We start from the raw sequence: 72089 nt of genomic DNA, 5'->3' as shown, positions 1-72089 counted from the left end.
TTAACAAACTTTGAAAAATTTTTTTTTTCAGACACTGCCCAGTCTGAGTACTAGTCGCTTCAAAAATCATATCTTGAGTTTCACAACTCGAAAATAAGTTTTGTGATTTTTCCCTGAAACTAGACTCATGTCCCCACCTATGTATTTTTTTCTAGAATTTTTGGTCGGGCCAATTAGTACAGTTTATTAGTCAAAGTCTCCCATGTTACAGGGGTCGACTACACTGACCTTTTCCCATTACGACTTGGATATCTCTCTGCACAGAGCTTCAATACTGATGCCGTTTGTTTCTATGGAAACTAGACTCAGAGAGGAATCCATACATATATGGTATGACCCCTAATTATCTCTGGTCAATTTATAGTGAATTTCCAAAGTCGGAACAGGGAATCCAGAAACTGTTCTGGCCCTGTTCCACAAGAACCCGAATATCTCTTACTGTACTGTTCCTATGATTGTTTCGTTACTTCCATATGAAAGTAGATTCATCAAGGTTCGATTACATAATTTATTCACTATTTAATTCCACTCCTACGAATTCTTGTGATTTTTCCAATCCACACCACTGCTGCTATCAGCTTCTGTTTTCAAAGTAAACCTTACCTAATTTGGGGTTTCATGGACCAACTAGGGCCTTGTCATACATAAGCCCACATATGATCATACTTAGCCATTCTAGTGGCTGGTCATTTGCTCAACACTTCCATTCCAACTATAGTTACATCATGAAACCATCTATACATTCATAAATACGCATGGTCTAATGCCATACTCCACTTCTACAAGCCATTTTCGCATGGCTGTACACTTATACATTTCATAAAGTACTCGAAAGACAACGATGGGTAGTCCTATACATGCCATATCAAAATTCAACCAAAATAGTACCCAAAAGAGCCTTTGATAGTGTGGGCGACTTCGACTTCAAGATCCCGAGTCCGATAGCTGGAGAACCAAAAATCTATAAAACAGAGGAGCAATGTAACGAGTAAGCAATTTATGCTTAGTAAGTTTGAGCAAGGAATTCCAGCATGCACAAATAATAGCACACATTTAGCTAAACGGAATATTTCATAATACGCAATTTACCGATATCAAACTTGCTTCACAACATTAACAACCCTTATGTACATACACAATAAACTAACTTGGCCGAAGGCCGGTAGCTCGTTTATCAACTGAGCGAACATTTATTTGTAAGGGCTCGATTAATATTTAACACATACGTAACATATCCCCATATTGGGATGTTTTTCGAGTATTCGCTGAAATTTTACAGCAAGCTCATTCATTACCAAATCACGTACCTTCGGGATTTAACCGGATATAGCTCCTCGTTCAAATGCCTTCGGGACATAGCCCGGTTTTAGTAACTCACACAATGCCTTCGGGACTTAACCCGGATTTAACAACTCGCACGAATGCCTTCGGGACTTAACCCGGATTTAACAACTCGCACGAATGCCTTCGGGACTTAACCCGGATTTAGTATCTCGCACAAAGGCCTTCGGATCTTAGTCCGGATATATTCACTTAGCACAAAGCCTTCGGGACTTAGCCCGGACAGCATTCAATTAATCATGCACATCTAACAATAATTCATGGCACATTCATATTTCATTTTCGTTTACGAAACTCAAACACAAGGCACATATTGTCCTTGTACATTCGGCTCAATAGCCACACATAGAGCATGATTTAATCACATCGAAATTTAAGCTCTCTTACTCAAGAACTTACCTCGGGTGTTGTCGAACGATCCCGCTAACTATTCGACCACTTTTTCCTTCCCTTTATCGGATTTATTTCCCCTTTGCTCTTGAGCTTAATCAAACAAATAAATTGATTTCATCATTTAGGCATCAAAAGATGAACACAAGGCACTTAGCCCATATTCATACATTAGACATTAAAGTCTCATACATGCAAAAATCATGCATCAACACAACATATTAGCTAATTTCTTTCCCCTTGGCCGAATATGCATGTCCATTTTTGGGGTCGATTTCAACACTTAATACACACATATACACACTAGTAAAGCATCCTCCCCCTTTTCATCGATTTAACACATGCATTGCTCATCAACATGCAAAGTTACATTCGGCCTTAGCACACATCTTGCTAGCCGATTCTTCTCCCTTTAGCAACCAATGCACATATGTGCTCACACAAAAATGCTAAAAAGGAGGTTCAAGAATCATCAAGCCATCATCACATGCATCATTAACAAGCTTCATATTTTGCATGCAATGGCATTAACACAACCCCCACCTAGGCCGAATCTTAACTCACCCTCATGCCTCATCACCACAACATCAAACACCAACCAAGAATGATGCATCCATGGTCAAGTGCCATTTCCATCACATAGCAAGATTTAGACCATGGGCTAGGTAGAACTCAAGCTAACAACTAAAACATGCATGCATCTCATGGAACATCATTAAACATACCTTGGCCTAGCTACATGCATGGCCGAATCTCTTCACCTTTCTTCTTCTTTCCTCCTTAAAATTTTTGGCCAAGGATGAACCAAAGGATGAGAAATTTTTTTCTTTGTTTTTCTTTCTAATTTAGGCTAAAATGGAGGTGAGAAAGGATGAACACAAACTTTTCTCCTTTCTTCTCTTGAGCTCACGGCAATGGGGGGGGAACAAACACTACACACACACATTTTTTTTCTTTTGTTTTCCATTTCTTTATTACCCATACTTCTTATTTTATTCTTCCACTAACAAAACATGTTTCATGACATGTTTTGCCCATCATTCTTTGTCATGGCCGGCCACTACTCATTAGGGGGGGAAATTTGACATGCAAGTCCCCCCCTTTGTCCACATGCACTAATAGGTCCTCACACATTGACCTATCACATTTTTGAATTTTCTCACATAAGTCCTATTGACTAAATTCACATGAAATCAACCAAATTGAAGCTTGAAATTTTCACACATTCATAATTACATATTCTAGACAATAAGTATCACATTCAAACATTTCGGTGACTCGGTTTAGCGGTCCCGAAACCACTTCCCGACTAGGGTCAACTTTGGGCTGTCACAACTCTCCCCCACTTAAGAAATTTTCGTCCCCGAAAATCTTACCGGTAAATAGGTTTGGGTATCGTTCTTTCATCGAGCTCTCGGTCTCCCAAGTAGCTTCCTCGATCCCGTGTTTGAGCCATAACACCTTTACTAGCGGAACTCTTTTGTTTCGCAACTCCTTCACTTCACGAGCTAGGATACGCATCGGTTCTTCTTCATAGCTCATGTCGACTTGAATTTCAACCTCTGATGGGCTAATTATATGCGATGGATCAGATCGATAGCGTCGAAGCATCGAAACATGAAAGACATCATGAATCTTTTCCAGCTTCGGGGGCAAAATCAATCTATACGCAACCGGACCAACTCGTTCGGAGATTTCGTACGGCCCAATGAATCTTGGGCTCAACTTGCCCTTACGGCCGAACCTGAGTATCTTTTTCCAAGGTGAAACCTTAAGGAACACTTTGTCTCCCACCTGATACTCGATGTCTTTTCGTTTCAAATCTCCGTACGACTTCTGACGATCCGTGGCTACCTTCAGACTTTCACGGATTACCTTTACTTTCTGCTCAGCATCTTTAATCAAATCAACTCCAAAAATTTTACTTTCACCGAGCTCGGTCCAAAACAATGGTGTACGGCATTTACGACCGTACAAAGCCTCGTAAGGTGCCATCTTAATACTTGATTGAAAACTATTGTTGTAAGCGAATTCAATCAAAGGTAAATACCGTTCCCATGAACTACTGAACTCGAGGATGCAACATCTCAACATATCCTCAAGTATCTGAATTATCCGCTCGGATTGACCATCGGTTTGGGGGTGAAAAGCAGTGCTAAAATGCAACTTGGTACCCAGAGCTTCTTGCAATTTCTTCCAAAATCGTGAGGTGAATCTCGGATCTCTATCCGACACGATAGAAACAGGTACCCCGTGTAATCTCACAATTTGATAAACGTACAATTCAGCTAGTTTATCCAATGAAAAATCCGTACGTACGGGGATGAAATGAGCCGACTTAGTCAGTCTATCAACAATAACCCATATCGCATCCTTCTTACTTGCTGACAAAGGCAGTTCGGGCACAAAGTCCATTGTGACTCGATCCCATTTCCACTCGGGTATCATGATCGGCTGGAGTAATCCTGAAGACATTTGATGTTCCGCGTTCACTTGTTGACATATTAAACATCTCGAAACAAAGTCAGAGATGTCCCGTTTCATACCATGCCACCAAAATTGACGTTTCAAATCGTTGTACATTTTCGTACTCCCCGGGTGAATTGACATTTGGCTACAATGGGCTTCGTTCAGAATCATCGAAATGAGTTCCGAATTCCTTGGAACACACAAATGATTTCTGAACCTCAAACAATCATCATCATCAATTTGAAACTCTGATTCCTCGTTCGGAAAACACTTAGACCGTTTTGCAACCAATTCATCATCGACTTTCTAAGCTTCACGAATTTGGTGAGTCAATAATAGTTTAGCTTTTAATTCAGCTACTAACACACTGTCTGGTAAAACAGACAAATGCACGTTCATCGCTCGTAAAGCAAACAATGACTTCCGGCTTAAGGCGTCCGCAACCACGTTAGCCTTTCCCGGGTGGTAATCAATGACAAGCTCGTAATCTTTCAACAACTCAAGCCAACGTCTTTGTCGCAGATTCAAGTCTAGTTGAGTCATCAAATATTTGAGACTTTTGTGATCCGAAAATACATGGCACTTCTCACCAAACAGATAATGTCGCCATATTTTTAAAGCAAACACGATGGCAGCTAGTTCGAGATCATGGGTCGGATAATTCCTCTCGTGTGGCTTCAATTGTCTCGACGCATAGGCCACGACTCGACCTTCTTGCATCAATACGCAACCCAACCCAAGTAGGGATGCGTCACTATAGATGACAAACTCTTTACCTGATTCGGGTTGCACCAAAATTGGAGCTTCAGTCAAACGAGTTTTCAGTTGGTCGAAACTTTTCTGACATTTCTCCGTCCACTCGAACTTAACATCCTTTGAAGTAGCTTCGTCATTGGTGTGGCTATCATCGAGAAACCTTTCACAAATCGTCGGTAATAACCGGCGAGCCCCAAAAAGCTCCGAACTTCAGTAACATTTCTCGGAGGTTTCCAGTCCAGTATGGCTGAAATTTTGTTCGGGTCAATTCGAATACCCGACGCGGATACCACATGACCCAAGTAGCTAACCTCTCTTAACCAGAGCTCACACTTACTGAACTTAGCATATAACTGCTTATCCCGCAAAATTTGCAGCACTAGCCTCAGATGCTCAGCATGTTCGGTCTCATCTCTTGAATAGACCAAAATGTCATCAATGAACACAACTACGAACTGATCCGAATACGGTCTGAAGATCCGATTCATCAAATCCATAAATACCGCAGGGGCATTAGTGAGCCCAAACGACATCACTAAGAATTCGTAGTGACCATATCTCGTTCTGAAGGCAGTTTTGGGAATATCTGGATCTTGAATTCGCAACTGATAATAGCCCGATCTCAAATCTATTTTTGAGAACACTGAGGCTCCCTTCAGTTGGTCGAACAAATCATCGATGCGCGGCAACGGATATTTGTTCTTTATCGTCACTTTATTCAGCTGACGATAGTCAATGCACAACCTCATGGTTCCGTCCTTCTTTTTCACGAACAATACTGGTGCACCCCAAGGTGAGAAACTTGGTCGAGCGAAACCTCTCTCCGTCAGTTCTTGCAACTGAGCTTTCAACTCCTTTAACTCGGTTGGTGCCATACGATACGGAGCTATCGAAATCGGCGTAGTCCCAGGTACAAGCTCAATACCAAACTCTACCTCCCGAACATGTGGTAAACCCGGTAATTCTTCCGGAAAAACATCCGGGTATTCACAAACCACCGGCACAGATTCGGGTTTCTTTTCTAATTCTTTGTCAACAAGCACATATGCAAGGTATGCTTCGCACCATTTTCTTACATATTTCTGTGCCAACATTGCTGATATTACAGCTGGCATCCCCTCCAAGTCCGCAGACTCAATTCGGACTACTTCGTTATTTGCGCACCTCAAATCAATAGTCTTGCTCTTGCAATTCACAATCGCATCATGCGCGGTCAACCAATCCAACCCAAGGATAACATCAAATTCATCAAACGGCAAAAGCATCAAGTCCGCTGGAAAACAGGAACCTCTAATTTTCCAGGGGACATTTCTTACACACTTTGTCGACAAGCACGTAACGACCCAAGGGATTTGACACCCGAATTACAAACTCAGTAGACTCAATAGGTAAAGTCTTACTGGATGCTAAGGTTTCACATATGTAAGAATGGGTAGAACCGGGGTCAATCAAAGCAATTACATTAGTATCAAAGAGGGTGAATGTACCGGTAATAACATCAGGCAAAGAAGCATCCTCGCGGGCACGTATAGCATAAGCTCTAGCAGGCGCACGGGCTTCGGATCTGGTTATATCATCTCTAGATCCTCTCTGACCACCACCAGCATTGCCCATATTTCCAGATGGTCTACCTCGAGCAGTGGTAGCACCCGGTCTCCCACTCTGATTTGCATTCTGTCCCGACAACCTCGGGCAATCTTTAATGAAGTGGTCCACTGATCCGCATTTGTAACAGGAGCGGTCAGGAAATCTACAACTCCCCGAATGCCATTTACCGCAATATCGGCATTTCGTCATGTCTCGACGTTCATTCCCAACACTGGCGACCGAAGTGCCTCGTGTACCCACAGGGGGTCGATCACGATCTCGTCCAAAAAGGCCCGAAGTGCCTCTAAACTGGCCCGCATCATCTCGAAATCTCTTCGATGTCTGTTGAAGAGACCTTCCCGAGGATCTTTTACGAAACTCTCCAGTTCCCTCATCAACTCTTTGCTTTTCTTTTCTAAGCTCTTCGGCTTTACAAGCTCGTTCAACAAGTACCACGAACTCTCGTATTTCAAGAACGCCAACGAACATTTTTATATCTTCATTCAGCCCATCCTCGAAGCGTTTACACATAATAGCTTCGGACGAAACACATTCCCGAGCGTATTTGCTAAGTCTAACAAATTTTCGCTCGTAATCAGTAACCGACATGGAGCCTTGCTTAAGCTCAAGAAATTCCTTCCGTTTTTGATCAACAAATCTCTGACTGATATACTTTTTCCGAAACTCAGTTTGGAAAAACTCCCAAGTTACTTGCTCTCGGGGTACAATAGAAGTCAGAGTACTCCACCAATAGTAGGCAGAATCACGTAGCAAGGAGATAGCACACTTTAGACATTCATCGGGTGTACAAGATAGCTCATCGAGTACCCGGATAGTGTTGTCCAGCCAAAATTCAGCTTGCTCGGCATCATCGCTATCCATAGCCTTAAATTCAGTAGCCCCATGTTTTCGGATTCTGTCAACTGGGGGCTTATTTGACCTTATTTGGTCAGTTACCGGTGGTATTGTAGGTGCGGGGGTAGTATTTGTCGGGAATGGAGGTTGTGGAACAGCCATATTAGTTCGAATGTATTGGTTGAACCAATCATTCATCACGCTATAGAATGCTTGTCTAGCTTCATCATTCGGATTACTAGCATTAGGTTGAGAGTCTACCGGCACTGCCCCTTGCGCGGGAGCAGGCCCTACACTCTCAAGATCATCAGCTACCTCTCGGTCACGATCGGGATCCATTACTATAAACACATTTACAATTGTCAGAAGTCACCACACTATCAAGTAATCACATAAAATGGCATGTATAGCTAGACCCAACACATTACGGTAGTCCTAGAATCGACTAAACCGTAGCTCTGATACCAATAAAATGTAACACCCCAAACCCGAGACCGACACCGGAGTCGGACACGAGATGTTAACAAACTTTGAAAATTTTTTTTTTCAGACACTGCCCAGTCTGAGTACTAGTCGCTTCAAAAATCATATCTTGAGTTTCACAACTCGAAAATAAGTTTTGTGATTTTTCCCTGAAACTAGACTCATGTCGCCACCTATGTATTTTTTTCTAGAATTTTTGGTCGGGCCAATTAGTACAGTTTATTAGTCAAAGTCTCCCATGTTACAGGGGTCGACTACACTGACCTTTTCCCATTACGACTTGGATATCTCTCTGCACAGAGCTTCAATACTGATGCCGTTTGTTTCTATGGAAACTAGACTCAGAGAGGAATCCATACATATATGGTATGACCCCTAATTATCTCTGGTCAATTTATAGTGAATTTCCAAAGTCGGAACAGGGAATCCAGAAACTGTTCTGGCCCTGTTCCACAAGAACCCGAATATCTCTTACTGTACTGTTCCTATGATTGTTTCGTTACTTCCATATGAAAGTAGATTCATCAAGGTTCGATTACATAATTTATTCACTATTTAATTCCACTCCTACGAATTCTTGTGATTTTTCCAATCCACACCACTGCTGCTATCAGCTTCTGTTTTCAAAGTAAACCTTACCTAATTTGGGGTTTCATGGACCAACTAGGGCCTTGTCATACATAAGCCCACATATGATCATACTTAGCCATTCTAGTGGCTGGTCATTTGCTCAACACTTCCATTCCAACTATAGTTACATCATGAAACCATCTATACATTCATAAATACGCATGGTCTAATGCCATACTCCACTTCTACAAGCCATTTTCGCATGGCTGTACACTTATACATTTCATAAAGTACTCGAAAGACAACGATGGGTAGTCCTATACATGCCATATCAAAATTCAACCAAAATAGTACCCAAAAGAGCCTTTGATAGTGTGGGCGACTTCGACTTCAAGATCCCGAGTCCGATAGCTGGAGAACCAAAAATCTATAAAACAGAGGAGTAATGTAACGAGTAAGCAATTTATGCTTAGTAAGTTTGAGCAAGGAATTCCAGCATGCACAAATAATAGCACACATTTAGCTAAACGGAATATTTCATAATACGCAATTTACCGATATCAAACTTGCTTCACAACATTAACAACCCTTATGTACATACACAATAAACTAACTTGGCCGAAGGACGGTAGCTCGTTTATCAACTGAGCGAACATTTATTTGTAAGGGCTCGATTAATATTTAACACATACGTAACATATCCCCATATTGGGATGTTTTTCGAGTATTCGCTGAAATTTTACAGCAAGCTCATTCATTACCAAATCACGTACCTTCGGGATTTAACCGGATATAGCTCCTCGTTCAAATGCCTTCGGGACATAGCCCGGTTTTAGTAACTCACACAATGCCTTCGGGACTTAACCCGGATTTAACAACTCACACGAATGCCTTCGGGACTTAACCCGGATTTAACAACTCGCACGAATGCCTTCGGGACTTAACCCGGATTTAACAACTCGCACGAATGCCTTCGGGACTTAACCCGGATTTAGTATCTCGCACAAAGGCCTTCGGATCTTAGTCCGGATATATTCACTTAGCACAAAGCCTTCGGGACTTAGCCCGGACAGCATTCAATTAATCATGCACATCTAACAATAATTCATGGCACATTCATATTTCATTTTCGTTTACGAAACTCAAACACAAGGCACATATTGTCCTTGTACATTCGGCTCAATAGCCACACATAGAGCATGATTTAATCACATCGAAATTTAAGCTCTCTTACTCAAGAACTTACCTCGGGTGTTGTCGAACGATCCCGCTAACTATTCGACCACTTTTTCCTTCCCTTTATCGGATTTATTTCCCCTTTGCTCTTGAGCTTAATCAAACAAATAAATTGATTTCATCATTTAGGCATCAAAAGATGAACACAAGGCACTTAGCCCATATTCATACATTAGACATTAAAGTCTCATACATGCAAAAATCATGCATCAACACAACATATTAGCTAATTTCTTTCCCCTTGGCCGAATATGCATGTCCATTTTTGGGGTCGATTTCAACACTTAATACACACATATACACACTAGTAAAGCATCCTCCCCCTTTTCATCGATTTAACACATGCATTGCTCATCAACATGCAAAGTTACATTCGGCCTTAGCACACATCTTGCTAGCCGATTCTTCTCCCTTTAGCAACCAATGCACATATGTGCTCACACAAAAATGCTAAAAAGGAGGTTCAAGAATCATCAAGCCATCATCACATGCATCATTAACAAGCTTCATATTTTGCATGCAATGGCATTAACACAACCCCCACCTAGGCCGAATCTTAACTCATCCTCATGCCTCATCACCACAACATCAAACACCAACCAAGAATGATGCATCCATGGTCAAGTGCCATTTCCATCACATAGCAAGATTTAGACCATGGGCTAGGTAGAACTCAAGCTAACAACTAAAACATGCATGCATCTCATGGAACATCATTAAACATACCTTGGCCTAGCTACATGCATGGCCGAATCTCTTCACCTTTCTTCTTCTTTCCTCCTTAAAATTTTTGGCCAAGGATGAACCAAAGGATGAGAAATTTTTTTCTTTGTTTTTCTTTCTAATTTAGGCTAAAATGGAGGTGAGAAAGGATGAACACAAACTTTTCTCCTTTCTTCTCTTGAGCTCACGGCAATGGGGGGGGGAAACAAACACTACACACACACATTTTTTTTTCTTTTGTTTTCCATTTCTTTATTACCCATACTTCTTATTTTATTCTTCCACTAACAAAACATGTTTCATGACATGTTTTGCCCATCATTCTTTGTCATGGCCGGCCACTACTCATTAGGGGGGAAATTTGACATGCAAGTCCCCCCTTTGTCCACATGCACTAATAGGTCCTCACACATTGACCTATCACATTTTTGAATTTTCTCACATAAGTCCTATTGACTAAATTCACATGAAATCAACCAAATTGAAGCTTGAAATTTTCACACATTCATAATTACATATTCTAGACAATAAGTATCACATTCAAACATTTCGGTGACTCGGTTTAGCGGTCCCGAAACCACTTCCCGACTAGGGTCAACTTTGGGCTGTCACAGATACCTAGGGATGACTTAAGGCATTGTTTAGTATACACCTAGAGCTAAAAATCTAACCTCATTTATCCATCCTTAGTACCTATATTTGAGCCAAAAAATACTTCTTGAAGAACCTTCAAGTAAAATCTGATCCAAAAACACTAATTTGTATTTTCCCTCTTTTTGGTCTTTAATTACACGACTATAGACGTCTAGCCATACGTATTGAGGGTTAAGTAGATACACTATGGTGCAATTTTGTAAAAATAGGGTAGAATAGGAAAGATCAATGTGAAAAAATAATCATAGGTTAGCCAATTTGTGCAACAAAAGAAAAATTCAAAAGGAAAATAAAAAACAAGTAGAAAAACTTTATGAAAGTAAAAGCATTTGTGAACGAGAAATGTATAGAAAAAAGAAAGAAAGAAAGGTTACAAAGTCACCAAAAATAGAGAAATTCGTTCATTACTGCACACAAACTCATGAGCTAGCCATAGTTGTTGTATTATGCAGTGAGTTCCTATGGAGAAATAAGAAAGGTGAGAGAAAGAGAAATAAAACAGTGAACGGGTAAGGGTCGCTAAGGGGGAAGAATAAGGATCAATACGATGTGCCAAACTATTTTCGTACTTGAAACTATTTGATGTTTACAGTTTTTTAATTCCATACCTGTCCTAAGCCTCAGAACGTTACTAGCCGATAAGCCCTATGTGATCTAGGTAGATTATGTACAAATTGACATCATAATGAATAATTGCATTTATGATTGTTTGTATTATGCTAGGATAATAAAATTACTTGTTTAACTTATTTATAGATCCCTACATTTGAAACCCTTAATGCTTGTATGCTTTGTAATACACTGTACTTAGGCGTTTGATATCAAAAGTTGTAAGCCAGCTAAATATCATGCCAAGACTATGTATGAATCTAGAACGCTTAGCCATGTGCCCCAAATCTAACATTTGCACTATATTTGCTCAAGGGTCGTCTTTTCATTTATTGCTTTTGTTTACCTTCCTTGAGGACAAGCAATGACTTAAGAGTGGGGGAGTTTGATCTGTCGTAATTTGGTGTAGCAGATTAAGCTAGTTTTCGCATTTGAGGATATTGAATACAAGCACTTTAGTTAGGTTTTCATGACGTTATTTAAATTCAATAAATTGTGTAATTTTAGTCTTTTATTGACCTTAAGGGCCAAATGAGACCTAAGGATGAGCTAATATGTTTTGTGAGTGTGCATGAGACCATTAGAAGGTGTGCTAACTCGATACTGGTCGCTATTGTACAGCACAAAAAGATGGATGTCGCAGTATAGGGAGCAGAAGAGAAGAATTTTAAGATTGCCTTTGGTGTCGTGACATAGCCTGATGATGTCACGAAACACCCCTGAAGATACCTTGAGGTTGAGCATACTGCCTTTAATGTCTCGACACAGGACCTGGTGTGTTGTGACATAAACTCTGTACAGGAAATAATAACAAACTAATGGCGTTTTGGTCCGCACAATCAAACATTAAGCACAAGGACAGTAGTAGACCTAGGTTTAAGGATGACAGTCACTCTAATTCTATAAATAGGCTCATTTAACACATGTTATGCACAACTTTTCATATTGTATAAATTTTTTCATAGTTTTAGTCTTTATTTTTCTCTTTTCTTACGCTTTATGATTATTTCTAGTATTTTTATTTGCTTTCGTTGGGAGATCTGATATGTGGAATCCAATCAAACTCTGCGAATTCTACATTATTTTCAATACAATTCAGACTTCTCCTAAACCTTATTCTTTTAATTCGTTCTTCATGTCTATTTTCTATATCAAGTTTATCATGTTTATGAGATCCATGAGGAACTAATCCTTTTATGGGGGATTAACAAGTGGAAGTATGACTAATTAACTATTTTGTAGGGTTTTCTTAATGGATCAGCTATTTTGGAAAAGAAGAACATAAACCTTAGGCTTCACGATCTTAAGAAGTCATTTAGGTGGAAATTAACCCGAAATTAGTATGGTCTATCCGTGAACACATTATTTTAGAGGAAGATCGAAAGATCCTACTAGGGTAACGACTAGTTGAGTAAATGATAAGCCCAAAGCAATAGTTGGTTATGATTACTGAAGTGAGCTAATCACCCATGCTCAGATTTGATAGTTTTTACTTATTGATGTCCCAATGTTTCTTTATTTATGTTACAATCTTATTATTATAAAAACTCCAAAAATCTTTACTTATGTTTATTTATAATATAATTTAGTTAAAGTGCCAATTAGATCTATTTGTGTTTAGATTAGGATTAATTTAATACTAGCCTCCGTTGGGTATGATCCTCGGAGTACTAACATACTTCATTGTAATTGTAGACACCCATTTTTTTCCGAGCCTAATTGGAGGCCCATTTAAATTTTTGTCCTCTCTTGGGTCATTTGAAGCCCACTCGATTTTAGTTAATTTGAGACCTTTGTTTTTCTTTCCTTTTTGGGCCTGTCAAGGGCCCAAATTATTATTATCATTACTACTACTATTATTATTAAATATTATTATCCTTTTTTTACAAATAAACAAGATTAAAAAAACAATATATATAGATGAAATGAAGTGAAAGAAAAAAGAAAACGAGGCTTTCCATATTTTGTTCTTAAAAAAAAAGGTAAAAAAGAAAAAACTACTACAACCAAAAAGAAAAAACTACTACAACCACAAGCATTCTTAGTTTCTTTCTTTTCTTTTCTTTTCTTTTTTGTCATATACATATCTTGAGGGGTCTCGGTTTAGGCTCTGATGAAGGAGACATCACTAGAACATCAATCCTCCACCCCTAGGAGCCGTAAAAATTCTGTTTTTTCCCTTCCCCTTTCTAAAATAAATTTTTTTTAAAAAGGCTTGATCTTGGGGAAAATTTTGATTTTATTTAAAAAAAAGAGAAAGTTTAGATTTTTAAAATAAAAATATGATTTTCAGTCATATTAAAGGAAAAGTTCAAATTCTTAAAACAAAGTTTTGATCTTTTTCAACTATTTCGAAATAAAGTTTTGATTTTTAAGAAAAATAATAATTTTTATTTTTAAAAGAGAAAGTTTAGATTTTTTAAAAAAATCTATTTTTTAGTAATTTTAAAGGAAAATTTTAAATTTTTTAAAACAAAATTTTGATCTTCCTCAACTATTTTGAAATAAATTTTTGATTTTTAAGAAAAGTAGTGATTTTTTTAAAAGAAAACTTTGATTTTACAAAAAAAATTCCGACCACCGTAAGCGGTGGCTCCACCACCAGAGGCTGGAGAGTCGTTAGGCTCTTTGGTGGTCATGACCGACATAGAAGGAGGAAGAGGAAGAGGTTTTTTTTTGAAAAAAAATGAGATTAAAATGAAAGAATGAATTGTTTTTTTTATTTATAGGTAAAAAAATTGGGTAATTTATTCCTACCCCTTACTTTTTAAATTTACAAAATGTACCCCATTTTTTGCAGCATCGCCCTCACTCTTTGGCCTATTTACACCCGTAACCCTTTTGTTTATTCAAACCTTTGATTTAATTTGAAATTTCAAAATTAAAAACAAATTAATTGCTACATCAGTCCTCTATCTTCGACATTTTTTATCTTTTAGTCCCAAAATCAAGCTATGTCATTTTGTTTCTATCTTTAATAAATTATTTACAGTTATATCTTCCCTTTCATTTGCATTTATACCTTATATATTTAATGTCAACTATGCACTTTATTTTAATTTTTTATATTTATTCACACTTGTATAACTTTTATTTATCCTTATTTTGTCTTTACTTATTTTCATGTCTATTTATATTTATGTTTTTTACGCATTTCCCTTACATACATTTTAATATTATTTATTTATGTTACTTTGATTCTTTTATTGTATTATGAATAATGTGTATTATTGTTATTATTATCATCATCATGTCAAGGTCTTATTTATTTCATTTATTTAAGTTTTTTTTATTATTGCCCCCTTTTGAAAGAGTTTTAACTTTTCATTAATTTTAGCCAATTTAATTAATTTTTCTATTTTATTACTATTCATTTTAAAATAGAGAACTTTAGGTCATTTTTCCATCCTATAAATGTTAATATGAAGTTAGTTAAGTAGGTGTTACATTTTAATGAAACCCTAAGGTTTTTGCATTTGAATTTAGGTTAGTCGTTAAGATCTTGTTTACCATTTACCCTAGAAAAAATATAAATAATATGTAAGATATTTTTAGGGTTTAAACTAATTTTAAATATCGTATAGGATTCCCCTTTAGAATCTTAAATTAATATGTAAATATTCTTTAGGACTTTGTTCAAGATTAAAACTAAAAATTTTTGTAGGTGAATTGTAAGTCATGAGTAGGTCTTTCTAAGTATTTTATTTTATTTTAAAAACTTTTTATGAAAGCTAATAAATGTTATTTAAGATATATTATTTTAGGATTTTGACGAATTGAAACTTTAGATCAAGAATTTTAAAGTAAGATAAGTCATAAACCGGACATAGTATACTTTCGTAAGATCTTGATAGGTTCAATGCTATTAATTAATTCTGTTAAAAATAATAATAATAAAAGATCGAATAAGTTGTAGATGAATTTTAATATTTCTCTTAATTCATTGGTAATTTCTACGTTTTTTTTAGAATTCTAAACTAGAATTAATTTTAGGAATTGAAGGTATTTTACTATAATTATTTAGGTATCTTTTAAGGTTCCCCTTCAAAGTAAAAATCTCTAATTTAAGTTTCAAATCAAATAAGTTTGGTGAACACATCTTAATCGAGTTACAAGTAAACCGGAGGCATTTTCTTTAGAGTTTTTATTCAAGATTTCCATAAGATTTTAGCCTAGATTAAGACATTAATATGCTTAAATAAAAAAAATCTAGCTCTTAATACCCTGTAGGACTATCCCCAGATAGGCATTGTCGGGGTGATATAACATTCCCCACACGTAACCGTACCCCGAACCCAAAATTTGGTGATGAGATCGAGTCTACACTTTTAGGATTTTTCCATAGTATTAATTCTAGATTTTTAGACGATAGGTGGCTAATCAACCTAGCCCTCATTGGTTAGTGGCGATTCTACGTTAATTTAGGCCCTCCGTGCCTATCTTTCCTTACTAGGCCCCCGTACTCTTATGGGAACATTAGTGAGTCGACTTACTTAGGTTTTTTAGTATTTGTGCATATTAGATTTATTTATTCATGCATTAATTTATTTAATTGTTTAGTGTCGTTTTAAATTGTTGAATATGTGTTAAATATTGATTTATTTGTTCATTTCATTTATTTATCCTATTTTGATATGTATGTCAATATGTTTGTTTACTCTTTTATCGATGAAATTGATTAATGTGTATGTCGGCTCTATTGTCGTGGGCGACTATAATTGTCATTCATGATTGCATCTTGCTTTTGGTCCTACCCCTGAGCCCATCCCGTTTAGAAGGAGTAGCCTTAGGCTTTCGTGTGGCAATATATCATCGCTTAAGTTTAAGGACTACTCCATGGTTAAGATGGATATAGATGTTCGTGTAGCAAATGCTACCGTGTACGCTATGGAAGTCTTACCACCCAAGGGCCAACCCTTTTTAAAGGGGAACACATCCCTATGGATGTTGTATTTAAGCCTTGGGTTCCCCGTGCATTAGAGTCAGCCGTAAGGTAGCCTGTAATGACCATTTTAAATGTGAAGCCTAGACATAAGAGCCGTACCTTACCCCTTGTAATAATACCCTATAGGACCTCACGAGCATTTATTCGTATGTTTTGTGTTTGAATTTGTTCGTAATGCTTTATGATTTAATTTCATCTTTTTTCCATTTGAATTTATTATTATTTTTACTGACTCTGTTTTTCTTGTGTTTGTGTCCCTCCATCGCATAATTCATGCATCATTTAAATACTTGGGGCACAGCGTCGCATCTATATTTGACATGAACACACTTCGAGAAGATTCAATTTTTTGGCATGGGGTAAAAATATAAGGATGATAGTGAGAATGTCAGAGGATACTCAGAGCAGAGTAGGCGATTGCTAGATAGCTAGTTTTGACTTGAGCCTATCTCAGATAGTCTGCATGGACTGTAGGAGGAATAGCGAAGATGAGTTAAAGGGAATATGGCAATCATGGGACGAGGCTAAGAAAACTCGCTTCCAGGAAAAGTATGGCGATGTAGCACAGCTTTTGTTTGTTAAACTGCATGATGCCTTGTTGAAGGCCATGGTATGTTTTGGGGATCCCACTTATAGGTGTTTTACGTTTAATGAAGTGGACATTGTACTGACTATCAAGGAATATTCTACCCTTCTTCTCTATGACTTTAGAGATCCGCTCAGGAGATATTGGAAGTTGAATGTCGATTTTTGGAGACCCTTAGCCAATCTAATGGGAGTACCTGTAGATACTGTGAAAGCAAGATTAAAAGATAAAAATGGTCATTGCATTTCCTGGTCCGATATTAGGGATGCTATAGGAAAGGCTAGCGGTGATAGACATTTGGCACTATTCGCGTTTGCCGTATACAGGTTGATTGTGTTCCCAAAAGCTCTGGGATATGTAAGTGTAGAGCTAGCTAATTTTCTATTTCAGATTGAAAAAGGGGTGAATCCTGCTCCAACAGTCTTAGTTGAAACCATCATTTCACTCTATTTCATCAGAAGGAAAGGAGACAAGTGTTTCTTAGGTTGCGCACAGTTGTTGTTCGTATGGATGAAAAGTCATTTTAGGTGCCTCCATAAGCGCTTTCGTCAGGTGTTTGTTCCTTCGACCAAGCCTATAGAAGAATTTTTGGAAACCAAATGGCCTCCAAATCAATCAATTGAGGAGTGGTTTCAGAACCTTAGTACATTGACATACCAAGAAATAGAATGGAGGGCTCCATGGATGATTCGAAGCACAGTACTCATCGGGTGTAGTGGTCATTTGTGGGTTCCCTTAACCGGTATATGGAGAGCCATTAGTTATTCCTCGTTGATGGTTCTACGCCAATACGGGTATGGTCAATGCCTGATTTAAATAGGGTGGAAGCTTCGGTTCAGGACCTGAGATTTTAGAAGAGATTGGAAGAGATACGAATCAACTGGGGTCAAAGCTTGAGATTGCAATCAAGAACCTTTTTCAACCATTCCCCCTTAGAAATATATATCCAGTGGCGCTTAAAAAGAAGCAAAATCTCTGTGTCAACGCAATTTAAGGGAAGGTCCCAAATGATGTAGCCGAGCTAACAGAAAAGATACATGATTTAGAGATGCGTCTGAGGGGGAGAGATGAAGAGGTCAGATGGCAACGAGAGCAGCATCAGGTATATGTAAAGGAAAAGGAGGAAGAAATCATGAGACAACAGCAGCAACACCGATTAGACATGAAGGGAAGAGAAGAATAACTAAAATACAATTAGAACGACGTCAATGAGAAAGATTTGACTTGTTTGCTCAGATTCAAAGGTTGGAGGTAGATTTGAGTCTGGGGGCTAATGAACTCCAGAAAGCGCGAGAAAAAGAGCGAATTTGGAGGAGGGTGTCTAATGAGAAAACTGTTAAAATTAAAGTGCTAGAAGAGGAAATTTTTTGTCTGACTAAACAATTAAAGAAAAAAGAAGAGAAAAACAAAGAGGTCACAAAAGAATATACAGAGCTTGTGGATCATTTTATCGCGGTGGAACAAATGGCAATAAACCGACAAGAGGTGTTTGTAACAATGCATAGGGAAGGTGAGGTTTTCACTCGGCAAGCTAAAGACTTATGTGAACAGATTGAAGAACTCAAAAAAGAATCTACCCCTTTTGCGATTAGGAATGAGCCAGCAATGAAACTTTTGGAGGTGGCTCAGGCACATTACCAAAAGGTCATCAAGCTCATGAGGAGGAAGAAGAAGAACGACGACTAGAGATTTTCCTTATGGCAACAGGATCAATTAGGATTTTTTTAAGCATGAATGAAAAATGAAAAAAAAATTGTAAGTCGAACAGTTTTTGAACCTTCTATGAAAGAAAATGTTTATATTCGAGTATATTTACGATAATATTCCCCGATTTCAATCATTCATTCATTGATTCATTCATCCATTCGTTCACTCATTCGCTCATTTGTTTATTCAAAAACATTATTTAAAAAAATTAAAAGAACATTTTTATGAAAAATCCAAATAATTTTCTAACTTTGGAAATAAATGCCATTTGAAAAAGGACTAATGATAGCTCACCGGTATAACACCTGCTCAAAAGCTAAGAAGATGACGAAAGAAGAATTAGCACGCATGGCCAAACTGGAGGAACAAATGGAAAGGATGATGGAAATGATGACTACAATGGTCAAAGGCAAGGTCAAGGTAGGAGAAGGAAGCAGCACTTTGGACAATCCAATCCTTTTTTATGGTGATACATGGGTATATCATGAAGATTTATTGCTTCAATCGCCAAGTGTGACCATTCAAATCACGAGAGTAAATGAGTAGCCTGCAAGCGAGGACCCGAGAAAAGTGGATAAAGGAAAGTCAATTATGGATGAAAAAGCTCATAAATTCAGCCTCATTAAAGAACGTTTGAAAGCCATCGAAGGATTAGACACCTTTGGATTTGTAGAAGCAGAAGGCTTGTGTCTGGTACCCGATGTTGTCGTCCCACCAAAATTTAAAGTTCCTAACTTTGAAATTTTCATTGGTAGCAATTGCCCAATTACTCACATCGCCATGTACTATAGGAAAATGACTGCTTACTCTAAAGATGAGAATCTGCTAATGCACACATTTCAAGATAGTTTACCAGATTTGCGGCTCGCTATTATGTAAAGTTGGATAGGAGTCATATTCAAACTTGGAGAGAGCTCGCAGGGGCATTTATTGCTCAATACAAACATATTGTAGACATGGCCCCAAATCGCCTGACTCTGCAAAACATGGAAAAGAAGTCAAATAAGAGTTTTAAGGAATACGCACAATGGTGGAGGGACTTGGCATCCCAAGTATAGCCCCACTCACGGAAAAGGAGACCACTGTTTTATACGTTGGTATGCTAAAAGGCATATACTATGACAGGATGGTAGGAAATGCCTCTAAAACCTTTGCAAATATGGTTTTATCTGGAGAAATTATAAAGAATCCATTGAAGTCGGGCAAAATAGATGACCCTTTAAGCGTGAAGAAAGGAGTCATTGGGAAGAAAAATGAAGCAAGAACACAAACAACCGCACCGTGTGGATACCTATACTCTTAGCTTCCATACCTAAGCCCAATACCTCTACGGCCCCAATACTCAGCTATAAATTCTACCAATACTTCACCGTTTATCTATCATCCACCTGTACCCATTACAAATCCGCCCATGTTAACTACGCCAACCCTGTCCCCACAGACCCAAGCTTCAGTAAGGCCGCCACAAGAGAGGCCTATGTTTGATCCAATTCCCAACCCCTAAGCGAAACTTTTTCTAATTCTAGTGGAGAAGCACCTCCTTGTACCTACACACAATGAACTAGTGCAACTGTCATTTCCAAAGTGGTATGATGCCAACTCTCGATGTGAGTATCACTTTGGCAATCCAAGTCATACCATCGAGAACAACTTAGCGTTAAAATATAAGGTGCAAGATCTTATAAGGGCGGGAAAGATAAATTTCTAGCAAGAGAATATACCAGATGTTAACATGAATCTGTTACCAAACCACAATTGAATAGTTAATGCTATAACTGAAGAAAAGAACCTTCAAAGGAGAAAAGTGGAAGAAATCACAACCCCACTCAAACGACTCTTTGACATCTTGAGAGAGTCAAATCTAATTCATGCCGAGTCACCCAGGTCTGTAATGGGAATTGATATAGATCAAATCTGCAAATTACACCAAAGAGCTCGAGGACACTATCCAAGTTTGCCCAACGTTTAGAGAACATATACAGTGTCTCTTGGATTCTTTCCAACTAGAGATACGGGAGGGTGTTAAGACTAATGCGATAAACACGTTAGATGCGAAACCTGTCACCATCATATATAGAAAGAAAACCTCTATTGGAAAAGAGTCTACCTCAAAGGCCGTAAAGGATGGTGTGTTCGTCATTAGGGTTCCCGACCCTTTTAATTATAGAGATGACCAATGAGTTCCTTAGAGGTATGATTACAAAGTGGTTGGATATGATGCCTCCAACATTTCTGGGCTCAGTGGCATAACTCGAAGCGGGCATTGTTACAAGCCAAACATAGTGGGGAAAGAACCCTGTGGTAAAGATGTGATTTCAGAAAATTAACCAAAAATTTATGATAAAGAAGTCGATAAGGAAGCAATGGAGAGCTAAAAGGGAGAAGTCAAGAATGATGAAGTTAATGAATTTTTATGTCTAATAAAGCACAGCGAGTATAGCATGATCGAGCAGTTGAACAAAACACTAGCAGGAATTTCTTTGCTATTACTACTGTTAAACTTGAAGCCACACAGGAGGCTCTTGTATGAGTTCTAAAATAAGCTTATGTCGCTCACAACGTGTCAGTAGAAAATTTCAATCACTTAGTAGGGAGCATGTTGGCCCCAAATTACATATCTTTCAATGATGATGAAATACCTCCGAATGGAAGAGGAAGTACCAAGGCACTACACATATTAGTAAAGTGTAAAGCCTATTCTATGGCTAGATTCCTAATCGAAAATGGGTCATCGGTCAACGTCTTGCCTTTGTCAACATTGTCCAAGTTTCCTTTGGACACCTTGTACATGGTATCGAGCCCTTTAGTAATGCGAGCTTTTAATGACACCAAAAGAAGCGTGATTGGTGAAATAGAGATTCCCTTATTGGTAGGAGCTGTTAATTTCTTTATTCACTTTCAGGTGATGGCTATAATGCCTTTTTACATTATGCAATTGGGACGCCCCTAGCTTCATTCGGTTGGGCTAGTACCATTGTCATTACACCAAAAATTGAAATTTGTAGTCGATCAGAATTTGTGCATCGTGTGTGGCGAAGAAGACCTGTTGGTAGCTAGCTTTCCAAATTCTCCTTTCATAAAAGTGGATGATGATGCAATAGAGAGTTCTTTCCAAACCTTTGAGGTGGCGAATGCATCTTACGTGGCAGAAGGAATGCAAGCCCTTAAGCCTAATGTGCCACGAACAGCGAACATGTTATTTTCCCATATAGTAGGGAAGGGTTGAAAAATCCACTTAAGTTTGGGAAAAAACCTACAAGGTATCTCAGAACCCAGTTTTGTTCCCACTCAAAAGGATACAAGAGGGTTAGGATATAAGCCTACGAGGGAGGATGTCGAGAGGATGTGTGAAGAGTAGAAAGCAAAAAGGTTGGCCCGCATGCTTGGAAAGGAGGTGGTGGAACCTCCTTTGATTTTTCCTCCACTATCTGAAACCTTTTACTCTGTGGGATTCGAGCACTAGGAAAAGACCCCAGTCAACATAATGATTGATAGAGATGTAGTAGATCTAAACATGATGGGCAATAGGGTGTCGATGTCAAGAGACTGGGTTCGCTACGACCCTTCCGCCTTAGACAACTGGCAGCTCATGTCGTCATTATATGTTATCATTGAGTCCTCCGAGATCATTTTTAAGAGTTTTTATATCAAAGTTTAATATCATCCAGTTAATTTAATTTCCTTCAAAAATCTATGTAAAATTGTTTTCTATTTAATGAAATCAGATTTGGATCATGTACCTAGTCCCTTTTATTCATTCAATCATTTTCATTCATATACCAATATACATACTCATAATTATTTCAGGGATATACCTCATGAATTGATAAATGATCCAAATGACATCTTTGAATCAAATTCTCATAATTATGTTCATTATAATGATCATGAGATGAAAGAGGAGGAAGTTGTACCAGATGAGTTTTTGAGGCTAGTTGAAAAAGAAAAAGAGCTTATAGATCCCCACCTGAAGGGAATAGATTTAATCAATCTGGGTGATGATGGGGTAAGAAAGGAAATTAGGATTGGAACCACTCTCATGTCAGAGCAAAATCAATTGTTGAAGGATCTACTCATTGAGTTTTCAGATGTGTTTGTATGGTTATACCAAGATATGTTGGGTTTGGACACCAATATCGTGGAACACATGCTATCTTTGAAATCAGATTGCAAGCTCGTATACCAAATGTTGAGACGGATGAAACCTGAGATGTTGCTGAAGAATAAAGAAGAGGTCAGAATATTGTACCAGAAGTAGCTAAATACCTAATGTGGGAAGCGAATATTGTATCAATGCCTAAAAAGGATGGAAAAGTCAGAATGTACGTCGATTATAGAGATTTAAACCGAGCCAGCCCCAAGGATAATTTTCGTTACCTCATATAGACACACTAGTGGATAACACTGCTAAACATTATTTTTTCTCTTTCATAGATGGATTCTCGGGGTATAATCAAATCAAAATGGTAAGAGAGGACATGGAAAAAACCAAGTTCATTACTACATGGGGAACTTTTTGTTACAGGGTCATACCGTTTGGTCTAAAAAATGTTAGGGCCACGTATCAATGAGCAATGGTGACACTGCTTCATGACATGATGCATAAAGAGATAGAAGTTTATGTTGACGATATGATAGAAAAGTCTACTAGGAAGGAAAGTCATATGGAAAATCTTCGCAAACTATTTGAAAGATTGAGAAAATACAAATTGAGATTGAATCCAGCAAAATGTACTTTTAGGGTAAAGTCGGGGAAGCTGTTGGGTTTCGTAGTGAGTGAACGAGAAATTGAAATAGATTCGAACAAGGTTCGAGCAATTCAAGATTTTACACTCCCTAAAACTCAAAAGGTGGTAAGAGGTTTTTAGGGACAGTTAAATTACGTATCTCGTTTCATCTCATAGTTAACGGATAAATGTGGTCCCATCTTCAAACTCTTACATAAGGAAAGTGATGGTGAATGGACTGAAGATTGTTAAAAAGTGTTCGAGAAAGTAAAATAGTATTTGGATAAGCCAGCAATTTTGATTCCCCCGATTCTAAGAAGACCTTTAATTTTGTATTTGGTAGTGCTGGATAATTCTATAGGTTGTGTTCTAGGGCAATGAGATGGTTCAAACAAGAAAGAGCACGCAATCTATTATCTGAGCAAGAAGTTCAAGGAATATGAAGCCAAGTATTCCCATCTAGAAAATATGTGTTGTGCTTTAGTGTGGACCACACGTCATCTAAGGCTATACATGTTGTATCACACCACCTTCCTCATCGCAAAGTTAGACCCTTTGAAGTACATTTCGATAAGCCATCATTGTCAGGGAGAGCTGCTCATTGGCAAGTGGTATTGTCTGAGTATGACATTGTCGACATGTCCCAAAAGGCTATTAAAGGAAGCATAGTCACGAAATTTCTAAAAAATTTCCCGAAAGAGGAATATGAGCCCATGAGTTTTGATTTCTCGAACGAAGAGATCATGTCAATTTCAAAATACGAAGAAAAAATTTGGGTGTATTTCGATGGAGCATCTAACATGATGAGGCATGGGATTGGGGCAGTACTAATCTCCTTAAGTGGCCAATATTTTCTTGCTACAGTTAAACTGATGTTCACCTATACGAACAATGTAGCTGAATATGAGGCATGTATTTTGGAACTTTAGATCGCCATTGAGAAAAAGATCGGGTTTGAAAAGTTTTTGGTGACTCCACGTTAGTTGTTTACCAATTAAAAGGAGAATGGGAAACAAGGGATTCCAAACTGATTCATTATAAAACATACGAGCATGGACTGATCAAATAGTTTGATGATGTTCAATTTGGTCATTTTCCAAGAGAAGAAAACCAGTTAGCAAATGCATTAGCTACTCTAGCCACCATGTTCAAAATAAGATCCGAAATAGAAGTGCAACCTATACAGCTAAAGGTTAAGGACTCACTGGCCCACTGTGCAGGAGTACAATCAGGAACAGATGGGAAACCATGGTATGTTGACATTAAACGATATTTGAAATACAAGCAATACCCAGATTGTAACTCAAAAAATGATAAACGAATAATTAGGAGGCTGGCTATGGGTTTCTTCTTGGACAGTGAGTTTTCGTAAAAAAAAAAGGATGTGACAAACCCTATTGAGATGTGTCGACACAGAAGAGGCGAATTAGATAATGAAATAAATTCATGATGGATTATATGGAGCACATAGTATTGGATATATGATGGCAAGGGAAATCATGAGTGCTGGATATTTCTGGTTGACTTTGGAATGAGATTGTTTAAATTATGCTCTGAAATGTCATAAATGCCAAATTTATGCAAACAGTATTAATGCCCATCCTACCAATCTTCATATCTTGGCGCCTCATTGGTCGTTCTCAATGTGAGGCATGGATATCGTTGGTCTCATCACACTAAAAGCATCAAACGAGCATCGCTTCATCTTTGTAGTGATTGATTATTTCACCAAGTGGGTCGAAGTCGCTTCATATGTTAGCGTAACTCAATCAGTGATTTGCAAATTTTTGAAAAAAGAGGTCATTTGTCGATACAGTTTACCAAAAAGAATCATCTCAAATAATGCCAAGAACTTGAACAATGCCCTGATAGAAGAGGTTTGCACACAATTTAAGATCAAGCATCAAATTCTGTGTCATATCATCCAAAAATGAATGGGAAAGTCGATGCCATAAATAAGAATATCAAGAAGATCATTTCCAAGACAATAGAAACGTATAGGGATTGGCATGGGAAACTCTCTTTTTCTCTCCACGCATGTCGTACATTAGTGAGGACTTCGACTGGAGCCCTTCATTTTCATTAGTGTATGGCATGGAGGTCATTTTACCTATTGAGGTGCAAATCCCATCTCTACGAGTGTTAAGAGAGGTGTGACTAGAGGAGGCTGAATGGGTTCAAAAGACATATAAGCAGTTGAATTTAATTGAGGAAAAGAGATTAGCAACTTTATGTAATGGTTAGTTGTATCAACAAAGAATGATGAAGGCCTATAATAAGAAGGTACGACCAAGGCAGTTCAGAGAAGGGAATCTGGTACTGAAGAAGATTCTGCCATATGTTCATGATCATAAGAGAAAATGGATGCCAAAATAAGAGAGACCGTATGTGGTGAAGAAAGCTTTCTCTGGTGGAGCAATGATTTTCACTGAAATGGACGGAGACAAGATGTCGGACCTTGTAAATTCTGATGCAGTGAAAAAATACTTTGCTTAAAAACTAAGCTTGATTGTTCTTAAAGAGTTATTCACATTAAGTAATATTGACTTTTTCTATTTTTCTTTTCTTTGTGCATCACGTTTGTGGTTACATTTTACCTTGAACTCTTGCATTCTCCTTAAGGTTAATTACTTAATAAGTTAGCCATGTTCAAAGTGATGAATGACATTTTTGAAATATCCTTCACTTGAAGAAAATTTCATCCTCTGTTAACCACTTTGGGCCATCTTGTTTGTTTAAAATTGACCTTTGCCGAAGGATCACCCTCCACGTTGGAGGACAACTTGTGAGGTTTTGGGTATGGATCCATGATTTTAAAACACTATGAGACAAACATGAAATTATGCGCAATTCAAATTGAAAAGATGGGTGCATTCCCAAGAATGAAATTTATGATGAGATTAACCATATTTTGAAATGATAAATGGCATTCTTTTCTTCTCCCCGTCACTTGGAGAAAATTATATCCCTTGCTACCCCATTTTGAGCTTGATGTATCTTCTTTCTGAACCCTTATTAAAGTCATCCATCGAACATCGTGGATTGACAAGAAAGACCATGAAAAATGAAAGAAATATTCTAAATTCTTGATCTCATTCCGAAAAAAAAAAGAAAAAATAAGAAAAGCGAATAAGAAACAAAAAAAGAAAGGAAATAGGAAGGAGTAAGAGCGAAGAAAAGTGTTTGAGAGATGGAATGAGCAATCAAAAATTTAAAATAACTCTTTATGATTTTTATACTCTTTCATATAATATATATTTTAGCCTGGAAAACATTTCTCTGATTGACCCTTAACCCTCAGACCACGTTACAAGCCTTAAAAGCCCATTTTGATCAAATATGTTTGTTCAAATCAAGAAGTTAATCCTTTGGAAATTTTGATGTCTTCAAGAGCATAAAAGAGGGAGATGAACTTTAGGATGAAAACTTAGAAATGAGCAGTCTAGAGAGATTTCTAAAAAAACAAAAAGAGGAAAAAAAGATATGAGATGCCCTAGAGGATAATGAAGATTTCCAAAAGAAATTGATCTTTCGGTACGAGCCCTAAAGTCATCTATTTGAGCTTATTTTAGCCCTTTCTTTGGCACCTAAACTCAAGTTGACACTATAACCTGGGAACAACTCCATCTTTGATTGGTCACAGTCAGTTTAAATTAGGGAATTAATCTACTTTGAGAATGTAAGAGTCTATAGAAAGAAGATTTTGCTTATATTAAGAAAAAAAGAAAGAAAAATAATAAAGAAAAAAATAAAGCAAAAAATAAAGAGAAAGCAAGAGAAAGGAACTGTATTGAAGAATATCTACTTTAAGACGCAATTTTGCAAAAGAGCTTGGTATAGGGTTCATAGTTGGAATTGTCCAAAGTCAGGAAAAGGAAATTCGGCTTCACTAGAATTAACGAGTTGACTCTTGATGTAAAAAATTTATGTTTCAAGGGTGGATTTATGAAATTCTTAGTACCAAGTTTGTTAAGTGAATTCTCATTTGAGAATTTAATTTACGAGTCATAAAATCATCTTGAAATTTGTTAATGTGATATCCTGTAATAGCCCGATTTAGACCCTAGTCGAACAGTGATTTCGGGACCACAAATTCGAGTAAGAAAAAAATATTATTATTATTATTTTTGGTGTCTACAGCATGTTAATTTATATGTGTGTAAATTTCGTGTGAAAATTTTATCGTTTGTGTGCTCGATTTTATAAAAGGACTTAATCGCGTAAAATAAAAAATGGCTAGCTATTTTTTAAAGTGCTATATTGTTATGGCTTTTAAAATTGGATCCCTTATGTTGTAATTTAGCCATTGAACATTAGCATGGACGGTAATAGACTTAGATTATATGATTTTTATGTTTAATTATAAAGGTTAAAAAGGTAAAATGGCTTTTAAAACATATTAAATAAAATAAAACAATAAAAAAACCCACATTGATGTCCATCTTTTATGGCCGAATGTGAGAAGAAAAGGAAGCCATTTACTTTGTTTAAGGGTTCAGCACTTTGAAGTTAAAATTGAGGTATGAATTTTGTTCGATTTTTGATAAGTTTTATGTTTTTGAAATCGTTGCTTTGAATACTAGCTAGTCCATGCTTAAATTTTAAAATTTGATGATGAATTTGAGTTATGCCATTGTTGATTTTGTAAGCTTTGTGATGTTTAAAGGTGAAATATGAAAGCTTGATGTTAAGATAAATATATTTTGTATTGGGATTTTTGATGAATTTGAGTATTTTGGGTTAAATTGTGAAAATGAGATATTGAGGGGATAAAATGTGAAACAAATAAAATATGTGAGCTTATATGAGCTAAAGAAATATTCAGCCAAGCTATGATATTGTTAAATTTTTAATATTTTGTGTTTTGTGAAATAGGGACTAAATTGTGAAAAATATGAAATGTTAGGGGCTAAATTGCAATTTAACCATTTATGTATTTTTGGATGAATTTGAATAAATATATGATTAAAAAATTAAAATTTGTATTAGTTTAGATCAAGAAAAGAAGAAATCGGATTTCGATCGGGGGAAATCAAAAGTGGTCGAATAGTCGTCCCGGTCCGTTCGTCTTCGTCCAAGGTAAGTTCGTAAGTAAATAATTGAGGATAAATTTAATTTATTTATTTTATATTTAACCGAATAGAAATGTGTGTATGTATACTACAATGTCGAATTGTATTCTAAAATAGGATGATTAACTATGAGTTTAATTTGATTGATTTACGACATCCGAAAGTCATACAAACCACAGGAATGCTGAAATGTGATATCGTGTAAGACCACGTCTGGGACGTTGGCATCGGTTTAAGATTTACGTGTAAGACCATGTCTGGGACATTGGCGTCATATATGATTACGTGTAAGACCCTGTCTGGGACAGTGACATCGTTATTTCATTACATGTAAGGCCACATCTGGAACGTTGGCATTGTACAAGTTTTTCGAGCCGTTCCAACATCTTTTCTTTGAATCTGAATGGTATAACAAGAAATTATATGGCAAAATCGAATGTGATTTTGAATTAAGCAATTCAGGTAAGTTTGAGTTATACGAAACTTGATAGTAAATGTAAGCATTATGTATAACATGAAAAGATGAATTAAATACTTCACTATGAGTATATATGTTTGTGTACAATATTAGTAGAATTCGATTTACTTGTATAATTTATATGTGTACTTTGAAAAATATTTTCTGGCGACTTACTAAGCTATTTAAGCTTACGGTGTGTTTATTCATTCATTATCTTATAGATTTTGAAAGCTAGTTACGAGCTCAGGGATCGTCAAGGAAATCTGTCACACTATCGATCTCTATTTTGGTATTTTAAAAGCTTGAAACTTTGAACATATGTCATGTATAGACTAGTATTTGTTTTGTTTGGTTTTGAAATTTGTATATATGCATATGGCCATGTGAAAATGGCTTGATCATGATACTAATGTTGGTATATATATTAGGTCATGTTATAAGCTTAATTTGGGAGATATGTCTCTTGTTAAATATGCTTATGATGTTGGTTATATGATTCGGCAATGAGAAATGTTGACGATGATGTATAATTGGTCATGAAAGTAGTTCATTTTGGAAGTATGAATTATAGCATATTTGTGTGGTGATTAATTTTATAATTCGGCTTAAGTGATGTAAATATAGTTTATGGATGTAATTTGGTTGTGGTTTATTATTGATTTATTTTGGATGTATAATTTGTCTTGTGTAAAGGTTTGAAAGTGGTAAATAATGTGTTCATGATATAATACTTATGCTCACATAAGTTAAGTTATATATGTGTTATAGCTTGCATATTGTTTGTTAAGGGACAGCTTGTAATGGTAAAATATGAACATGTTTTGTAATTGGTTTGAATGGTCATTTAGGTGCTGTTATAAATGGTACAATTAGCTTTGATACGAGATTGTGAAATTGGTAGTTGTTATTTTAGTAAAGTGTGCATAATTTGGTAAAACAAAATTTTATACTTGATCATTATGTGATGTTGTTAATGTCGTATATATATATATATATTAATTTTTAATAAATCATGTGGTTTTGCTTGACTTAGTAAAATGTACAGAGTGCATAATTATAAATAGTATTTTTGGGAAGTAGTTAATGAAATAGATTTATATGAATGGAGGTCTTAATATATGAATGGCATATGAAATGACTTATAATTGGTTATAAGTTAAGCATTCGATTATCATGATTCATTGTTTATAATGTTTCAATATTAATTTGGGAAGAGTATGAATTACAGAATCAAAGCATGCTAGATTGGTGTAAAACTATACTAGATTAATAGAGCTGAAATGATTATATTATTTGGTACTTGAATTGAATCTGTTCTGAGTTGTATTTTCATCGGTAATGCCTCATAACCCTAATTCGGTGACGGACACGGGTTAAGGGTGTTACATATCCCATGGAATTTGATTTTCATGATTTTTTGTGTGTGGATAGGGATTTGATCTTTTTCAACCTAAAAACATGATTCTCAAAGTGATTATCTTTTATGAAAAATTCAAGAAAGGAAGAAAGGAAAACATTCACTGCATTTAGAGGCCCAGGTGTGGAGGTCTATTTACTTTTCATTGCATTTAGAGGCCCAAGCGTAGAGGTCCATTTAATTTTTATTGCATTTAAAGAGGTGTGGAGGTCCAATTACTTTTATTGCATTTAGAGGCCTAGGTGTGGAGGTCCATTTACTTTTTATTGCATTTAGAGGCCCAGGTGTGGAGTTCCATTTACTTTTCATTGCATTTAGAGGCCCAGGTGTGGATGTCCATTTACTTTTTATTGCATTTAGAGGCTCAGGTGTGGAGTTCCATTCACTTTTCATTGCATTTAGAGGCCCAGGTGTGGAGGTTCATTTACTTTTTATTGTATTTAAAAACCCAGGTGTGGAGGTCCATTTGCTTTTCATTACATTTAGAGGCCCAGGTGTGGAGGTCCATTCACTTTTCATTGCATTTAGAGACCCAGGTGTGGAGGTCCATTGACTTTTCATTGCATTTAGAGGCCCAAGTGTGGAGGTTCGTTTACTTTTCATTGTATTTAAAGTCCCAGGTGTGGAGGTCCATTTACTTTTCATTGCATTCTATATGAAGGCACAGGTGCGAGGTCTATTTACATTTTTTTTTGCATTCTCACCCTTCATGTTTTGATAGTTTGGTATCTACTTTTCTAGTTTTGGATAACGTAATATGTTTTAATATATTTCAATTTTGGTAATTACAAAAATCTGTTATTCCTTTTACTGCAATGTTGAGTGGGATTTGATAGTGGTTAGGTGTCTACACCTTTGTACGTTCCTTGCTACGCAAGCTACAAACAAAGAGGGGCAACTGTAGACACCCATTTTTGTTCGAGCCCAATTGGAGTCCCATCGAATCCCACCCGATTTTGGTCAGTTTGAGACCTTTTTTTTCTTTTTTTTCTTTCCTTTTTGGGCTTGTCAAGGGCCTAAATTATTATTATCATTACTACTATTACTCTTATTACTAAATATTATTATCTTCTTTTACAAATAAACAAGATTAAAAAACAATATATATAGATGAAATGAAATGAAAGAAAAAAGGAAAAGGAGGCTTTTCATATTTTGTTCTTAAAATATGAAGAAACATGCACCTGATTATTCATGTATCTTGGAGTTGTTGGGTACACTCTTCCAAGTGACCATTCGTGAAAAGATGTCAATCATTCAACCTTGCTTGAACTGATCAACCAACTATTTTTGTTCACACCAATGGACCATCCACTTCCTGGTGTTCACACCCAAAGGACCGTCCAAATCCAAGTGTTCACACCAAAGACTCTTCAAACTCCACAAGATGCATTCACTAGCTGTTTGTACATTTGGTGAACCAAGGAGGCATTTACTACAATTCATAAACACTCCTGACCGATCAAGCTCCTTATTCATTGAGCTCAACTCTTAAGCCCACTTCATTGACTACTCCAGAACTTCAATTGTCAAGCTGATGTCAACCTTCATCAATTAAAGTCTTCAAGGATTAATCAGCTGAATTAACTGAATTCTAGTTTTAGTTAGTTTGAATTACTTCTTGACTATTCGGCTAGTACCTTGTAGCCTATACATAGTCTACTTGTAACTTGTAGCAAGAACTTTTGATCTTTGAATGAATTTTAATATATTTGTGAGTTGTTCAATTCGCATTGTTCTTTGTGACTCAAATTAACTTATCTAGCTTGTCTAGTGGCGTCAATCTATTTCACTTGTGAACTTATCACTCAAACGAGTGTGGCGTTCAACCTATACCGACTGGTTCCTCCTATTTTCCATAGATAGAGGGTCATAGTCCTATCCTTCTACCATTGTTCACCTTAAAATTTTTTAAGAATTGGGTCTCTATTCCTTAATACTGGTTCATTCTTCTGCTTTAAGCTCAACGTCCATCCATCTATCCATCAACGATACCAACTTTGAATTATCTTTGTTAAACTTATCTTTTTTTTAAAACAACCCTCTTTGTTAAACAAAACTGCTATTCCTTAATTTACGATCGAGAAACAAGTGACTCGATTCTATTAACAAATATAAGATTGCATCATTTGGTATCAGAGCCAAGTTAAAATTAAGTATCATAGTTTATTACTCCTAGGTTGAAGATTATAATAAAAATTTGATTTAAAAAAACTCTGAGTAAAAAAAAAAGAAAACAAGACTGTTGCATACAAAAGTGAAGTTACAAAAAGGGAGTTTCAAATTTTTGCAAGTTAAAAAAAAAAAAAGCTACCTTGAAAAGTGTTATTTTCCCGAATTTGAAAATTTCTTGTCCAAAACGTTTTCCAACCACACTCCCGTTAATATCATTTTCTTTCAAGCCTACCCTGTACCCAACATCATTTCTTACCTTTTTAACCATTTGAAGCCGACTCTACAAAGACTTGCTGCTAAGTCTAAGGCAATCACCAAAGAACATCGAAAAACGAACAAGTGAGGTAAAAGGCAAGAGAAGAGAGACTATCAAAGAGATAAAAGCCAATCACGAGTGTAAACACGAGTGGAGTGCACAATTTTATTTCTTTTCGAGAGAATTGGTGAGATTTGTGTGAGGATTAAAACAATATATCATGGAGTCCTGAAAGGATTGCCGCTGGTGGAGGTGCATCAAATGTTGCCAATGGTGGTGGTATAAGCCCCGTGAGAAACGTAGCTAGTGGTGGTGTGCCCGATTTGGCATACCAAGCTCTTTTTCGAGAAATAACCCATTTGCTATAACAACAATTAGAGCCACTTCAAGAACGAATGGATCAACTCGAAGAAAGAAACCAATGAGAACGTACTCCTCCAAACCCAATGAGAGAGTGAGGTTGACCGTGGCAACATCAAAATGACCTTTATGAACCAAGTGACGTGGAGAGCGACCAAGCCTCCAACCGAAGTGAAAGACATCGAGGCCAAAATAATCGAGGGCTAAGGGAGTGAGAATGTGTGGATAATGATTTTAAGAACATTAAGATGGCCATTTCATCGTTCTAAGGGAAAACCGATCGTGAGGCATACTTAGAGTGGGAGAAGAAGATCAAACTTGTGTTCGAATGCTACAATTACTCAGAAGGAAAGAAGGTTAAGCTCACCGCCACAGAGCTTTTTTATTACGCCATTATTTGGTGGGATCAACTTACCCTGAGCCGACGGAGGAACGGAGAACGACCGGTGTCAACTTGGGCTGAAATGAAGTCTATCATGTGGAAAAGGTTCATCCCAACTTATTACCACCATAAGCTATATCAGAAATTGCAAAATCTTACTCAAAGAAATCGAAGTGTAGAAGACTACTACAAGGAGATGGAGCTGGCCATGATCTGAGCTGACGTCGAGGACGATTGAGAGGCTACTATGGCAAGGTTTCTTGCTGGTCTCAACCGTGATATTGCCAATGTAGTGGAGTTGCATCATTATGCCGAGATCATTGACATGGTTCATATGGAAATCAAGGTGGAGAAGCAATTGAAGCGAAAGGGCACCATACGAACCTTTTCTAACACCACTTCTACATCAAGATGGGGACAAGGAGTCAGCAAAAAGGATGTCCCAAACTGATCCAAGGATAGTATTGGAGCCACAAAGCTTAACAAGCCAAGTGGTGAATCAAGCAAAGGAAAAATGGAGGTTGCACCAAACTGTACTTGAGACATCAAGTGTTTTAAATGCCTTAGAAGGGCTCACATTTCCAATCAATGTCCCAATCGAAGTGCAATGTTCATAAAGGACGATGGCGAGATCGAGTCTAAGGGAGAACAAGAAGAAGAAACCAATGAGCCAACCGGTGAAGAAAAAGACTTAGAATATGCTGTTGATGGCGAAGTCTTGGTCATCAAGCGAAGTCTGAATCTCCAAAGTACGGAGAACGAGCAGCAGCGTGAGAAAATTTTTCACACCCGATGCCATGTCCAAGGCAAAGTTTGTAGCGTCATAATTGATGGTGGAAGTTACACGAATGTTGCCAGCAACATGATGGTGGAAAAACTTGGTTTAACAACCACCAAGCATCTGTAACCTTACAAGCTGCAATGGCTCAATAACGAAAGGGAACTTAAAGTAACCAAAAAACTTGTTGTTGCCTTCTCCATTGGCAAGTATAATGACGAGGTTGTGTGTGATGTGGTGCCAATGCACGCCGGCTATTTGCTACTGGGAAGACCATGGCAATTCGACTGACGGGTGATCCATGATTGTTACACCAATAGATATACATTTAAACACCTAGGAAAGAATGTAACTTTAACACCCCTTACGCCGAAACAAGTGTATGAAGATCAGCTTAGATTGAAAACTTCTGTTTAAAAATTGAAAGCGAGCGATCAATAGAAAAAAATGATAAAGAAAACAGAAAAAAATAATTGAAAATAAGCAAGAAAAAAGAGAGTGAAATGCAAATACAAGAAGAAAAAGAAAGAAAAAGAGATAGTGAATCTAGAAAGTGGAATTTCTATGTGAGAGAAAAAGAGATTCAAAAATATTTATTGTTGAAACAACCCATGTTTGTACTTATGTACAAAGAAATTTTGATGGGAACTAACGAGCTAATTGATACCTGGCTTTCTTCTATCATGACTTTGTTGTAGGAATTCAACGATGTATTTCTGGAGGATATACCTAGTGGTTTACCAACAATACGAGGAATCAAACATCAAATAGACTTTGTACCCGAAGCCGCAATTCCAAATAAAGCAGCCTACTAAAGTAATCCCGAGGAAACTAAAGAGCTTCAAAGGCAAGTGACTGAATTGCTGAAAAAGGGATATGTGCGAGAGAGTATAAGTCTGTGTGTTGTGCCCGTACTCTTGGTGCCAAAAAAAGATAGTTTATGGCGCATGTGTGTGGACTGCCGAGCCATCAATAAGAGCAGCATTAAATATCGGCATCCGATTCCACGTTTGGATGACATGCTGGATGAGCTAAGTGGAGATCAACTATTCTCCAAGATAGACATCAAGAGTGGCTATCATCAGATCCGAATGAGGGAAGGAGATGAATGGAAGATGGCATTCAAAACCAAACATGGTTTGTACGAATGGTTGGTTTGCCTTTTGGCCTAACTAATGCACGGAGTACCTTCATGCGATTAATGAAGGTGTTACAAAAGGAAACTTTGTTTGCTAATCTTAAGAAGTGTTCGTTCTGTACTAACAAAGTTATTTTTTTAGGTTTTCTGGTTAGCTCTGAAGGTTTTGAATTCGATTAAGAAAAGGTAAAGGTAATTCGAGAATGGCCACGACCTACAAACGTTAGTCAAGTAAGGAGTTTTCATGGCTTAGCTAGTTTTTATAGAAGGTTTGTTCCTAATTTCAGTACCTTGGCTACTCCTTTGACTGGGATAATTAAGAAAAACTCCAATTTTCAATACGGTGATGAACAAGAGAAGGCTTTTATGCTGATTAAAGACTATTTAACTAATGCTCCGTTATTATCTTTACATGACTTTAACAAGACTTTTGAGATAGAAAGTGATGCTTCAAGGATAGGAGCAGAGTGGTGTTAACTCAAAATGGGCGTCTAATTGCCTATTTCAGTGAGAAACTCAATGAAGCCACCCTTAACTATCTGATGTATGACAAGGAGGTGTATGCATTGATTCGAGCATTAGAAACTTGGCAGCACTACTTGTGGCCTAAGGAGTTCGTTTTTCACACCGATCACGAAGCTTTAAAGCACTTTAAAGGACAAAATAAGCTGAACAAGAGGCATGCCAAGTGGGTCGAGCATCTTGAGTCCTTTCCTTATGTGATCAAGTTAAGAAAGGTAAGGAGAACATTGTAGTTGATGTATTTTCGAGAAGGTATGCGCTTCTTAATAGTTTAGACTCTAAATTGCTTGGGTTTGCATATATTAAAGAATTGTATGAAACTGATGTTGATTTTGGTGAAGTGTTTAAAGCTTGTGAAAAGGGAGCTTTTGAGAAATTTTATAGGCACAATGGATATCTATTTAGTGAAGCCAAGCTATGCATACCTCAAGGATCCGTCCGAGAAATCTTAGTGAACGAAGCGCATAGTGGAGGTCTCATGGGTCATTTTAGAGTGACTAAAACCATGGCCATACTCCACGATCATTTTTTCTGGCCAAAAATGAAACGTGATGTGGAAAGACTTTGTGAACATTGTATTGCTTATAGGAAGGCTAAGTCGCGCATCAAGCCCCATGGTTTGTATAAACCTCTTCCCATTCCCGAAGCACCTTGGATTGATATATCCATGGATTTTGTGTTAGGACTCCCTAGAACTAAAAATGAAAAAAATTAAATTTTTGTTATTGTTGATCGATTCTCAAAAATGGCTCATTTTATTGCTTGCCATAAAACTGACAATACTGTGAATGTAGTAAAATTATTTTTCAGGGAAGTAGTTCGATTACATGGCAAGCCAAGAACTATCGTGTCAGATCGAGACACTAAGGTTCTTAGCCATTTTTGGAGAACCTTGTGGGGAAGACTTGGCACTAAGTTGTTGTTCTCTACAACATGTCACCCCCAAACGGACGGTCAAAGCGAAGTGATGAAACGAGTCCTATCAACGTTGCTGAGAGTAATCATTTGAAAGAATTTAAAGACATGGGAGGATTGTTTGCCTCACATTGAATTCGCTTATTACTGCTCAGTTCATTCAGCCAAAAAGCATTCTCCATTTCAAGTTGTGTACGGGTTTAATCCCTTAACTCCACTTAACTTATTTCCTTTACCTTCTAATCAGCTTGTGCATGTAGATGGAAAACAAAAGGTTGAGTACGTAAAGCAATTGCATCAAAAGGTGAAGGAAAATATAGAAAAGAGAACCGAGAAGCATGCGCACAAAGCAAACAAGGGATGAAAACTAGTGGTTTTTGATCTTAGAGACTGGGTCTAGATTCATATGTGAAAGGAAAGGTTTCCTACACAAAAGAGATCTAAGTTGCTACCTAGAGGCAAAGTGCTAGAACGAATCAATGATAACTCATATAAGCTGGACCTTTCAGGTGAGTATAATGTGAGTGTGAGTTTTAACGTGTCTGACCTTTCTTCTTATGATGTAGGTGACGATTTGGGGACAAATCGCCTTGAAGAGGAGGGGCTGATGCGATCTCGTCCAAGGATCCAACCAATTTTGTCGATGAATCAATCGAGTTGCCAGCAGGGCCACTTACTCATGCTCGAGCTAAGAAATTCAAAAAAGCTATCTCGGGCCTCGTTGATCAAGTTTAAGGAGAAGCTCTGACCGAATTCATAGATTGAGCTTGGGAATGCTCGACATGCGCCCCTTGCAACCTACTTCAAACTGATTTCAATCTTAGCTAGCTAATTCAGCTGTTGAAATAAGACATAAATTCTTTTAGTTATTTTAATCATTAATTTGAGATTTAGTTGTGTCATAATCTGAGTATCTTAATTTATTTTATGTCTATTAATTATGTCCTATTTTGTATAGTATTAATATATGTCTTAAGTCAGACATTTTAATTATGTCTTAGTTTCATACAAATTAAATTGTGTTTTAGTTTGTCTTAATATTGTATTTAATCGAGTCTTTATTTTATTTTACAAGTTATTCAATTAGGCGGCTGGACGTACATGCATTATTTCCAGATTCATTAGAGTTCATTCGTGAAAAGATATGTCAATCATTGAACCTTGCTTGAGCTGATCAACCAGCTATTTTTGTTCACACCAATGGACCATCCACTTCCTGGTGTTCACACCCAAAGGACCGTCCAAATCCAAATGTTCACACCAAAGACTCTTCAAACGCCACAAGATACATTCACTAGCTGTTTCTACATTCGGTGAACTAAGGAGGCATTTACTATAACTCATAAACACTCCTGACCGGTCAAGCTCCTTATTCATTCAGCTCAACTCTTAAGTCCACTTCATTGACTACTTCGGAACTCCAATTGTCAAGTTGATGTCAACCTTCATCAATTAAAGTCTTCAATGAATTAATCAGCTGAATTAATTGAATTCTAGCTTCATTTAGTTTGAATTACTTCTTGACTATTCGGCTGGTACCTTGTAGCCTATAAATAGTCTACTTGTAACTTGTAGCAAGAACTTTTGATCTTTGAATGAATTTTAATATATTTGTGAGTTGTTCAAATCTCATTGTTCTTTGTGACTCAAATTGACTTATCTAGCTTGTCTAGTAGCGTCAATATGTTTTTCTTGTGAACTTATCACTCAAACAAGTGTGGCATTCAACCTATACCGACTGGTTCTTATCTTCCATAGATAGAGGATCATGGTCTTATCTTTCTACCATTGTTCACCTTAAAGCTCTTTAAGAATTGGGTCTTTATTCCTTAATACTGGTTCATTCTTCCGGTTTAAGCTCAACGTCCATCCATCCATCAACCATACCAACTTTGAATTATCTTTGTTAAACTTATCTTTCTTTGAAAATAGCCCTCTTTGTTAAACGAAACCGTTACTGCTTAATTTTACGATCGGGAAACAAGCGACTCGATTCCATTAACGAATACGAGATCGCATCAAGACATCTAAAAATAAATGTTATAAATCACTTAAATATGAACATCTAAAAACCTAAACCCCTAAACCCTATTAGCTAATTGATGAGACAAAACTCTTTACTAATTTCATTAGCAGAGGATAACAATTAATTAAGTCTTTCCTTGTACTAGAGAAAATTTTCCTATGTCATTCACTTGTCAGTATTCTTTTATTTTATTATTTTTTAACATATATATTTTTTTACAAATAAAATATATATCTTAAAATTAATAATAGCATACTACTATTGTATAAAATTAACTTTTTAAAATAAAATAATGTACATGGAAAAAACCATATGATACTAGAATTTCAATATAATATAATTGTTGTAAATTACCCGCTAATTGTTTTACTTCTCATTCTCGTCTAAGAATGGGAGATCCATACTCCAATTCAATTTAGTGAAACCCACTAAACATGTCACATGTGTAATTTCAAATAATTACATCCGATATGTAACATTTCAAATAATTACATCCGATAATTTACATATGCAGGGTTCTATTGAAGGGATTCTTTTTCCTTTTCTTTTTGCCGTATTGGACAATATTAAGAAACCAGATGAGAGAAGAGACTGATGAAACCTCTTGTCGATTTAACTAAATGCTAATGATGGAATCAAGGCAATTACACGACCACCCAAACATCCATTGCAGTAAACAGATGCTAAAACTAGCTCAACTGATTCAAAATAACTATAAATTTTCATAAACAAAGGTTTGACAACATGGTTTCACGGCATCTAACATGGAGACGTCGTTGAATTGCATGCTACAAGATGCATAGGGAACATAAGGGGCAGTTTTAATTGATGATTTCCCTAACTAGCCAATCCAAACTGGGGAAAGCAAAGTACAAAATGAGAAAAGACGGGACAGCGAACACCACAGTGATAAGAATGTACAGAGCAAAAACGGCTGCACTTGCAGGTATGGCATATAAGACCATCAAAAGAAATATGACAATCAAAGGGAACTTTACTGTTAAGTGCAAAAGGAAAACCAAGGACTTGCGGAGTGACAATTGAAGTCTTTCGGCACTGAAATAGTCGGTCATCAGGTGTCCTTGACTACGGCTTGACGCTGAATTTTCCAAACAGTGCATAGTACATTGAGCTCGCCTCGTATTTATATGCCTAAGCTGAACACCACCATCTGTTATTTTATTTGTGGAACAGGCAGGCGGATGACCCCCATGAATGGAAGAATTCGATTTTGACCTATCACCATTCATGCTCTCAATCATCCAGAGGAGAAAGTAGTTCTTGCTTGGAAACTTGACGTTCCCCTTGTAAACCAGCCTCAAGGAGAATAGATTACACCATGGGCAAGTCACGAAGAACGGAAGATGGATTGGTAATGTAGGGTATTTCAGAACAGCCCGTTGCAGCCCCAAGACACAATTTTTACATAAAGTATGGCCGCACCATAAAACATACGGTATATTCTCTACAACATTGAAGAATTCCCAGCATATCGGGCATTCCAATCTTTCCTCTCCACGGTTGTGCAAAGACGTATCATCATCCAACCATTCTGAAGAAACCTGACTTGGTTTCAACGAACCAGTCTTAGACCCGCTGGCTCCAGTAAAGGCCTTCACAACAAAGTTCCACATGGTGATCGTCTGATTAGCAGGCTTTATAGGAAGACAGTTTTTCAAGTGGACTTAGCCATGGATTTTAAACCTGATATATTGGCAATACAAACGGCATTGAGTTTGACAAGCAATCTCCACGAAATGAGATAATTAATGGATTGAAACTTTTTTGTGCTAATAGCGAAACAAATACTACAAAATAGGACAAACGATCCGATAAACATGTTTAAATGAAGCTCTTTTCTTTGTTCATTAATTTCCCCAGTCCCTGATCTCTTTTCTATTAATAACAATACAAAACCATTTGAACTTAAAAGATCAAATGACGATCCACAAGAATAATCCAACCAAGAATATTTGTGTACCCGACATAACGTTTCTATGTCCTGGTTCTTGTAGTTGACCCCAGATAGGATTGAAGCTCTTGGTTTGATTTGGTTTTGAATTTTATTTCAGTCAGCCATTTAAGCAAGCACATAGAATACAATATTACTACACTGTGATTGAATTTAATTATTTGAATAAAAAGAAATCAACATTAAACTGTGAGGATTCCCAAGAACTTGAGCAATGGCGAAACCGCGAAAGGCAATGGCAATTTGAAAACTTTTAAAGGACTTTATAAACCCTAAACCCACCAAGAATAACTCGATTTTAATCATTACCATGCGATATTGAAATCATTGTTTCAAAAATTCCCCAAAATTTATTTGCATTACCAACATTATTTTTTTCTCTAGATACACAGATTAAAACAAAACTTACGAAAACCATAAAAACCCACAGTTTCTTCACTTCCTCAATCTCTCTTCACCCTCATTAAGATTAACACTTTAAAGAAACAAGTCATTACCCATGAAATTTAAGAACTAAACAAACACTAGAATATGCAAAATAAAGATCAGAAAATTAAATAAATAAAACAAAAAAAGAAGGATGTAAACTTACTAAAAGAAAAGAAGAAGAAAAGCTTACTCCTTTGAAACAATTCATTTGTGTTTTTTTTTTTGGGGGGGGTGGATTTTGGGAAAAGAATGGTGATGTGTTTAGCAGAGAAAGCAGAACAAAGAGAAAGACGACTGATGTCTGACGAGATGAATCGATGCGGTGTGTGTTTTTGTTACAAGTTTATTACAAAGCAAAAACACGTGTCTAAATATGATAAATTGGGTTGTTTTACCCAAAGGACCCAAAAAAATTAATTATTTATCCAAATGATCTAGGTTAAAAATTAATTACTTAAATGACATGAAATGAACAGTAAAATTAAGTAATGGGGACTAAATGGTCGGCACCAGTATTTTTCCTGATACGGGTTAAAGAAATATACTTTTGGGTGTTGGACACTAGATGGCAAGCACCCTTGTATTCTTTTCAGCCCGTATCATACTGGTATACATTTATACCAATATTTGAAAGACAATTTAGGATGTTGGCACACTGATGGCCGGCACCCCTTTATCAGATAAAAGAATTATTTTTTTCAGAAGTGCTGGCACAATGATAGTTGACACCCCTTTTATCTAATTAAAAAATTTGGGTATTGGCACACCAATAGTTGGCACCCCTTTTAAAATTAAAAAAAAAAATTGGAGTGCTGGAACACTGGTGGCCAGCACCCCAGTACCAGATAGACCTGTCCATGGGCCGGGCCGGGCCGAGTTCGGGTCGGGCCCACAAAAAATTTTCAGCCCTTTTACTAGGCCTGGGCCCAGCCCGGCCCGAAATATGGGCCTGAGATTTTGCCCAGACCCGGCCCAAAGAAAAAATATGAGGCCCGAGCCCGGCCCGGCCTGGCCCGTTTTTAATTAAAATTAAAATTATTTTTTTAATAAAATTAAAACTAATTGTTATTAAAATTAATTGTTAGTAAATTTATCAAATTATTAATTGTTAATTGTATTAATTGTTGTAATAAAAACTAACATTTGATTAGTAAATTTATCAAATTATTAATTGTATTAATTGTATGAATTGTTGTAATAAAATCTAACATTTGATTAGTAAATTTATCAAATTATTAATTGTATTAATTGTTGTAACAAAATCTAACATTTGATTAGTAAAACAAACTTGATGTTTTATTATTATTATTTTGTAACACTAGTCAAGGAAATGAAAGTAAATAAACTTAAAATAAAAAAATATTATATTTTAAAAATAAAAAATATATATTTAATATTTTTCGGGCCGGGCCCGGGCCAAAAAAATCTTGCCCGAGGCTCGGCCCGGCCCATTTTTTAAACGGGCCTAAAATTTTGCCCAAGCCCATATTTCGGGCCTATATTTTTACCCAAACCCTCCCATATTTCGAGCGGGCCGTCGGGCCAGGCCGGGCCGCCCGGCCCATGGACAGGTCTAGTACCAGATTTTTAAAAAAAATTAGGGTGCTAGGACATTGATGGCCAGCACCCCAGTACCAGACCTAAAAAAAATTGGGGTGCTGGGACACTAATGGCCGACACCCCTTCTCTAGAAAAAAATTAGTGTCAAACTTTCAATATAAAGAGGCGCTTTGTCTTCCATTTGAGTTTTTTGTTTGTTTTATCAATTGAAAATCGAGATTAAGGATATCAATGTTTTGTTTGTTGAGAAGGAAGTAGAAATTGTTGAAGATGAGTTCCCAAATTTTGTTAGTTTATGTTCATTTCAATGAAGAAATGATAAATACAGCTGAAGAAGTTTGTGCCTTTCAAAGTCAGCAAAAAATCAAAATGAGATTCAACAAGTGTGTTTTGCTAGCGGATTTGAAATAGAAGATCAGTACAAAGATAACTACCCGTTCCAGAAAGCAAATGTTGGGACTATTTTACAAATTTCTGATTTCAATAGATCCACTTAAGTTTTCATAAATGGATCTTGAAGATGAAGATGAAGATGATGATCTATGGTCAATAATAACAATTTATTACCCTCCTAATATGGATAATCCCAGCCCAGTTGAGTTGTTCGTGGAGATAACTGAACCGAAACCTGTTAAAGTCGTAATTCCAATAAGTCAGTGTTCTGTAATTGATTTTGATCTTAATGTCTGCTAGAAAGATTAGACAAGTTGTGGAATGTCACTACAAACTCCCAAAAATCCAAACTATGGTGGATGTTCGTATAACATCTCAATCATGTGTTCTTGTCTAGAGATTCATTCAAAAGTGTTGGTCACCATAGAAGATGGTGATAAAGGGTCCGATAATGAAGAGCAATCCCACCAAGATAATGAAGATTTTAGTGACCTCAATTTAGAAGACATCCCTGAAGACATAGATGACGAAAGCGCGGTGGAGGGTGAAAATGTACACCTCCATTCGACTGGGAACACAAGATCTAGTATAGTTATCTATAATAATCCAAGGGCCTTCATGTCTGATGTAGATCTTGATGCGATGCTTGCACGTGAGTTCCCCGAATATCAGAATATAATGTTGGCTCACCTACTGGATAAAGAATAGGATGCTGAAAAGTTGTTCATAAAACAACAATTCAATAATAAGAAAGATTGCTTACATGCAATAAAGCAGTACAACTTGAAGTTGTCTATTGGCTACAAAATCACGAAGTCAACGTATTCTTTATATGTTGGAGAATGTTGGAAAGCCTCAAGTGACTGTAACTGGTGTGTTTAAGCTGTATTAATGCAATGGACTCGAATATGGAAAATCAGGAAAATAGAAGGTCTGTAACACCCCTAACCCGTATCCGTCGCTGAATTAGGGTTACGAGGCATTACCGAACAAATACAACCATTTTTAAAACCAACTGATCACAAAAATGAAAATTAAATCATTTTCGCATAGCTATTTATAATTTACAATCAACATCTAACCAACATCGTACTCAAACCTATACATACCATAAGATCAAGTTCAAATATTTAACAAAATACCAAAAGGGGTCGAAAGTGTGATAGACTATGCTGATGATCCCCGAGCTCGTAACGCGTCTCCAAAATCTATAAAAACAAATGGAAAAAAAAATCAAAGTAAGCTTTTATAGCTTAGTAAGTCTATAGCATATCTAAAATACATATAAAAGAATCATATAATTCTTAAAATAAATTTATTGAAATCACAATTATCAATTATAATTACTAATCGAACATTGCTATATTAAGTCATCTTGTTTAAATCCGAAAGGATGTGTATTTATCTAATACACATGAACGGACAAATGTATATACATTATATGCATATAATCAATTTACTAACATAATCATTAACTACATATACTGATTTCTATAGTACTTATTGTTCGCACTTCATCGGATCCATTTAAATATAATTGTTCAAATACATATACCAAAAGCATAATAATTTTATACTTGATCAATTATAAGTGCCGAATGCACATATATACCTATACCCACCTATGCCGAATGCATACATATATACACACATATATATATATCCAACAATTTCATGACAACCGATATATATACATACTCACTAATCACAAGGACTCGAACGATTATATACTCATCAACCACCTTAAAACAATGTTCATAAACTTATCCATTTCATATAAACAAAAGCATATATATTTATACCCAATGCATAGAATCACTTAATTTAAACAGATTCACTGGCACTTCACCTGATAGGCTTATAGTTTAATTCAGTTCACCGGCACTTAGCCTGCTAGGCTTGTAGCCTGATTCAGTTCACCGGCACTTAGCCTGCTAGACGTATAGTCCGATTCAATTCACCGGCATTTAGCCTGCTAGACGTATAGTCCGATTCAATTCACCGGCACTTAGCCTACTAGACGTATTGTCTGAATAATTTCACTGGCAATAAATCCGATAGTCATTTCTCCGTTGAAATTGAATTATATTCAATTCTGCGTAACAAACATGCACTTAACACATACTTGCATAATTCACAACAATAATTTCAGTCCAAAGAGCTGTAATTCATATTCGAACTATATATGTATATAAATCCATACATAAAAATTCAGCTCAAAATTTATAACCTATATCTTTGAACCACATAGGTGCATGAAATTCAAACACCAAAATCCAGCTCAATAACTTCATGATTCAACCTAACAAATTTATGTATATAACTTTATATCTAATTTCAATACAATAACTTATACATGTATGTATATACATATTCGAATCTAACATATACATATATAATTTCATACTTAAATATATTCAAGACTTATTCATGAGTATACATATATATTACAACTCACGTGTACATATATATACACATTCATACCTTTAACCAAGTCCAAGGCTTTATACATGTATATGCTTATATATATTCGGACCTTATGTTTACATATATATTATATATATAAATACCTTTGATTAAAAACAAGTATTTATACATATATATATTTTCGAACATGATACATATATATATTTATATCATTCATACTTAAACAAAATTCAATCCATATACTTTCAATTTCAGCTCACCAAATTACTATAGATATACATGCATATATACTGATTTAATAACCTCAAATTGCTAATAGACTTACCTCGGATATCAGCGGACACGATCGACTATTCGATTACTTTCGTTTTTCCCCGATCCAAATTCGTTTTCTTCGTTTCTTGATCTAACATAATCAAATTTAACCTTTTTATTCATCAAAACATTCAATTAAGTTCAAAAATACATAAATGAGAAAATTACCATTTTGCCCCTAACATTTTGCACTTTTTGCAATTTAGTCCTTTTTGCACAAAACACAAAATACACAAAATTTGCCCATACCACACAAGAGCCGAATATTCATGGTTCTCATACAAGTCCACACATTGCATTTATTTCACACTTTAGTCCCTCAAAAATTTATTTTCACAATTTAACCCTAAATACTCAAATTCATCAAAAATCCCAAGACAAAACAAGTTAATCTAAGACATATCTTTCATTATTCATCATCAAACATCACAAAACACATTTATTCATCAATGGCATAACTTAAAATATTCATCAAAATCAGAAATTCAAGCATGGGTCGGGTAGTATTCAAAGCAACGATATCAAAAACGTAAAAATCATCAAAAACCGAAGCAAACACATACCTTAATTAGACCTAGAGATAGTCGAACCTTGTTGTTCTCTTTTCTTTTCTTTTTCTTTTCTATATTCGGCCAAGATGAAGAACATGGCATTTAAAATTTGTTATATTAAACATATATTAGCCTTATTTTTAATTTACTATATTAACCTTTACATATATATATATATAACATATATAATAAGGTTCCATTAGTCCTTTGCCACCCACTAACTTACATAGTGGACTAATTGCATAATAACACCTCTAAATTATAAAGACAACAACAATTAGGTGCTTTTATAATTAACCCCTAAATTTTCATTTTACGCGATTAAGCCCTTTTATTAAATCGGACACTTAAACGACGAAATTAAAACACGAAAATTTCACACAATCAAATGCACACAAAATAAACACACAAAATAATATTAATAATATCTTTCTAATTCAAATTTGTGGTCTCAAAACCACTATTCCGATTAGGGTCAAAAACCGGGTTGTTACAAGGTCCTCACACATACACAATCACTCGTATGTCGCAAGACCATTGAAAATTGGATGCAAAAACCCATATGCAACTGCATCATTTCGTTGGTGAAAGACATGCCCATTATCCCTATATCGATCCATATTGCAGACATGCAAGCTTGATTCAAATAAAGTGTTTCCTACAAGAAGGCATGGTGGGCGAAGTAAATGGCAATGCAACAATTGTATGGTGACTGGGATGTGTCATAGAACAAAGTTCAATGGTTGGCAGCTGCGACGCGAGAGTATGTGTTGGGAATGGTGACTAATTTGCAAACATTGCCACATAGAGGCCCAGACGGCGCGATAGAATTGGGGAAACGAGTTTTCCACAGATTCTTTTGGACGTTCGAGCCGTGTATTAAGGCATTCCCTCACTGCAAGTCGTTGGTGAGGGTGGATGGTACCTAGCTCTACAGAAAATACATGTAAATACTCTCGATTGCGGTTGCACAAGACGACAATCAGAATGTACTTCCTGTTGCTTTTGCCATCATGGAAGGTGAGTGCTTTGAATTTTGGGAATTTTTCTTGAGAAATCTTTGGAGGGATGTTGTCAAGCAAGACAACATCTGCCTTATATTAGACAGATCAAAGGGGCTATTGGTTGTAATAAGTTGTTCGGGGGTTCCGTGGAGGTTCATTTACTGTATCTGACACATCGCGACAAACTTCCACAAAGATTATAAGAATAAAGAATAGCACAAAGAAATCATGAACATGGGTAAAAAATATTGTTCTAAAATTGATATGCTCATATTTTAATTTTAATATATTTGGAAAATTTTTCAATGCATACTTTTTAAAATATGTTTTAAAAAAATCATCGGTTTGTATATATTTTATAATATTTGTTCAAGATTTATCATTTTTTAAAATCATCTTTGAAATATTATTGTAATAGGCCCAACTGGCCCAAGCCCATATAAAACAAAGCACGGCCCAAATTTAAAAAATACAAGCCCAATTAAACTAGTCCAACACAGTAAAATTAAGCAGAAAACCCTAGCACTATACACCCTAGCCGCAGCAGCCTCCCCACCTCCAGTAGACTCCTCAAGTGCCAGACATCTCAGGGCCGACCTCTCCATGCACGCACAAACACCTGCAAACACGAACTCAAAAAGTCCGAAAGAGAAGAAACAGCAAAAAATAACAATTATTCAATTTATTTTTCTTTTTTTTCTGGGCTATATAAAGCCGCTTTATTTTGTAAAGAGGGGAAAAAATCAATAGAACAGAGCAAATATCAGTTTTTAAGGTGATTATTAGAAGTGTTCTAGTTTTTTTTTCTTTTTTGTTTCTGTGCATGTAATGATAAAAAGGGAAAGAGGGTTTTGTTCTTACATTTTATTTCGTTTTTTATTTCATTATTATTATTATTTCTTTTCTTTAAAATACGAAAAAGAAAGAAAAAGGGAGACTTACCTTTCGCCGGAGTCGTAGAGCTGGTGTCCCCTTCGTCGGAATCGGGGCGTGGGCTGTATGGCGGCCAAAGGGTTAAGGAAACCCTAAAAGAAACAGTTTATGGTTCAAAGGGAAAGGCAAAATATTTCCCTAAATTTGTTTTTTTTTAATTTAAAACAGAGCAATGATGGCGCTGTTTAGTTTGGGGGTCCGCGCATATCAACCTTAAATGGGAGAATTGCACAATAAGTCATTCCCCTTTGCGCCATATTTTATTAAGCCAGTTATTTCGTTTTAGTTTGGCCCAAATTTTTTACCTTGTTTCAAATCGGTCCCCATTGCGGTGCAGCGTTTTAGGGAGGCAGATTTATTCCATTTGGGCCCCCTCATATAATGCGTGCGTTGCAAATTGGTCCCTGTTCTATTTTAATTTCATTTTTAGTTATTTTGTTTTTTTTTTGCAATTCGTTTTTTAAAATTTTTATTTTTAAAATTATTACTATTATAATTTATTACTATTTCTATATTTATACATGCATTTTTATATAGTATATTTATATACATATTTCTTTATATAATATATATATAACTTTTATGAATGCATGCATTTTACATACATTTTTATCATTTTCTTATATACTTTATATTATATATATGTGCTTATACATTTCTTTTATTTTGTAAATATATACATATCCACGTACTTTTATATCTGCTTTTGTATTGTTTCATTCCTATAGTTTATGCGTTCATATAAGTGCGTCTATATATATTTTAGTACATGCATGATTTATATATTTGTATTTTTTTTTGGTTTTCATAGTTTTATAAATAAGTATATATACGTATGTACACTTATATTTTACAATACATATGCAATTTTTCTTACTTTTGTACATATACATGTTTTTATATGAAATATACATGCATATTTTTGAAGATTATTATAAGTTTTTTTGCTATACATGCTTTTACATATGTATACTTGTATATGTGTTGAATATATGCATGCACATATTTTCAAATTTACTACTATGTTGTGCTTGAATTTATATATTTTATAAATACTCATACATGTATATTTTAAATTATAGTGTTTGCTTCATGTTATACATTAACCTTTTGCATACCTTTTAGAAAATATATATTTTGGTTGCGCCAAAGCATTAAAATCATCATATTTTATAAATTTTCAAAATATTTGGCATTCATGATTCTCGAGAAAGATCATGTCCTAACTTACTGGATTGTGATTATTTTTTGACGAATTTAGAAAGCCAAGTATTCATTTTGCAATAAATTCACAAATTTCAAATAAAAGCTTATTCTCGGGAATTCAAAAATTTTGGGTCCTAACTTACTGGTCATGACATTCTATTATCTCGAAATAAGAATTTCTAAAACAAAAGGCAATATTCGGTATTTTGAAGATTTAAAAATATTGTGCCCTAACTCACTAGGTGTGGTGTTTTATTTCTTTAAAATAAGAATGTTTTATTATTTTGATTCCTTCACGAGATAAAGAGTTTTCTTTTAAAATCTTTTCAAATTTTCGACACCAAGACATTAAATAATCAAATTCGGTACCGATTTTGGGCATTGCGAGGGTGCTAACCCTTCCTCGTGCGTAACTGACTCCCGAACCTATTTTTACAAATTTTGTAGACCAAAATTGTTTTTAAGGTGAACCGATCACACCTCAATCAAGGATCGGTGGCGACTCCAATTTTTGTTTTTTTAAAAGTCGACAACTAAATTTTTGTTTTCAAAAAAATGGTTTCGAAAATTATCAATCTATATTTTTTAAAATATTGATTCAAAAATTTGTAGTCATCTTTTAAAATATTTTTACAAAATTTGTAGTCATTTGAAAAATATTTTTTTTAACTTTTGTTCCAACTTGATAACTAACATTTTGAATATGTTGCATAAATAGGGTACAAGCTAGAACCATGAAGATTCAAGCAACGGTTCGCGAGGCTTGAAGCTTAGATGACATCATTACCCTGAAATCTCTAGCGGTGGTTGGGTAGAATGGAGCACTAGTAGCGAAGTTAAAGTTACGATGGTGGGTTTCGTTATGGCCAAATAACGACCAACCTCGTAGAGTCGGTTAACTCCTTCTTAAGGTATACACGTCAATTTCTACAGTTTCCTCGGGAATATTCTATAGGCTTGCCACATTGATGTCAAGGATGAGGATGAGACAATCAAAGCAGATAAAGGTCGGGAACGTCTACATTGAGGCCATCCAAAAGGCAATGGCAGTAAACACTAAGAGAGTGTAAACCATGAACACAGAATTGTATTCATGTGACTTGGAGACTTTCCAAGTTCAAGAGTACGTCGGTCATCACTCAGGTATTCTACCCAGGTCTTACGCAGTTGATTTGTGAAACAGGCATTACGAGTGCGGGAAGTTCCAAAGTGTAACAACTCGTTTTTGGTGAAATCAGAAAAGTGATTTCAATACCACAAATTTGACGTCAAAAATTTATTTTATTATTATTTTAATGTCTACAGCATGTTAGTAGTGTCGTATAAAATTTTCACGAAGAAAATTTTATCGTTTGCATGTTTAATTTGATAAAAATGATTAAATTGCAAAAGGTGTCAAATTTGAGTTCTATAAGCTAAAGGGATTAAATAGTTTTGATAATAAAAGTTTGGAGGGCTTATGTTGTAATTAAACTATCCATAATGTGAATGGACTTATATGGACATATTATTAATGGTTTTAAAGGTTATTAATTAAGGTTAAAGTTGTAATTTAATAAAATAAACTTAGCAAAATAATGAAAACAAAATTGTATCATCTTTCTAACCCATCTTCAACCGAAAGTAAAAGCAAAAACCCCATTGTTGTGCTTTTGAAGGTTCGGTCATAGTCTCATTGCATGTAAGTGCATTTTTGACTCGTTTTTAATTATTTCTATGTTTTCGGGATCGTTGTAGCTTAATCTAGCTAGCTTGGAGACTAATTTGCAAAACTGTTAAAAGTCTAGGTTTTACCATGAATGTATGTTAGTTTTTGTTTATGTTTGATGGATGAAAATGAATGTTTGATGATAGTTAAACAACTTTAGTAAAGGAAATTTTGATGAATTTGTCAATTAGGGGTTAAATTGAAAAATAGAAAAATATTCAAGGTTAAATTGTAAAATAAAGGAAATGAGACTTACTAAGCGCATTAGTGATATCTAGCTATAGTGGGATTGTATTAAATTGCATGAATTTGCATTTTTATGAGTTAGGGACTAAATTTATTGAATTTAAAATTTAAGGGGCAAAAGTGTAATTTTTCCAAAACATGATTTTTGGATTAAATTGAATAGAATGAAATTTGAATTAGTTAAGTTTGGTTATATAAATTAAGAAAAGCAACATACGGATTTAGATCGGGAAAAAGAAAAAGTATTGGATTAATCGATCGTAATTCTCCACGTGTTTAAGGTAAGTTCGTATATTTAATTAGTATTGAATTATGTTTGGTTTAAATGCCTTTATGTTATATATACTAAAATTACGACTCTACGAAAATATCTAACGAAGTTTCGGTGAGTTTCAGATCCCGTTTGAACCTTAGGAATATATAGGATACAAATGACATGTCATTAGGGGTTACCATGTTTTGGGTGCTGGTCTCATACGTCCCACCGGTGGCTGAGTTTCCAGCATGTTTTGTGGTTACTTGACAGCTTGTGTGAGCAGCACCGTGTAGCTACGTCTTGATTGACAGCTTGTGTGAGAGACCCATTTATGGCTGGAGAGAGAGCATTGATATGATATATGAGTTAGTAGTGGTTTAGACCACATGTGGGCACTTAGTGTGTGAGATTCCTGCGTATCCGATATTATTCTAGTGGTTCAACGGGTATGAAAATGGGAAGGTTCGACAAATGCTCCAGTAAGTGATATTATGAAAGTATGAAAAATATGAGTTGTTAATGATTGAAATATGCTAAGCCATTTGTTGAAAGTATGAATGCTTTGAAGTAATATGTATAAAAGCTACAATGCTATGAGGTGATTTGCTATGCTATGTCATTTGCTAACTTGAAAGGTTGTTGTTGCTTAGGCTAATGCCAAGCCATGTTGGATAGTTTCAAGTTGATTTTTATGCTTTTAAGATGAAATGGTAAGTTTTGTTTATGAATTATGAACTTACTAAGCATTACATGCTTACTTCGTGTTAATTTCTTTGTGTTTCTAGATAATTGGAAGCTCGTTCGAGCTGGAAGTTATCAGAGATTTCATCACACTTTCCATTAGTTATATCGGTATATTTTGAAGATTTTGAGTCATGGTTATAATGGCATGTATAGGTGTTTTGTTTGATGAATTCTAGCCATTAAGTGTGGATTGTATATATATGACATTTTGGTTGATGATTTATTTGGTATGATGTATATTTATGTGGTATCTTGTGTGGTTGGTAACTTGATATTTTGTTGGTTAAAATGATGATATGGAAATGTTATAATATGAGTTGGTGAATGGTGAAAAAGGGGATAGTCCATAATGTTGCTAATGGCTTGATTTGGTAGTTTGAGAGTGATCATCTTTTGGTCAATTTGGTATGGAATAGGTTAGTTGTGAATATGGCTATTTTGTATTGATTATGTATACATATTTGGTTTATGAACATTGTGGCAAATATAGCATTGGAATGATCCAATTAGTAGTTTAGATGTGGAATAAAATGGTTAACTGTTTTAGTAAAATTCATTTGTTAAAATTGAGGTGTCATTTCAGCATATTGGTTGAATGGTTAGTTTCTAGGTTGTTTAAACTTGATTCTTGCATTTGTTAAGTGTGTTTTGAATGTTTGATTTTAGGTACAATTGGCTTGTGTATAAGATGGGATATTGGGTGAGAAAAATGGCTTGAAAGTGGCCTATTTTTTGTCCACATGGGCAAAGACACGGGTATATGTCTCAGTCGCGTGTGACACATGGCCAGGTGACACAGTCATGTGTCACTTGTAGCTTTCAAAGGGTTGCCAGTCAGGCTATTACGCGGCCTAGCACACAGCTTGGCACATAGGATGTGGGGTTATTTTGTAGGGTACATGGCTTGGCATACGGGCGTGTGGCTTGGCCGTGTAGCCCAAGTCAATGAGTTACACGAGTGCGGACACGGGCTAGGACACGACCATGTGTCCCTATTTCAAATGCCCACGGCCTAAGACACAAGCGTGTCTCTTGGTCGTGTGAGTCTAAAAAATTTCATATGTTTGCAATTTAGTCCTGAATCGGATCCAATGTCTATTTTGGGCTTCGAAAGCTCGTATAAAGGACCTTATGTATATTTTTGATTGATTTTGTTATGTTTTACCTTGTGATTTATTTATGATAATAAATTGTTCGTTATTTGACATTATGCTTCGGTAATACTTCGTAGCCCTAATCCAGTGACGAATATGGGATAAGGGTGTTACACAAAGTCTTCGATATCCGTGTACACATGTTCATGCAGCGCGTGCAACATCAAACCTAGACGTTGAACAATTCATAAATTATGTCTACATGCTACAATGCACATTGCGTATCTAGGGAAACGAATTTCTTGTAATGTCAGATGGCTCAAACTAAGAAATTCCATCGCTTGCTTTCAAGATGCTACCAGATCATAGTCTCTATAGACATCCTAAGGTCAACCACCTTCGGCGAAGATTCGAAATGACATGGATGTCAGGGAGATGAGGGAATCCAAATAGTACGAATTGTGCTAAAATTCCAGCCAGAACCGATCTACTTGCCCACATTGAGTCTATTGTGCTAATCAATCTTCTCGTGATGCCCACTTGGAAAATGATGAGTGATTTTTTATTTGTATCTATAAGTAAATCAATTTTGTATCTAATGATGAAAAAAAGTTTTAATTTGTATCAATTAATAACCCTAACTAGTTTTAATTTTAAAATATGGTTGTATAATTAATTATGGTTGTAAAATATTTAATTTTAAAATTAAATATTGTTGTAAAATTAAATAAATTAAAGGGTAAACTACAAAAATAGTCACTTTTGTTTGTTTCAGGTTACATTTTAGTCACTTATGTTTGAAATGTTACGTTTTAGTCACTTATGTTATTATTTTGTTACGTAGTGATCACTCTTCCATTAAGTTCCGTTATCTCCCTAACAGTAATCCTACATGGCAATCCAATTAGATTTTAAGTGCCAACTTGAATTTCCTAAATCTTAGTTAAAAAACAATTCATCTCCCCCTTTTTTTTTTAGTTTTCTTTTTCAATTGACTAATAATAAAGCTATTATCATCAGAATTTTTTATTCACCTATAAAAACAAAAGAAGATTCAATTAAGGGTTCAAGTATGTCTTCTTCACCAACCTATGACTTAAAATCAAGCGGTTGTCGACAAATTTATGTAATAAGATGAACTGCAATGACTACAGCATGTGAAAACCAAGCCAAAACCTGAAAAAGCAAAGGGTTGCCATTACAACACTTGGAGACTTTCCGAAGGAAAGTCCAGAGGCAATGGAACAGATCACCATAAGCATCAAGGTGAGTCCATAAACTCGTTTTCGGCCTAATTTATCACCGAGCCAACCAAAGAAAAGCTATCCAGCTAAAGTTCCACAAAAAGCCACACCATTAACAGCAGTTGCAATACAATAAGACAAAGTTCAGGCTTTTTAAAAAGTGCATCGAAATAGTAAATACGACCGAGTAATTTTGTGATAAGAGAGATGCTAAAAAGGTCATAAGCGTCAGTGAAGAAACCCATTCCAGCAATCACAATTGCTGTGAAATGGTACCATTGTGTCTTTGCTGCATCCAATGCATTAAGAACTCCAAGCTGGTTTGCCATTTCTGTCTTTTTTTACCTGACCAAATCAAGTAGAAAATTAACAAAACATAGGAATTCTGAGTTTTCTTTGAATAAACAATCCCATGTCAAATAAAAATGAAAAAAGCCCCAAGTTAAACAAAAGCTAGTTCAACCATTAAAACAAACTGTTTTGGCTTTTCATTCTAAGATGTTGACTGGAACATCATTTTTTCACATGCTGCAATCATTGCAATTCATCTTATTACATAAATTTGTCAACAACCACTTAATTTTAAATCTTAAAACATAAATTTGTCAGTGAAAAAAATATACATGAACCCTCTATTGAATCCTCTTTTGTTTTTATAAGTAAATAAAAAATTCTGATGATAATAACTTTCTTAGTTAACTGAAAAAGAAAACTAAAATAAAGGAAAAAATGAATGGTTTTTTTAACTAAGATTTAAAGTTTTAAATTTTTAATTAATTAAATTTATTTAATTAAAAATCTATTCTCATCCCATTAGAAAATCTAAGTTGCACTTAAAATCTAATTGGACTATCACGTACAATTACCGTTAGAGAGATAGATAACAAAACTTAACGGAAGAGTAATTACTTCGTAACAAAATAATAACATAAATGACTAAACATAACATTTCAAACATAAGTGACTAAAATGTAACTTAACAAATAAAAGTAACTATTTTTGTAGTTTACCCTAAATTAAAATGAAATTAATTTTAAAATTCAAAATTAATTAAAGAAATAAATTAATTACAATTTAAAATATTATTTTAAAAAATCAAAATTAATTAAAGAAACAAGTTAATTACAGTTTTAAATAAAATTAATTTTAAAAAATCAAAATTAATTATAGAAAATGGGATGACAGAAGATGCGATGTGGAAAAAATTACCAATTTTTTCGATTTAGGGGTTGCTAGGAAAATTCTGTGTACTCCCCTTGCTTCGAAGGCCCAGGAAGATGCGGTCATTTGGCAAGCAGAGCCCTCAGGAGAATATATCGTTCGGAGTGGGTATAGGTAAGAAGGCCTCGAGTATGCAAATACAATAGAAGGGGACAATTCCTATATACCTTATTACAACAAATTATGGCAGCTTAATTTGCCAGAAAAGGTCAAAATCATTTTCTGGCGTATTTTCAATAATCTAATTCCAAATTCCTATAATTCGTACAATAAAAGATTGGTTGGAGCAGCGACTTGCCCAAAATGCTTGAGAAGTGAGGAGACGTTGGAGGATGGTTTTCGCAACTGTCCGTTTGCAATTGAAACCTGGCATCTGTTAGACATCAGATGGGAGGGAGTAAGGAATGATGAAAGTTATCAACAGTGGATTCAAAATTTTTTTCACATTCTGCATAGTTTTACCTGTCGAAAGATTGTTTGTGCAGTTTGGTCTCTTTGGTCTACAAGAAATAAATGGGTTCACACCAAAACGTTCATCTCACCACGGCAAATATTGAGGCAGACCATTGATTTTTTTGAATGAAATAGATGAGATTGCAAAGAAACTACCTGTCACCAAGGTGGGGTGCGAGAGGTGCAGGCCACCGGAAGTCCCTTTTATAAAAATCAAATTTGATGCCGCTTTCCAGGCTACCACATCAATATCTTATTCGGGAATAATTGTTAGAAATGGCAGATCGAGAATTTTAAGTATGAGAGCCGTTAAAAATGAGAACATACCTTCACCTTTCGCGGCCGAAGCTCTTGCATGCCTCCAACCGCTCAAAGTGGGGGGGGGATCTGGGGTTGAGGGAGGTGATGGTGGAGGGTGATTCATTATCTGTGATAAAGAAAGCAAGATCGGAAAATCTGGACAGATCAGCCATTGGCCCTTACATTTTGGACATAAAAAATGAAGCAGGGAAGTTCAAGGAGGTTCGCTTCACCTAAGTTTCACGTTCGGCGAACAGATCTGCGCATTGTCTGGCAACGGAGGATTTTAGAAGGGAAGCTGGCTGGGGTCTCGACCAAGACACGCTAGAGTTGTTCGTGGCTCGAGAGAATCGGAACTCTTTCACTTACTCCGGCGAGGAAGATGTGTAGGTGACCGGATAGAACGATTTGTTTCTTCGAAAGGATTGTGAAGGGTGGAGAGGAAGTGAAGAATCTGGACAGTTGCTTTGGAACGGGAAAAGGAAATGTTTCATTTCCAAAAGATAATTCATTGACCTGTTCGTTTCAGTTTGGCGTGCCCCGAGAAGTCGCGTGCATTTTTTAGTGGGACTGGGCTCCATTTACTATGCCGGGGTTTTAAATTTTATTTTATTTCTTTTTTATTTTTCTTTTCTTTTTCAGTTTTGCTTCGGTTCAGTGAAACTGTCTTTTATTATATTGGTTTATTAATAAATTAACCCAACTAGTATTTATTCAAAAAAAATTAAATCGAAATTAATTAAAGAAATATAAATTAATTACAGTTTAAAATAAAATTAATTTTAAAAAATAAAAATTTAAAAACCAATAAATTAAATTTAAAAATCAAGAAATAAGTTAATTAAAGTTTAAAATAAATTTTATATAGAAAACAAAATAAATTAAATAAATAGTGATGGGACGGGTCAATGGGCCATGGCCATATAATAGTTGACACATGACATTGGATTGGGCCTGGGAAGGCCAGTTTAACACCCCTAACTCGTATTCACCGAAATAGGTTACAGAACATTACCGTAAAAATGTAACTTATAATCATTTATTTCTAAACATTTCATAAATCATATCATAATCCATTCAAACACATGCATATCTTCTCATATTTGAGCTCTCGAGGCCTACAAAAAAACATTTTAAAACGATTTGGGACTAAATCAGAAACATTTAGAACTTTATGGAACAAGATGGAAATTTTCACATTGCAAGGGTCACACGGCTGAGACACACACCTGTGTCCAAGTCGTGTAACAATCAAATAGGGACACATAGCTGGGTCCCAGCCCGTGTCTGTGCCCGTGTAACTCACTGACTTTGTAACAGCTCATTTTTAGTAAAATTGGAACAGTGGCTTTAAGACCACAAATCTAAAGTCAAAAAAATTTATTTTTATTATCATTTTACGGTCTATAGCATGATAGAAATACCGTATAAAAATTTCATTAAGAAATTTTACCGTTTACATGCTTAATTTGATAAAAAGGACTAAATCGCGTAAAGTGCAAAAGTTGAGTTCTTATAGCTAAAGGTATTAAATAGCTATAGGGCTTTTAAGTGGATGTCTTTATATGGTAACTAGACCATTTATGAGTTAGTGGAAGATGTTGGCTTGACAATTTTGAAATTTGGTTTAATTATTAAGGTTAATTTTGGAAATTATTAATTGTATGTTATAATAAATAAAACAAATGAAAAAGCCATAACCTTTTAATTGTTTTCAACCAAATTTAGAAGAGGAGAAGCCATTGTTGAAGCTTAACTTTCGGTAACCCTAATTTCTTCAATTAGGTATGTATTTTTAATCTGTTTTTAATGATTTCTATGTTTTCGGGATCGTTATAGCTTAATCTAGCTAGTTCGGGGACTAATTTGTAAAACTGTAAAATTATTAAAAACATCAAAATCTACCGATATAATCGCTAGATAGTGTAATAGATCTTTGACAAGCTTCCAACCCGATCGAGCTTCCGATAATCTGTAAAGTAAGAGAAAGATAACCACATAAGCAAGGAATGCTTAGTAAGCTCGTATAAGCTTTAATCATAATATTCCATTTTAATTATGAACTTTATAAGTCATAAATAAACATATACCAATGCCTCAAGATTTATCAAACTATATAATTATCAACTCACAAATGAATAGGTTCATTAACATCCCAAATACTTTTTATTTATAACATAATAAGGTCTTATAAGCTGAATTACATAATCATCAACCTTTTCTTAAAATGGTGAACCATTTCATTTACTTACTTATCATTCCATTTACTTAGCATAAGCTTAATTATGTTATCAATTCACGAATTAGTGTATTTACTCACGACATAAGTAAACTCACATATATCATAAGTAAAGTCCTTCCTTACAAGTAAGTCCTTTAACTTAACAATCCTTTTTATTTCATCATATTTCATCTCAACTATGAACTTATCATTTCATTATCTATTCTCATCCGTGTTGTTTGCATAACACACAAGACATAAGCATAAACATCAACCATAACCATAAGCTAGTGCATTTAAACATAACTCTTTAGGGATCAACTGCATGATAAACCATTTCATAAGAAATTACATCTTTTGATTTATACCACCTTTTTATGAACATAAGCATATGACCATTTGAACACTTACAATTTCAATGTATTTCAGTAAGATTAAGCATGATATAATCCAATCATAAGCTTGGTACAAGCCTAAGAATCATTCGTAACACATGTTAGAGCATCAACTCATAAGTAACTTGAAATAACATAAGGTAAGTTATATACATGAACAACATCATTTGAAATCATCAATTTCATGAACATAAACATTCTTTCATTGAACATTACCTTACTAAGATTTCCAATTCGAAAAATTACTTACGGATAGAAGCACATCGTCATTCCAACCATAACACGCCAGATGCTCATACAAGCCAATCCCTCCAAAACATATCAAATTCTCACAAGAGCTAGTCCAACCGTAACACGCCAATGCTCATAAGAGCTAGTCCAACCGAAACACGCCAATGCGTATAAGAGCTAGTCCAACTGAAACACACCAAACAGAGAGTATAACACGAGAGTTTGCAAAAAATGTTGAAAATCAGTTTACTCAGAAAGAAAATATATACATTCCTCCAAACCATCTCCACTCCAATCCCCTACAACACACCATATCACGACTGTACTCTATCCCACATTCAATCCAATCCGAACATTATTAATTTCATTAAATTCATTAATTTAGATAGTAAAACAATTTATTTTATGCAATTTAGTCATTTTAAAATTTTTACAAAATTGCCCCTAACATTTTACTTTTATTCAATTTAGTCATTGAGCCTAAAACATGCAAATTAACCATTTTATTGCAAACTCATGCTAACTAAATGTTAAAAGCATCCATTTCAGCCCATTTTTGCAACAATTTCACATCAAGTCCTTGAGCTATTACTATTTCAAAAATTTAGTCCCTAATCGAAAAATTTATAAAAAATACTTAACAAAATACTTTTAAATACCAAATAACACTTGAATTCATCATTTAACATCTAAAATCACAAAGATTCATCATTCATCATTTAACATCTAAAATCACAAAGATTCATCAATCTCAACATTCAAAATCTTTAACAGTTTCAAAAACGAAAGTACGGGCTAGTTGGACCTAGTTGCAATGATCTCCAAAACATAAAAATTATTAGAAACAGGGCCAAAATGACATACCATGGAACTTCAAAAAGAAGACCGAATGCTCAACCCCTTCCATGGCTTCCTTCTTTCTCAATTTTGGCAAAACATAAAAAGAGAAAGATGATTGTGCTTTATTTTCTTTTATTACCTTAATAATTAGTTTTATTTTAATTAATAAAACATATAAATTCATAATAAAATAAAGCCAACTACCCACTCAAATATAATATGGTATATTTACCATATTAGTCCATGAATTTACTTTTTTCATAGCTATTAAACATCTTTAGTTAATAGAATTCAATTTTCACACTTTTTACGGTTTAGTCCTTATTAATTAATTAACTATCGAAACATTAAAATTTCTTAAGAAACTTTAATACATCCTTAATAACACTCTGTAAATATTTATAAAAATATTTATGACTCGATTTATAGAAACAAGGTCCCGATACCTCATTTTTTAAAACCACTTTACCTTAAGTTTTTACCACTTGAACTTATTTAATCATTCGAATATCATAAATTATCATATCAAAAACCCTTTTAAAACCATATTTGACTCATAAATATTAAAAAATAATATTTATGAACTTACTCGTCGAATTTGTGGCCTCGAAACCACTATTTTTGACACCACTGAAAAACAGGCTACTACAGTCGGCACCTGCAGCAACAAATAAAGCAGTTCAACTTTGGCCATTAAGTGGTTGTCACCTGACTCATGTCAACGTGCAGGTGGCTCCTGATGGCCGATGTTAGAGGGCATTGATGTGACCCGACGAGCACAGTCACGGTGCACTTAGGTAAGTTTTTTCTTTCTTTTTTTTGTCCTTTCTTTCTCGTAACACCCTCTATTGGTCCCCTACTATAAAACCCTCTATTAGTCTCCCACCATTCCACCACCGCAAGCACGATCGCTGTTTAGCGAAAATATTTTTTCCCATTTTACCTTAGTACTTAAAAAATGTAAGTTAATATAACATGTTATTAATATAAATGTTTTTTTCAATAATTTCTTCATTTTTTAAATTGTTCATGATAAATTGTTCAATTTTTACGCAGATATTGGAATGGATCCTCAATCTTTTCTAAATAATGAAAGTCACATTGCAAAGTTCATATACGATATGGTAAATTTTTGACCAATTGAGACTTAAACAAAATCCATAAAATTTTTATTTTGAATGAGAAATATAACATATTATTTTTACTATTTCTAAAGAAACGATACTGGGTTGTAAGACCTCAATTCCATGATTCGGGATATTTTCCCAATCAGAGGGTTCTGCCGTTTTTGAATGTTGTAGGGTTTGGGGTAGCTGATTCATTCAAATTGCTGACCTACGAGCCGATTTTGTATTAGCCTTAGTGGAAAGATGACGCTCGGAGACACACACATTCCACTTCTCGTGTGGGGAGGTAACCATAACACTACAAGACGTCTCAATCTAGCTAGGGTTGTCTATTGATAGAGAAGTAGTGACTGGGCCAGGAAAAGTGATCGATCCATGGAGCATTAGTAAACGTTTACTTGGAAGAGTGCCCTCCGATGATGAGGAAGGAAGATTAACCCGTATTAAATTTACCCGATTAAGAAATCATTTCAATCATCTACCAAGTCGTCCAACTCAAATGAAGATTATCTATGCTACAAGAGCATATATTCTGCAACTGATAGGTGGGGTATTGATGCCAGACGTAAATAAGAAAAAAGTCCATATCATGTACCTCCATTTATTAGAAAATCTGGCCCAAGCTGGGAATTATAGTTGGGGCTCTACAGTATTGGCATGTTTATACCGAGAGTTTTGTCGAACGACAAAGCCATCTACAAATACCATAGGCAGTTGTTGCCTTCTACTGCAATCATGGGCATTATATTAGATGTCATTTCTGGCATCAGTGAGTCACCAATTGTGGGTGTGGCCACTTGTAAATAGGTGATTGATACTTTTTGTTTCTTAATTGTATGGTATAATAATTTTTTTATGCAAAAAATAATCCAAAATATGAATGTGTTTTTCAGATGGGCGACGATACCAGGAATCAGATGATCGTACACCATTTCTGTATACTGCCAGATGGTAGAGGCTCATTCTGGGAATAATGTAAAATACACTTCCAAATTTATTTTATTTGCCAAAAAATTTAACTTAACTAAAAATGCATGCTCTATACTGTGCACTTTCTATGGATGTCGTATAAGGAGGAGGAAATTGTGGCCCTCATACCATCATGGGTTCACGAGTGGCAAACTCTATTCGTGACAAACGTCCCATTGATTAATTTTTATATGGTCGAGTGGCACGTAGTGGATCGGGTCTTGAAACAGTTCAGTTGCATGCAACCTATCTCGAACCCTCCACAGGACTTCAAAGAACTCCACGAGATAGAAAAAAAGGGTAGAGACACCATAAATTGGGTGAACCAACATGCTCCGTACATTATTCTATGGAATGCCCGACATCAAAGGTGGATCCCCTTGTAGTCTCAAAGACTGGGTTCTTTCCTACACGTGAGTACGCAGCTTAGTACATGGTCCCAGAACACGTACAACTAGGATCTTCTCGATGGCAATGAATGAACACATGGCCATGCTATAATCGAGTTCCACCATTCGGGAACACAAAATCTACCTCATACCCTGACCCTGAGCCCCAATATACGGCATTCAGATCCTCATCGCGTACCCTATATTCCTAACAACAACCTTTTTTGCTCGAGGAGATGTTTGGCGACGACCCCAACCTTTAATATTCGACACACTTCGAGTCATCCTTGTACCGCCTAGAGCTTCAAGAGAAGTGCATACACCTATCGTGGAGGATATTTTTGGGTCAGCCCCTCAGGTATCGCAATACCCCGTCACACCCAATGATGGGACATATGATTATACCACTTTTTTAGTACACTGGTACAAACACTGGAGGCTGGCCCAAACATTTACCAATCCCCACATGCAGGTGCACCCCCTCGCCAATGGAGATAGCCCGATCGTTACACTTTGAAGCCGGGGACGTCACCAGGATCCAAACAATTCTGATTTTTTGTAATTATTAACTTTAGACATATTCTTTCAATACGAAAAAAATATATTTTAACATAATATTTTGTTTGCATAGATGAATACAAAATATTAAGTATAAAAAAATTATAATTCGACCAACAAATAATATAGACCAAAATTGGTTTATAGATACAAAAATATATGAATATTGTATACATTTGATATACGAAAAAAAATCCAACAACAAATAATACAAACCAACATTGATTTGCAGATAAAAAAAATACAAACATTTTGAATAGTAGTTTTTTCAAAGTTAGTCATCTTCTGCTTGAATCAGGTCTATTTTGCATTTAGTAATTTTTACCATGTTTGCCCGCCATCTTCTTTAACTGTAACTGGTCTACACAATTTGTCATCTCTAATGAAGATAGTCATCAACTTTTGTAAACAGTAATCGGGCGTAACTGGTACCTCCACCCTTTGATGGTATAACCTTTACGGTTCACGTGACAATATATAATTCAACTCCGATAAAACATGATAGTTTATAATTCAACCCTAAAATTCGATTGTACACTCCCAAACACTCCCATCTACAATCCACTACATCACACCCATTTGATGGTACACTCCAAAATTTGGTATCCCCATTTGATTGTACACTCCAGTTGATTGTACTCTCAACAATTTTTTCCCTCCAATTACAATACCACAACCCAAAGAGCTTCTATATATATAGATCAAAGGGGTGCTAGCAATCAATGTCCCAGCAACCCAAATTTTTTAAAAAAAATCTAGTACTGGGGTGCTGACCATCAATGTCCTAGCACCTAAAAACTTTTTTTTAATTTTAAAAGGGGTGCCGGTCATTGGTGTGCAAGCACCCCAAATTTTTTTTCAAATATTGGTATAAATGTATAACAATATGATACGGGGTGAAAAAATTACAAGGGTGCCGGCCATCTAGTGTCCAACACCAAAAAAATACTTTTTTTAACTCCCGACACTATCATTAGGCAATGATTGTGTTAGGAAAAATACTGGTGCAAGCCATTTAGTCTCCTTTACCCAATTTTACTATTCATTTTAACTCATTTAGGTGATTGTTTTTGAATTAGGGTCATTTACGTAAATAATTAATTTTTAGGTCATTTGTGTAAAATAGCCGATAATTTGTAGATGAAGTAAGATACAATGGTAGATCTCAAAACTAAACAATATTTTTTATGAGTAAATTATGATAATTGTTACTTTAAATTAGATTTATATTATTTTAATCACTTTAAAATTTTTTAATTTATATATTTTAACTAAAATAATTATTTGAATTAGTTATTGTCATTAAAAACTCCGTTAATCTAATAACGGATTGTCAACATGACACATTATTCCATTAAGTGACTAACATGTTACAATTTTTTTGACTTTTGATTAAAGTCAGAGACATCTTTATAATTTACCCAAAATACTTTGTTTTTATTTTTATTTTTTTGTTCTTTTTCTTCTCTTCTCTCATTTTTCTTTTGTTTTATTTTTGTTTTTTGAGATGACATCAACATATTTAAGCTGTAAGTACTTTCACAACATCACCAACATTCACCACAATAGCATTACAAATTGATTTAACTAGAATTTATTCATCTTTATGCCAAATTTGGAGTCCATGAACCTTGTTATATTGCCAAAGTAATGTTACTATATCTAAATTAAAGTGAAGGCTAAAAGAATAAGATCAAACTTTGAGCATGGTGAATAATAGTTTTATCCAAATATGGGTTTCCAGAAAGATAAGGGAAATGATTGGGGCAAATCTCTGCTATAGATTGGATAGATAATTGGCTTTTACTTAATGAGGGACACTAAAAGAAAGAATAAGTCTTATTATTGATACATGTGAGTAACATTCTTTTGATACTTCCAAAAGTGTTACTGCGCATTTTACTTGTGCTTAATGGTTCTCGATTTTACTCGAAATCATATAAGAGCTTGTTATAAGCGGATTTATCGAAGTCATTCATCAACGGTGGCATGTCACAATTCCTTTTTCTTTTTGACTCTGCGCCAATAATTCTACTATTATTAGTGAAAAATAATGGAAAAATTAAATGCCTTCATATTTGTTTCATATTCATGAAGATAGGGGACATAATACACATGGATATAGTAAGTCTTGCTTGGGTTGCTTTAATGGTAGTCTTTACATTTTCCCTTTCACTCGTAGTATGGGGAAGAAATGGGCTCTAGGGGTACTCCTTGTAACACCCCTTACCCGTATTCGATGTCGGAATAGGGTACGAGGCATTACTAGAACACATACACTTGCATACATATTAAACCGAGTTACAAAATTTCATTCAAATTAAGATTTTCCAAATTATTAACATGCTTTTATAAATCTTTACATTATAACTTCAAAATACTATAATTATAACAAATAGGGCCTACGAGACCCAATACTTACTCATGTAATTCAATGCTTCATTTTTATTTCATTCAATTCACAATTTCTCATGTTCACAATTCAAATCAATTTCTCAATCCAATATACATTTCAGTACCACCATAATTCTTTTAATTCAAAACATATCACTAGAAACTTCCATTTAATTTACGTACAATTCAATATCATTAAGTTCAATACTAATACGTATTCACCATTTAACTCAACGTTTATCGATTTTACCCTTCATTAACACATTTATAAAATTCTTAGTATTGCAATGCAAACATCACTTAAGCTTAAATAACAACATCGAATCAACTCACCATCCTCTTTTTCATCATTTTATTCTTCAAGTATGAACTTAGTATTTCATTTCCTTTCCACACCCATTTCCTACGAATGTTACACAAAACAATAACATATCATTCAACCATAGTCGCAAGCTAGTGCATTTAATCCATATACCATTCATGGCCTTACTTCATACCAAATCATATACCAAATATACCAGACATACATACTATGAAACTTTATTTTCCTATATGAGCTTAAACCATGATCAATAACATACAAATGTAAGCATCATTTCTATTTCCACGTTTATCGATTATAATCGATCATATAACCAATTACACATAAATCATTCATATATATATATAATTTTACTCCTCCTCCTCTCCATTCCACATCCTTAGTGTACTTAACATTCTTAGAAATAACATTTTCTATAGTTTCTTTATTCACCCTTATGTATATTCAAAGCTGTCTATCCGAGTCAGTATCACTAAATTATTTTTATCTGGAGCTACAGAACTCCAAATTAAGAAACGTTAATTTTCCATGAAACTAGACCCACATATATTATTACCATAAAATTTTCAGAATTTTTGGTTTAGTAAAATAGTACAGTTTATTGTTTAAAGTTTACCCTGTTACACAGTCTAACAGTTCTGACCACTCTTCACTAAAAATGAATTATCTAATTGTACAAAATTCAAATGGTGTTCTAATTTGTTTCTCTTGAAAATATACTCATTAGTGATTCTAAGCATATAAATTATAACTCATAATTATTTTTGTACAATTTTTAATAATTTTCCAAAATCAGAACAGAGGATTCCGAAATCAATCCTTCCCTATCTAACTAAAATTCAAATATCTCAAAATATATAACTCTTTTGCTTGCTCTGTTTCTTTTATGTAAAAATAGACTCACTAAGATTTCATTTCATATCTTATTCACTCTATAACCATTTATTTTATAACACAATACAAGACTTCATCACTTCAGTCACTCTTTCACAACTTATCACGTTCCAATCACATACTCATATCTCATTGAACATGTCGGTATAACAACAAATATTTGGGGTTTTTCACACAGTACTACCCATGTTACTTTTATCATTCGATACACGTAGTAGCCTTCACATAGTACTACACACGTGATCAAGTTTTATGGTTCACGTCATAGCCTTCACATAGTACTACACACATGATCAAGTTTTACGGTTCACGTAGTAGCCTTCACATAGTACTACACACGTGACCAAAGCTTTTCGGTACACATAGTAGCCTTCACTTAGTACTACACATTTGACCATCGTTTATCGATTCACGTAGTAGCCTTCACACAGTACTACACACGTGACCAAAGCTTCTCGGTACACATTGTAGCCTTCACTTAGTAGTACACATGTGACCATCATTTATCGATTCACGTAGTAGCCTTCACATAGTACTACACACGTGTTCATCGATACCTTATTCAAATCTTTACCATTTCGACAGTTCTAGAAAGATTTTTACTTTCCAATAATTTACAATTTCTCCATAGCACATTATAATATCAATCTTTCCACTCAACTCCATAACCAATTTAATAATTCGATTTAAATCACTTCAACCATTACTGGCAGTTGGTATATCCATAAACCAAGCTGATTTTAAACAAATCAACTATCAATTTCAAATTTCTAACTTTCATATAACTATTTCATATCCAACCCTTTCGCATATATTGTCACGAAATATAACAAAAATAATTATAACAATGTATTAATTACATAAAACTTACCTCGATACAAAATGTAAAGATTTTGGAATTTAATCCCCAATCTTCTCTTTTCCCCGATTAAGGTGGACTTCTCGTCTTTCTTGATCTATAATGACACATTTAACTTATTTAACACTCACATTTATCAAAACAGTCCTTGACTCGAACTTTAGCAAAATTACGATTTTGCCCCTAAACTTTTGCATATTTACACTTTTTCCCCAAAGCTCAGAAATTAAAATTCATCTCTTATTCTTATATTTTATGATATGCTGAAAATTTTTCCCTTCTATTGAAACATCAAATTCCCACTCTAACACTTACTTATGAACATTAGGTATTTTTACCGATTATGTCGTTTTACTCGTTTTCAATTAAAATCGCTTAGTAAAAGTTGTTTAACATAATTTATAGCTTCATATTCTACCTTAAAACATCAAAATAAACTCATTTCACCTATGAGTATTTTTCCAAATATAAACCCTAGGTTAAATTATTGCTAGAATAAGCTAAATCAAGTTACCAGGACTCCGAAAACGTAAAGAACATTAAAAACGGGATTAGAATAGACTTACAATCGAGCTTGGAAGCTTGAAAACCCTAACCATGGCTTCCCTATTGCTAATTTCGGCCATGAGGTTGAAGATGATGATTTGATTTTTGGCCTATTTTGTCTTTTTAATACTTTTTAATTACCAAATTGCCAAAATGTCCCTAACTTAAAAATTTCCTATTTCACTTATCTCATGTCCATTTTTGTCCACAATTTAACCAATGGTCTAATTACCATTTAAGGACCTCCAATTTAAAATTTCATAACAACTGGACACTTCTAACATGTAGAACTCAACTTTTGCACTTTTTTACAATTTAGTCCTTTTGGCTAAATTGAGTGCCCAAACGTCGAAATTTTCGAACAAAATTTTCACAAATTTTTTTGTGAAATTATAGACCATAAGAATATAATAATAATTATATTTTCCCTCGTCGGATTTGTGGTCCCGAAACCACTATTCTGACTAGGCCTAAAATCAGGATGTTACACTCCTAATTGGGGTTGAGGAATCAAACCATATCAATTATTTTCTAGATTGTTTTGCAAAGCCTTTTTTTATTTTAACTATTTTATTAGTCTTCATTTCAAAATTTTTGGATTCTAGTGGAGTAATGTATTATATGAATAACACCTTTTCAATCAAAATCAAACAAACATTTCAATAATCCCCATATTCGTATTTTGAAAGAAAAAGAGATCCAGATGATAAATAATTATAAAAAAAAAGAACCAAGCGTAAGATAAGGGAAATGATTGGGGCAAATCTCTGCTAGTACCAAGCATTTAGGAGTGAGTAATTATCCCTATTAATTCCTGAAAAATACATACAAGCTCACAAAGACAGGTCACTGGTTCCTCATATGACATCTTTTTCATTTCAATTCCAGTTATTTCAGTCCAAATATAATATATAATTTCTTTGCATATATACATTGGTATGCAACGAACAAGTAAATAAAGTAAAATTGAAAACATCGAACACGTAAATTTTACGTGGAAAAACTCATCAAAAGAGTATAAAAAACTACGGGCAAAAAGAAATTTCACTATAATAAAAGGAGAGTACAAAAGATGGAGAGAATCAAAAGAAAACCTGAAGCCTTGAAATAAAAACCCTTCAAAATAAATAACATAATTCTCCCAATCTAAATGTTTCTGTTATGTAAAACCTAGAGTAATTAAGGCATATTCCTAGGCTGAAATTCGTAGCATATATGACTAAAATAACCCTAGGTTAATCAGAGTTTAAGCGGGAAACTAAAATAGAGTTTAAATGGGAGAAGAAAACCAAGAAGCTTGAGAAACGCATCGCCACGTTGTGACTTGGAACTCGCATCGTTGGGACAAATGAGACGTCGCGTTATCAGGACGAAAACTCTCTTCTAGTCGTGGCTTCGACTATTCGTTAGGACAAAGAGCAATTCCTCATTGCCACGTCACACACTGTTTGGTCCAAAAATGCAAGGCAAAACTTTACAAATCTCCACCTTGACTCGTCTTTGACTTCACTCCTTTGCCAAAGCCCTATTATGGGCCTAATTTGATCTTCGTCGGATACTCACCAAGTCTAAGAATGCTCAAACTTTGAAACTGAAAGACTCTTTGTCAAAATGTCGTTCGGATTGTGTTTTGTGTCAATTTTATGAATTTGAACATCCCCTTGAATGATTACCTCTCGAACAAAGTGATAACAAATGTCAATGTGCTTTGTCCTTTTGTGATGCATCCGATATTTGGTGAGATGTATGTGTAACATCCCTAACCTATTTCCATCGCCGAATTTAGGCTACGGAGCATTGCTATACAATTGGAATCATTTTTCATCCTAACATTTAAATAAATGAAACATAAAATAAACGATTCATACACATGCACTTTGTCATTAAATCGAGCCTTTGAGACCTTAAAAATAGCTTAGAAACAATTCAGGACTAATTTGAAACAAAACAGAAGTTTATAGATAAAATTATAAAATTTGAAAAATAAGGGTCACACGGCCGTGTACCTCACACGGCTAAGACACATGTAACAACCTGTTTTTAGTGAAATTGAAACAGTGGTTTTGGGACCACAAATCTGATGTGAGAATATTTATTGTATTATTATTTTAATGTCTACAATATGTTAGTAGTATCCTATACAAATTTTGTTAAGAAATTTTATCGTTTGCACGTTTAATTTGATGAAAATGACTAAATCATAAAAGGTGCAAAAGTTACATTCTATAAGCTCAGGGGGTCTAATGGCTATACTATTAAATGGTTGGGGGATTTATGTTGTTATTAGATCATAATTATATTGAGTGGAAAAATATGGGCATTTATTAAGTGGTTTTAAGGTTTATAATAAAAGATTAATTAAGTAATTAATAAATATGGTTAGTAAAATAACCAAAACAAAAGCCATCATCTTTGTTTTTCCATTTTTGACCGAAAATAAGAGTAAAAAGAAGTCATAGCCAAGCTTGAGTATTCGGTCATCTCTTCCTTGTGCATGTAAGTGATTTTTCATCCCATTTTTAATGATTTTTTTATGTTTTTGAAGTCATTGTAGCTTAATCTAGCTAGCCTAGGGACTAATTTGCAAAACTATTAAAATTTTAGGGTTTTCCCTTGAATGTATTCATGTGGTTTTGATGTTTGATGGAAGAAAATGAATCCTTGTTGATTTATAAACAACTTTTGTAAAGTGAATTTTGTTGAAAATTTTAAATAGGGATTTAATTTAAAAATGTGAAGTATTCATGGTGAAAATTGTGAAATAATGAATTGTATGAGTTGATTTGGATCTATATTGAATTCGACTAGCTTGGGTTAGGGATGAATTTGCATGAATTTCAATTTACAAGCTTAAGGACTGAATTGTAAAGAAATCAAAATAATAGGGGAAAAGTGTAATTTGCAAAAATATTATTTTTGGATTAAATTGAATAGAATGATTATTGAATGGATTGAATTTGATTATTTAGATCAAGTTAAACCTCGTACAAATTTAGATCGAGGGAAAGAAAAAGTGTCGGACTAGTCAATCCTATTTCAACATTTTGTGTTCAAGCTAAGTTCATACGTTTAAATAGTGTTTTAATGTATTTGATTTAAATGCTATTATATTATTTATCATATCATGCCATGACAGAAAATTCAACGAT

The 72089-nt window shown here is 35.1% G+C and overlaps 3 protein-coding genes and 2 long non-coding RNA genes across 7 annotated transcripts; 1 reads left to right on the top strand and 4 right to left on the bottom strand.

Moving 5' to 3' along the window:
* Positions 1 to 17081: 17081 nt before the first annotated feature.
* On the top strand, positions 17082 to 18020 carry LOC107941379 (uncharacterized). The gene has a single exon (XM_016874943.1). The coding sequence runs from the start codon at positions 17082 to 17084 to the stop codon at positions 18018 to 18020; it is 939 nt and encodes a 312-aa protein (XP_016730432.1).
* A 21818-nt stretch (positions 18021 to 39838) lies between these two features.
* On the bottom strand, positions 39839 to 41890 carry LOC107945397 (uncharacterized). Of its 2 annotated transcripts, none has more exons than XM_016879381.2 (2): positions 41704 to 41890; positions 39839 to 40843 (listed from the first exon to the last, which is right to left on the bottom strand). In XM_016879381.2, the coding sequence occupies exon 2, from the start codon at positions 40771 to 40773 to the stop codon at positions 39961 to 39963; it is 813 nt and encodes a 270-aa protein (XP_016734870.1). In that variant the 5' UTR covers positions 40774 to 40843; positions 41704 to 41890; the 3' UTR covers positions 39839 to 39960. The 2 variants fall into 2 exon arrangements, with proteins under 2 accessions (XP_016734870.1, XP_016734871.1); XM_016879382.2 differs by having other exon boundaries at positions 41731 to 41861.
* Positions 41891 to 44653: 2763 nt separating this feature from the next.
* Positions 44654 to 46293, bottom strand: LOC121225075 (uncharacterized). Its single transcript, XR_005922859.1, has 3 exons — positions 46246 to 46293; positions 45343 to 45535; positions 44654 to 44701 (listed from the first exon to the last, which is right to left on the bottom strand). It is a non-coding gene; the product is annotated as an uncharacterized lncRNA (long non-coding RNA).
* A 1851-nt stretch (positions 46294 to 48144) lies between these two features.
* On the bottom strand, positions 48145 to 49055 carry LOC107947449 (uncharacterized). The gene is made up of 2 exons (XR_001697122.2): positions 48733 to 49055; positions 48145 to 48409 (listed from the first exon to the last, which is right to left on the bottom strand). It is a non-coding gene; the product is annotated as an uncharacterized lncRNA (long non-coding RNA).
* A 6080-nt stretch (positions 49056 to 55135) lies between these two features.
* LOC107945396 (uncharacterized) lies at positions 55136 to 57830 on the bottom strand. 2 transcript variants are annotated; one of them, XR_001696534.2, is made up of 6 exons: positions 57429 to 57830; positions 57223 to 57322; positions 57052 to 57147; positions 56905 to 56942; positions 56431 to 56815; positions 55136 to 55566 (listed from the first exon to the last, which is right to left on the bottom strand). XR_001696534.2 is itself a non-coding variant. In XM_016879379.2 (5 exons), exons 2-5 carry the CDS (start codon positions 57317 to 57319, stop codon positions 56684 to 56686), a joined length of 363 nt encoding a protein of 120 aa, XP_016734868.1. In that variant the 5' UTR covers positions 57320 to 57322; positions 57429 to 57830; the 3' UTR covers positions 56427 to 56683. The 2 variants fall into 2 exon arrangements, 1 of the variants encoding a protein (XP_016734868.1); XM_016879379.2 differs by lacking the exon at positions 55136 to 55566 and having other exon boundaries at positions 56427 to 56815.
* Between the last annotated feature and the right edge of the window lie 14259 nt (positions 57831 to 72089).

This window comes from Gossypium hirsutum, chromosome D13, assembly GCF_007990345.1.
Source record: "Gossypium hirsutum isolate 1008001.06 chromosome D13, Gossypium_hirsutum_v2.1, whole genome shotgun sequence".
NCBI classification, from domain to species: Eukaryota; Viridiplantae; Streptophyta; class Magnoliopsida; order Malvales; family Malvaceae; genus Gossypium; species Gossypium hirsutum.
Note: the sequence above shows the minus strand (reverse complement) of the source record. Positions and strands in the feature narration are given on the sequence as shown.

Bases quoted from the DNA above. Each gene is read 5' to 3' on its own strand.
- LOC107945397 (XM_016879381.2), bottom strand. From the start codon at position 40,773: ATGTGGAACTTTGTTGTGAAGGCCTTTACTGGAGCCAGCGGGTCTAAG.
- LOC107945396 (XM_016879379.2), bottom strand. From the start codon at position 57,319: ATGAATCACCCTCCACCATCACCTCCCTCAACCCCAGATCCCCCCCCC. The intron at 57,148-57,222 runs GTATGTTCTCAT...TTCCCGAATAAG, and splicing joins TTCGGCCGCGAAAGGTGAAG to ATATTGATGTGGTAGCCTGG. The intron at 56,816-56,904 runs GTAAAACTATGC...GATGTCTAACAG, and splicing joins CACAAACAATCTTTCGACAG to ATGCCAGGTTTCAATTGCAA.
- LOC107941379 (XM_016874943.1), top strand. From the start codon at position 17,082: ATGGACTGTAGGAGGAATAGCGAAGATGAGTTAAAGGGAATATGGCAA.